Below are 72,089 nucleotides of genomic sequence, written 5' to 3'. Positions count from 1 at the left end.
CGCGGCGGGTACTACTTCGCAGTAACTTTTGGAACTAATGGATTCACTCACTAGAAAGAGATCTAGTACTGATTTGCAATTTTCCTGAATTCTAGTGAAGTCTGTTACAATATGAAATAAGTCAAAAGTGAACGCAATGTTTAGCATTGCTTCTCCCAAATGATCATTCTGATTATTGCTCGAAAAATTCGGCCAGTCTATATTCGGCAAGTTAAAATCTCCAGCCAAAATACCTTTGTCACCAGGTTTTACATTCGAATGTAGATACTCCTTTAACGTTTCCAACATGTCAATAGACGAGTTAGGGGGTCTATACATGACTGCTATTACATATTTAACCTGAGCGTGGTACGCTTTCCAGAATATGCACTCAACGTCAGTCAAGTCAGGCATTCTCACTATACGCAAACGTTTTTTAAAAAGATTGCATACACCGCCTTCTTTACTACCTCGATCTTTTCAAATTACAGTGTATCCGACGGGGACGAATTCGCTGTCGTATATTGATTCATGTAGCCAAGTCTCAGTGAGAACTGCGATATCGGCAACGGGTACTGGTAATATACTTTCGAGTTCCGTAGCTTTTTTATTACGCTCCTGCAGTTGATGTTTATTATTTTTAATGACTGATTTTTAGTGTTCTGTTGTCATGCAGTTTTCTTATTCAGCCTCAACCTTGTCGCCTTTTCCTCGTTACAAACAAAGAGTAAACCCTCTACGCTTAACTTGTCGAAGAGTAGTTTTACCTTAGCGCCTTTTTCTTTTTCTTGAGCTGCACTCCTTCATAACTGTTTGCAGATTTCCCGAATTCTCATCGGAAAGTCATCAGAGAGGGAAAGATCGGTGTCATTTAGTTGAGGAGAAGCTTTCAGTACCGCTATTTTTTTATGGTAGTCGACGAACTTTAGGATGACGGGTCGAGGTTTCTCAGACGTTTTTCGTCCAAGCCTGTGACACCTCTCAATACCGTTCACGGTTACAGCGAGTATTTCCTGAAAAATGGTATTTTTGACTGTTGCCTCCAGTTCCTCGTACATCTCTTTGTAAGGGTGTTATAAACCATAAATGATTAGGTTGTTCCGACGTCCTCTATTTTCCAGATCATCAACCTTAAGCATCAGCTCTGAAATCTGTTCATCAAACTTAGACACTGAGGTTTCCAGACCTCTCACTTGATTACTTACAGCATTTATGTCAGCCAACTGCTTTTCAAATCTATCCAGGCGGTCCGTTAAGGTTGAGAGCTTATCTTCAATTTTATTTGGCGCGGTGAGTACGGCTTCAATTGTGGCAGTCATTTTACTCTGTTCCTCTGCCAGTTCTAACAGAATATTCCTATCTGCTTTCGAAGGTCCTGGATTAGCCTCTATGTCGCCACAAGACAATAGGTCATCAGGGAGACCAAGAACGCAACGAAAAATGCACTTAACCCAAAGTGGGCATGGCAGTAGAATGAAAAAACGGTCATCACTCAGGTAACATTTCGTGTACCGATAACTAACCTGCAGCACAAAGCAAAAGGGGTTGCTGAGCATGGTGCAAGTTTCGCTGCTGCCATGCCCACTGGCGATGCCCAGTGTTCGACCGTCCTATATAGCGCCTTGGTCCGTCAAGTGATGGCATGTAGGTTACTTCCTACAGCCGAATTTACTAGACGCTACGAACTACGTTTTGTTTCAGTTTGAAGAAAATGCAACGAGACCAGAGGCTTACCTTATATTCTGTAGGTACATACTCTTTTATGGGGGATAGTGGTTCTTTCTTTGCTCACATAGTATGAACATAATGTGTGACTGTTTTTTAAATGGAATAGGCGAACGTTTATGAAGATTTCCCATATCGTACAGAAAAACTCCTCAGAAGGTGACTCCCCCACGACAAGCTAAATATGAAAAGAGTGGCGTACAATAAAGTTGTGAACTTTTCTTGTGTGTGACATCTTTCATTAAAAAAACTTTGAACAGCTTTAGGACTGTTTTGTACTTTCATGGTACTCCGGAATCCAGCAGAATCGACTATTTGCTGTCCTGAAGATCGGCTGCAACAGGTGATCCACATTTTTGAACTGTAAATGCACCTTCAAACTTTTATAGAATACTAAAAGTTGTGTCTCTAGCGCTTTATAAATTTTATGAAAGTCGCCCACATAAATGTGAAAATATGGCTCCACCTGTTATGAAGAAAATCATCGAATTAGAAGACATACTTTTAATAGACGAATCACTGCACATCATGTAGCATTACACCGCAAGGCGGTTTGCAATATTCACATTGAACCTGTAACCTACTTGTACCCTGGATCGCCAACTTGTTTCAGTGACAAAGCCGTTGCAATTAGAAAAAAATCAGCTGCTAACAAATTCCTAAAGCCTACACTTACCACAGGTAGCAGCTGATAGCCTCGCCCACAAGAGAAAGATTGCAGTAGTTGTTCCTTGAAAAAAGCCGGCATTTCACATTCTGCCATGAACTTAAGGATTGAAAAAACGCAAAGCGAAATTTAAAATGGGTAGGTATTGTGCTGAGTGTTTTATTGTCTGTTTGGTACTAGAAGCAACTGTTTTATTCACGTCATATAAACTCACAAAATCAAAGTAGGTGTTATGGTTTGGCGCTCCCTCGTGCCAGTGCTTCAAAGAAGACATATTGGGTTTATTATTTCAATGGCTTTACTCCAACCATTCTCTTACATCGAAGGCTTTCAGCGTCTATATTATGCCAATCCGCCTCTTTCACAACCCCAATGTGCATGTGCAATTCCCTAGCAGCCAAATCCCTAAGCAGTCCGGCAGGGGCAGCAGACGACATTCCCCACAACTCCCGCACAAGCGGCAAGGAGTCGTAGTTGTATTTGAATCGTTTGATATTTGTGTGTGCTCGTTGTTCACGGAGCAATGACCACAACTTGGGCTGCGTTCGGCTTTAACTCGGAGTGCCGAAAAGGAAATGTAGTCCGGTTCCATCGCTTCCCGTCGGCTTGCGTTGCTCGGGTCGGCTTGGGGAATGGGAACTTTAGGCTTAGCATCCTGGCGGATATTTGATCGCCGCTATCTTTGCCACTGCGAATGACAATCCGTAACGCAACTTTTCACCACACTATCATCCCCTTTCTCGCATGTGGAACTTTATTAAAGCTATAACTGCCGTTTGGGCGATTGGTGACCAAGACATCTGCGTAGCCTGTTCCGATGCTTCCCCGCAGGTATTGCCATCTCTCGGCCGCTCGGCGCACCGCGCACTGCGCGCCGCGGCGACCGGTCAGCGTAGACCTCCATCCCGGCAGATATCTGATCGCCGCTTTTAAAATAAGCCCTGACAACAATCCCTAGCACAATTTTTCACCACACTAGCACGTACTTTCTCGCATGTTGAACTTTTTTTTAGCGATCAGATTGATTCAGAACAGCAGAAACAAGCGCGGTTGCTAACGTGGTCTGCGCCGGTTCGAGCCGCTGAGTGTGCCAAGATGTCAGGCGCGGCCGGCGCGTGCGCGGACTGTTTCCGAAGGCAGAAACCGCCTCAAGATTGCTCGCTTTATACATTTCTTGCGAACAAACGCGCAGAATCTACAAATTAAGCTGAACGATTGTCGTAGTTGACCATGGAGCAAAAACAGTGGGCGGAGCAACGCCGACGACGCATCGCATGCGAGCATCGGCCATGTGTCTCCAATTCACGCGTACGACTAGTCGTGGCGATAGTCGTAACGATCAGTCGCAGGCGAATCGCGTGTACCATTCGCACATGTGTCCAGCGCTTAAAGGCCGTGTGCGAACCGCCGGCCTTTGTTGAGGTGGCGACCGCAGTTCGTGCCACACGACTCCAATTACTGCTCTATCTGCTGCTCGAACGGCACACGTATCTGTCCGAGATTTCTCTGCCAGCCCTCATTCAGTGATAAGAAACCGCCTGGTATTGTGTGATGACCAGGGGCTGTCATCTTAGGGCGTTATAACACCAACACAGAAGAAAAACGTCGGCTGCTTCTCACCGTAATGTGGGATTGGCGTGCATACAACGAAAACGCAGCCGGAGGGAACGCCGGCGAACCCTGACGCTTCAACTTCCGCTAGGCACGCCAGGTGGCACCACACAGCAATGAAAAGGCGGATGGTAATCTCAGTGACCGATTCCTTCTGCAAAAAAAAAAGTTTTCTCAAAGAAATCAACCTAATGGGAACTTTGCTTGGAGGATGTTTTGAGTCTCCAGATAGAAACGCCAAATCAGAATGCTCAGTAAGCTGATCAGCTCGAACCCACAACTGTCACACATGAATTGTACTGGTATATGTTAGCACATACGTCTCTGTGTTGCAAAATATACATAAATTTTAGATTCGAGTATTCCTTAAGAAGAAGTGTTTAACTGATTTTTTGTCACCAAATGCACACGGCTAAGCTAACCGGATATATAATACACATAAAATTTCGTTCAGACCCGAAACTGAGTTTGTCTCAGAAATGTTCTATTGGCAAACACGTGAGTTTTTTTAAATTGCGAAATTACGTCCCGTAAAGTGTATCTTAGTCTTAAGTAGAAGCACGCAGAGAAATCAGCCAGTTTCACACTAGAGTTTCTTAGTCTGAGCTGCCTGTTTACAAATGTGTGGAAACAACATTTTCTCTTTCCTGAAAGATTCGGAATGTCCAACACTTTGATTTTGAACGAGCAAGGCCGCAATAAAAAGCTTTGATAGTTTCTCGTAGACATGGTTGAAAGTATAAGGACTCCTGAACAGTGAAACAGTATTGAACATCCTAACGTTCTGAAATGATCCCGCGATTAGTACCGTGAAATGCAGTACCACCGTGGCTTTTCCAATGAAAAAAAAACATCCCAATATTTTTTTTGTTTTACTGGTTCTCTATAAACGTTTTATATTAATAGTTTTCTCTCTGATTTTTAACAAGTACATGCTCTTTGCGGTGATCATTCTACGCTAACATTTTCTTATGTAGGGAACATTTAAGGTTTCATACACGTTTACGTAAACGATAAACAAAGCATGCAAACCAGAAGCTTCACCGCTCATTCCTTGTAATAAACCTTGCTAAAACGCCGGTCTTGTATAAATTTATGTATTGTTTTCATTCCCGACTAGCCTCTTAAATGTCACTTATGTACGACCTAATTGAAGTAAACAAGAATCGATATAAACGGTTTTATTCTACAGTGTTTCGAACAGCTGGCAAGGGTGCCATTTAAGAATTCACAGGATTCCTTTGACCTATATTCTTTATTACACGTGTACATTTCCTTTCTTGAAGGCAAAAATGCGTTGCGTTGGAGACATTATTTGCGATTTCGCCATAATCAGTCCCGAAGTGTTTGTTCGAAACGCATTTGACAGCAGGCACAGCACACTAAGCCTTTTTTAATGTTAGTATTCACTACAATTTTATTTTAAAAACCTTCCCGCTCTTATAAATAGCGTCTCTGTCGTACTCAAATGTTAGCTGTTGATTCGTCTATTGTTTCTGATAGGCTTTATGCCACAAACAGTTTATTATGGCGCTAGCTTTTATCACCATCTACTGAGACGTACCGCAGGCCCGACAGAAAAAAACTCTGGAAAAAGCCGTATTTTGCAGCGAAATGAAACAATTAGGGGGTACATTTTGAGTTCGGCACTCAGCTTTAGATCTCTGTTGGGGAAGTGAAATCGGTAAGGACGAAACCTCAATTTTTCCAGGGGTGATTTTTTATAAAACACAACACACGTAAACGCCGTGTATTGAACATACGTGAGTTATTGTTTGAAAGACTATGGTTTGGGCACAATAAGGGGCTGCGTATGTCATAATAAAGTTTTTGTTTACCAATTCTGTATTCTTTATTACTCAGTTTACTCCTACGGTGGTAACCTGAACAACATTAAAAAGGTGTCATCAGAGTTTTTCTTACGTAGGCAAATTCCGGCTGCGACAATTATCGAAGAAGTTGGTTTGCACGGTGTCAAAGTTGCAAGAATGTACCGAACTAATACAGGAAGAGGACAGAGAAAAAGCCGCTTTAAATCTCTCTCTGCGGTTTTTGAAAACGTTGCTTGCTGTGGTTAAAGAGTGGTTATCAGTTAGACATAAAGTACGCCTTTTACCATTTCGATTGTATCAATTTACCACAGTAGTTTTAACCTCTTCTACGCACCTCAGTGCTTATCCAAGGTTGACCAATGGTAGACCAGTGTACCGCCGTTTGAGGCGCGTTCATTGAAGCACTATAAACGAGGTGCACAAACTGGTCGCTGACCTTCTGAGCTGCCCTAACAATACTCTGTGCAAAAAAAAGAAACAGCTGAGCAGAGCACAAATATTTGTGGCTGACCCAAAGGGTGCATGACCTTTTTTTGCCCCGAGCGTGTTTTATGCTCGGGTACACCAACATCTGACCGGCGCCATATCGTCATGGCAATGACTACGCCAGAATACGTTCTATTGACGCGGCTGCGCCCGGTATCGAGCCACGAACTCTCTCGGCGCAACGGGAGGTACAAAGCGCTTGAGAAGGCACAACGAAATCAAGCGCCAGTAGATCTACGAACGCTCCTATTATCTTCAACGGTAGTTTCTTCGTTTACATGCCATCTTCGAGATGCTGCCGTCCAGGAGAAGTGAAGCGAGAGAGCTCGTCTGGACACCAGCGTCTTCGTGTAGTTGGGATGCGGGCGAATACGTGCGCGCTACGCCACCTAAAGCTGTCGGTTTCGGCTTAGGTTCCGTTTCGTTCGCACGGTTTTTAAATGCCTGTTGTTTGCGTCGGATTTGCACAATGTTCCTAAGCGTGCCATTCTGTGTCTAACGTTGATGCGGCCAATGATGTGATACCGACGTAACAATAATAGCGATGTGCAAGTTCATACGAATGAATAATAAATGCTCCTGTGAAGGCAAATCTCACATTCGTGTTTTGCAGATTCCTATAAAACAGGCAACAACCACAATTTTTCGTTAAAATATAGGGCGTTTTGTAGCTCTTTGGGCATTTCTTTAAAGACCTGTCGTTCTTTTTGTTCTAGACGTGTAAAATCAGTCAAGAAATTGCCTCTAGGAACCATGCACCCCACGTTACACGATGATTGGGGTCTTTCTTAAAAACTGCATTTGTTTAGTTTCAATATTATGAACGTTTAGTGGAGATTGCTTCATCACCTTTTACAGCACGTCAGTACAAAGAAGTCCCGGCTGTATAGGAGAGCACGACGCACAATTTTATGCCGCCACTCAGGGAAGTAGTTAGGCACATATGTATATGTAAATGAATATATATATATATATATATATATATATATATATATATATATATATATATATATATATATAAATATATATATATATAAAATATATATATATATATATATATATATATATTATATAAAATAAGACAGAAATGAAGTTTGGCAGTCAAAAATACCTCCGAAAGCAAAGAAGAGAATAATGTAGGTCCTAGATACAGATAAATACTATGGAATAAAAGAAAGCGGAGAAAAAATGCCCGCCAGGTGGGATCCGAACAAACGACCTCCAGAATACCGGTCTGGTTCGATAACCACTACGCTTCCGGCGGGGCTATTTTTTCATTCCACTTTCTGGGGTATTTATGTCAATGTAATTTTTCCTGTGCTTGGGGGTGGTAGCCAGCGCCACTCCGACTTCTCGGGGTGAAGGGGGCCTTCTTTTGAACCGCCGGGCCGTGACTCGAGTGTCTACGACATGTCGAGAGTGGTCGACCAGCTTTGAACCCTGTTAAGCTTCCTATGGCACCAAGACTGCCAGAACAGAGGCCCTCGCTATGCATGTAGCGAATCAGGATAAGAAATGAGGGGCTGGTTGAAAATAAGACAGAAATAAAGTTTAGCAATAAAGAAAACCTCGCAAAGCAAAGGGGAGGATAATGCAGGTCATAGAAACAGATGAAGAATTTGGAACGAAAGAAAGTGGAGAAAAAATGCCCGCCAGGTGGGATCACAGCCCACCACCTCCAGAATACCATTCTGGTGCGATAACAGGCGGGCATTTTTTCTCCACTTTCTTTCCAAATTCTTTATGTGTTTCTATGACCTACATAATCCTCCCCTTTGCTTTCCGAGGTTTTCTTTTCAATTCAAAATGCTTTCCTCCCGGATGCTTCCTCCTTGCTAATTGCTATGACGCTTCGCATGACGTCAGAACAAGAAGGCTTGGCACAACTGTGCTACTTCCTGGCTCGCCGACCCTCCGACAGAAGCAGTCGACCCAGAGTTCAGCCATCCAGCGCAAGTGGCTCGTCGCAATTCGGCCGCTCATTTGAAACTAAGGAGCGACACGATTTCCAACTGGAGGAACGTGCTTTTAGTTTCTTAGTTAATTACAAAAAATAAAGGGTTCTAGAACACAGCCTTGAGTTACAACTGAGCACCCACGTACCTCAGGGGAGCTAGTTTGGTTGGCAAACAGAAACTGACTTGTGTTATAAATAAATACTTTTATCCATTCAAAGACATAGGGATGAATTTTTAAATCACTTTAAAACATAGTACAAACTTTTTCTATTACCTATTAACATAAGCTTTATCGAACGCTTTGCAAAAATCCAGAAAGACAGAGACAGATACAAAGAAGGGATCAAGAAAAGTATGCAAGTTATTTATAAACATCATAAGTTGGGTTTTACAGAAATTTTTTTCTGAAATCTTGTTGGGAATTATGACAAAACTTATTAAACTCGAGGAAGTTAACCAAATGAGTGAATAATATGTGTTCGAGGACTTTACAAGGGATCGAAGTAATGGGTATGGGATGGTAGTTTCAGGGGTTATGTGCATCACCTGACTTGCAGAGTGAAACCACGCTGCTGATCTTTTCCCTTAGCCAGTAACTCTCGTCAATAGATTTGGCGTAAATAAATATAGAAAAATTGAATATTCTGATACGTATTCTGAGTACTCTTACGTATTCTGATAAAACTTAGGGTAATGTCATCAGGACCACAATATGACGAACTTTTTAGTTTAGTTAATATGCCTGCAATACCAGCAGGATCAATAGTTCATGGATCCATCGGGAAAACAATACAGTCTTGCATGTGGAGGAAATCACGGATACAGGGGTCAGAAAAAATATTAGCGAAGCTGTTGTGAGTACAGAAGCGCAGAAATGGTTCGGTATTCGTTCTCCCCACATGTGTACCAGACAAATGCTACAGTCATGCTTCGGCTTCATAGCGCTCCAAAAACGCTTAGGGTTATTTTTAATAAGTACGGTAAGATACAGTTGAAAAAGCACTTGTAGCCGTTTTCAATGCTTTGGTTTAGGATGCTACTGCTAGCGTATAGGCAGCCCACCGCACCGGAATTTACGATTTTTTAGCAGCGCGGAAACGCGCGAATAAACTCGGAAAGGCCTGGATAAACGCGTCATTTCAGATGCCGCTATTTCGTTAAACTGCTCCTAGGAAATGGGGGAGAATTTTAAAGCACCTTTCCCTTGAAGTTTCTGTGTCAAAATGAGAAGAGCAACATTACTGGTTTTGTTAGGCCTTCACAACAGAGGACGTCAAAAAACGAAAACACAACAGTGCAAAGCGTGGCCTAAATTGCGCAAAGTGGCCTAAATTGCGCAAACTAAGATACCTTTATATGTCACCCAATCGTGCACTAGCGTACAGACAAGACAAATCGCAAGACACCGCTTCGTTGAGGTATCTTGTCACAATAAACTGCCAGTGCTCGGTGACAATGGTCACTTGACAACAACGACCCCACCCATGGTGTAGTAAAAATAACCAAATCCTGGTATCCTGCCGAAAATTTTCACCGAGCTTGACGCTGGCTTCGATTTTTCAGCGGTAGTTAACATTCAAAAGCGCGGAAGGTTGCAAATAAACGAAACCAACGCATTCAATCGATTGAAAAGTTTCCTGTCGCATGCAGCCGTCTATCTCCCCAGCCACACATGCCTTTAAAGTTCTACTTTAGCTTCGCCTCAGTTCTCGTCTCGCCGCCGGATACGCAATATTGGTACATCCTTTTTGGTTTCCCCCGTACATGCCCTCACTCACCCGAATGTTCAGCTCAATTGTTGCTTAAACAACAACACTAATTACAAATTTATTATGAACAATAAAGCTTTTACGCAAACATAGCGTTTTTTCGGCGTTTCCAAAGCTAGTAAGTGGTTTCAAACTAAATTAAAAAGATTTCTTCTTTCATGCATGAAGCTATTGCGTACGTTCTCACACGCTTAAATGAATACGTTGTCGTACGCCTAAACAGACCCTTAAATGCGAACTCCTAAATGTCAGCGTACATAACCATAATTTTATTTGCAGTATATATTTTAGGGTGTTTGAACCCCTTTACCGAAAGCAAATTTCGAATATGTACGCTATAATTTATGCTGTAATATTTTGCCAATGAGAGCTTTTAGAAGTTTCGAGACACTTCAATAGAACAAAAATTTTTTTTAGTATTAGCGAATGTGCTCAGAGCGCAGCTGGGGCATTTATTGCGAACTGTCAGTAGGGACAGTGAAGAAAGCGATCCAAGGACGGGCTTACATTTCATCAAAGCCTGTTGTGTCCGCTGAGTAATCGCATACCTGTCATTGGTTATAACGTGCCTAATTTTTATATCCAGACGAAAGTGCAGCTTCATTGTGAGCCAAAAAATACAGAGGAATTTTTATTTCAAGAATACATTCTTGACATATGGCTCCGAATTGCGATTGGGCTCCCAAATTATCTATAAAAGAATATTGTCACGAAGGGAAAGACAACGCAGTTGTCGTCAAGAAAAACTAGTTCAATAAGGCGAACTTGTGCTCCCCGAACAACCCAAAAAATACACAGGCAGCAAAACAGCAGTCAACAAAGTGATGTGCGCCAACTGGTGTCGGCGAATTGACTGCCGCGGCGTCTTCTCGGCGGTCATTTATCTCTCCCCGCAAGGGCTTCTCGAACAGACCAATTGCATCCAGAACACTAGATCATAGAAGATTATTCTAGGCTGGTGACGTTAGTTCTCCACACTCTCTGTATCATAGAAGATAAGGCCTGCGGCATACATATAGAACGTGCGCTTCACTTGTCCCACGGATAACACCGATAGCATAGCCGGGTGCCACCTGTCGGCAAAAACAAAACATAAACAAACCCAAAACATCGTTCGTGGCATTACCCCCCGTCTAAAAGGGCATCGACCCGATGCTAAAATAAGACAGTCCGGTCAAACAACAACACATGTTCGTCCTCGCGCGTTGTAAGGTTTCAGGCGGACCACCCCAACGACTACTGGTCGCGTGCGTCGTCGTGATGTTCGAGCATCATCATCGGGGATGACCACGTAGTTATGTTGGCCAACACGTTGTAGAATCGGATAGAGTCCAAAATACCGTCGCAGAAGCTTCTCACTGCGTCCACATCTTGGGATTGGAGTCCAAATCCACACACGATAACCTGGGTAGTAATGCGTCTCGGCGTCGGAGGTTGTAGCGTCCGGCATCCACCTGCTGCTGGTCCGCTGTACGAACTCGAGCGAGCTGGCGGGCTTTGTCAGCAGCTGAAGGTATTCGTCGACGTCGGTGTTGAGGTCGTCGTCTTCTGCCTGCGGAAGCATTGCGTCTATCAGCGTAGTCAACCATCTCCCATTGACAAGCTCGAACGCTGTCATCTTCGTAGTTTCCTGTGTCGCTATGTTGTACGCAAACGTGATATACGGGTATTTTGTCCAAAATCGTATGTTCAACATCCACGTACATAGACCACAGAATCGTGATCGTTTCTTTCAGATGTTCTGTTAGTGCGTTCGTTTGGGGTTGGTACGCCGTCGTTGTCCAGTGATCCGTGTTGCTGTAGCGTAAGATTGCTTGCATGAGCTCGGCAGTGAAGGCCGTTCCGTGACACTTGATTACGACTTCAGGAGCTCCATGTCACAGACATGGTTTATGGTGAACTTGCGAACTTCTTGTGCAGTCCCCCTGGGAAGAGCGGCGGCCTCTGCGTGGTGCGTCATGTAGTGTCTTGTTACGGTAATCAACTTGTTCTCGGATGGAGATGTAGGGAACGGGGCCAGAAGGTTCACTTCAATCTGTTGGAAGGGCGTCGTTGGAAAGGCCATCGGCAGCTGAATTCCGACGGATCTCCTCGATGGCGTTTCTCATCTCTGGTAGTCACGCCAGCTCCGGACGTAGTTATTGACATAGCGCAACTCTTGGGGTATAACCTTTAGCGTAATATTCCTGTAATGTCCTTCATGCGTAACCTCTTTTTTTGGTCAAAATCTGTGCACTGTGAAATTGTGTAAACACCAGTACTCCTCGTCTGCGCAGCGAGTCGTTATCCCCGGGCCAACCATTCCACAGCCGAGGTAGATTTTGAGAGGCTATGTGTCGTTTGTCCAACAGCGCAAACAAAAAAATACATGCTTGTCTCACCGGCTCGACTTTTTCATAAGATCAAAAACGGCTGTTTCTTTATACAATGGCCTTAAATGAGGGTAATTGTGTCACTTCCTGACGATACAATTTTTTATTCTTTGCAAATTTTGTCTCTGACAAAAGGGCTTCGGTTTCACCAATCATATCTGCAATAAATGTCAACTTTTAACATACGTGCAGTTTTCTTGTTTGTTGGTATCAAGTAATACAATGGAAATATTTTATTACTAGACTAAATTTAACACAGATGACATGTTATCATTTCTACTGTGCACTTTACCCAGGTTAGTAAATAGTAGGCAAATGTCTATTACCTAATGCATGTTCGAAACCACGGCAAAAAATTACCATGTTCCAGGCACAATAATTTTTCCATAGGTTTCTACATTTAAAATGCTCTAGCAATTGCAAGGTATTGCCAATCCGTGCCAGATTCTCGAGAGTAGTGGAGTTGAAATGGCGAACTGAGTTGGGGCAATTGGAAATGAAAACACATATATAAAAATATTATGTAATATACAGATTCACATCAAGGGTTTCAATGCTTCAAATCTACATTCGGGCTCATGAACGCGCCGTAGCAGAGGGTTCCAGATTAGTTTTTTAGGTACGCTCAATTCTGACCACTGAAGCTTTCCTTTTTTCACCTGTACATGATAAGCAGACGCCCCGGCTGCAATGGAACCGGTGTCCTTGGGATGGGGAGGATAATGCCTTAGTCACCGAGCCACCCGACGAGTGAAATACTTGGTATGTTCTCTTGCAGTACTAAAAGTGGAAAAATAAGATATGTAACTTTGCCGGGCTTTCTTATGAAGCGGTAATCAGCCAAGAAACAACAAATCTGGTTCAGAACGCTGCTTTTTATACCACAATAAAACTGGTGAAGGAGAAACAGGTTACACTCTGCTCCACTCTAGAATATGGAGAATTGAGTCTTAGTGCTCAAAAGTAACAAGACTCCCCGCAGTTAATCCATAATGAAATACCTGCGAGTGTTCCCACGGAGTATGAAATATTTTTCAAAGCTTGTCTTACACACAGGCCCAGTACAACTGGCGCCAGCACGAAGCGGCGCCAGTGTTCTTCCTCTCTGCACCCCAAAAATGCCTTTGTGGTTCCAAACCAATTCTGTGTGCTCTTTTAAACGAATTTCCAAATGCGTTTACGGGTACCCAAAGGGGTTTGCTGCGACTGATTGAGGTCGAAACAGAAGATAAGAATTACCAGAAAAAGAAAGAGAGAAAACGCTTTTACCGGGCTTCTTTAATAAACGATTTGCGTACTGCCCTCGTATTTCTATTTCTACCTACTCAGTTGTTCACCTATGCACTAAACTGACTTGTTTATTATTTTTAAACGCAGTTTATACTTGCCAAGAATGAGAAGAGAACCATGGACCATTTTATTGCGAAAACGGTAGCTCTCCATATTATAATGTGGTGTAAACTACTAGAATGGTGGTAGACCATCCTGTGAGCAGGAGTTCATGAGAAAAAGATAGATATCAAGCCCTCAATTAGAAAAAATCATGACCTAATAAGAAAACTTGAGCCTGGGTTCACGATAAAAACGGTCACGGCTTTCAAGCGATTGCTGCAAAGCTACCTCTGTGAGTGACAATTAATACGAATAAAGACACAAAAAGATTCAAGCCCTAAAAACACGTTAGATCAGGTAATCATCATCATCATCATCACCAGCCTATCTACGCCCACTGCAGGGCAAAGGCCTCTCCCATTATTCTCCAATTACCTCGGTCCTGTGCCAACTGTGACCAATTTCTCCCCGCAAACGTCTTGATCTCATCTGCCCATCTAACTTTCTGCCACCCCCTGCAACGCTTGCCTTCTCTAGGGATCCACTCTGTTACCCTTAATGACCAGCGGTTATCTTGCCTTCGCATTACATGCCCTGCCCACGTCCATTTCTTCTTAATTTGTACTAATATGTCTTTAACACCAGTTTGCTCCCTGACCCACTCCGCTCTCTTCTTGTCCCTTAATGTTACACCTATCATTTCCCGCTCCATTGCCCGCTGAGTCGTTCTCAGTTTAAGTTGAACCCTCTTAGTGAGCCTCCAAGTTTCTGCCCCGTAGGTGAGTACCGGTAAGATGCAGCTGTCATACACTTTCTTCTTCAGCGACAATGGTAGTCTGCTATTCATTATCTGAGAATGTCTGCCATATGCACCTTACCCCATTCTGATCCTTGTAATTACCTCTGCCTCATGGTTGGAATCTGGAGTCACAACTTGGCCAAAGTAGATATATTCGCTTACCACTTCCACTGTCTCGCCACCTATCTGAAACCGCTGTGCTGTCCCTAGATTATTCATCATGACTTTATTTTTCGGCATATTATTTTCAGGCCCACGGTTCTACTCTGTTCGTCAAGTGCGGAAAGCATGCTTTGCAATTCGTCCCCCGAGTTACTTAGAGTTTACCTGATCTAATATACCAATTAGATCAGGTAAACATCAGTATATGTTGGCAACCCCTGAACTAATACTGTTCAATGATGATGATGGTTTGATTTTATTGGCGCAAGGCCGACATGGGAAAAGAGCGCCAAACACAAAGTGATTTGATGAGGAGCGAACAAAAAAAATCAGTTAAAAACTATGAGCATGGCTGGTGTAAAGGGCCAGGGTGAAGAACAAGAGTGCTTAAAAAATAAGTAAGGTTGCTAGGGTATAGGACCAGGGGTAAAGCTATGGGTGGTATGAGATGAGTTGTAAAAAGTGAACTTCTGATAGGAACTTAAAGGTGCGCTTAACAGAAAAAATGGCATCATCTCCTAAGAAGTATGATGGGTGTGGTGGAATATGTCGTGTGTGTAGTTGAGGGAAGTGTTTGCGTCGTGTAGTGTCGAGTGCCTTACATTGTATGAGGACGTGCATCACGGATAGGGCCTCTCCGTACCTGCTGCACAGAGGTCTTGGAGATCCAGTGAGAAGGTGCGAGTGTGTTGCATGAGTGTGCCCTATCCGTAATCTAGCCAAGGCGACTTCAGTGTATCTATTGCGTGTGTCGCTGGTGTATAGTCCCAAGTGTGGTTTTATTACGTGTAACTTGTTGTCTGTTTGTTCGCTCCAGTGTGTTTGCCATGTTTTGCGAAGCTGTTGTCTTATGTGCCGTTTCACGTCGGTGTAGGGTAATGTGGTTATGTCTACTGTATTCAAGAGTGTAGCAACAACAGCCATTCGATCCGGTGCTTCGTTACCTGCTATACCACAGTGGCCAGGGACCCAGCAAAGGACTAGTTCAAATTTGTGGACATACACAGACCTAATACCCTTGACTATTAGATTTACAACGTGATTCATTGGAGACTTTGTTGACGACAAAGCCCGCACGACACTGAGGGAGTCTGTATATATAATGGATTGTGGGATGTGACTTTGAAGGATATGATTAACGACAAGAAGCACACCATAAGTCTCTGCCGTAAAGATACTGGTATTACTAATAAGAGTTCTAGTGACATTAAGGCCGGGCCCATGCGCCGCGCAGGACACAGAGGTGGCAGATTTAGAGGCGTCCGTATAAAACTCAGAAAATTGATACTTCTGCTGCAAATACAGGAAGTGCTCCAGAATTGCAAACGTGGAAGCTCGGTTTTTATCGACATGTGTGAAAGATGTGTCGCATAAAACAGGGCGGAGATGCCATGGTGCTATAAAATCTATTTGAGAACTTTGTATGGTGTCTAAAAAGGAGACAGAAAGCTCTGACGCTTCCTCTCTAACTCTGTAAGAGAACGGCGCAGAGAACGATGGTCAGTTTAGGAGTAGTGCAGTCATAGACGTATCATAAAAAGCTGATTTAAAAGGATGGTGTGGCATAGATGAAATTTTAAAAGCAAAAAGGAGATCTGTGTATGCTCGCCGACGTTGTAGGTTCCACTTATTACACTCCACATAGAGGCTTTCGACCGGGCTAGTCCGGAAAGCGCCACATGCCAGCCGGAGCCCCACATGTAGCACTGGGTCCAACATTTTGAGGGATGTCTTACTTGCTGACCCATAAACAACACTTCCATAGTCTAATCGTGAACCTATCAGGCTAGTAAAAACACGTACAAGCAGTTGTTTGTCAGCACCATATGAAGAGTGGGAGAGAACCTTGAGTATATTCATGGCCTTTAGGCATTTATGTTTAGGTGTTTTTATATGTGGGATGAACAAGAGCTTTTCGTAAGGACTACACCTAGAAGCTTGTGTTCATTTCTGACTGGAATTGAGACACCATTGAGTTTGATGTCTGGATCCGGCCGAATGCCACGCCTTTTCGAAAACAAAACACAAGTACACTTCACTGGATTAAATTTAAAACCGTTGCTATCTGCCCAGCCAGCTAGCTTGTTAACGCAAAGCTGGACTTGGCGCCCGCAGATAGAGAGGTCATGACTTAAAGGATAAATGCACGTCGTCTACATAGATTGAGCAAGCAATGGTTGGTGGCAGAGCCTTCCGAAGACAGTTCATTTTTACAATAAACAAAGTGCACCTCAAAACTCGACCTTGCGGAACACCGTTTTCCTGCACATGAACTCTAGAGAGTGCAGTTCCAACACGCACGCGAAACGTTCTTTCAGAGAGCTAACTGGAAAGCGTGTTCCACACGTTACCCGACATACCAAAGGACTTCAAATCGCTGAGGATGCCGTACCGCCAAGCAGTGTCGTACGCCTTTTCAAGATCAAAGAATACTGTCATACAATACTGCTTATGAAGGAAAGCATCTCTAATATATGACTCTAACGCAACGAGTTGATCGTTCGTAGATCGCCCCGCCCTAAAGCCCGCCTGGCAGCTCTCGAGAAGACCGTTGTACTCTAAGAAGTACACGAGTCTCCTGTTTACCATCTCCCCGAAGAGCTTACACAGGCCGCTTGTCAGGGCAATGGGGCGATAACCTGCGGGAGAGGAAGGGTCCTTCGCTTCCTTTAGGAAAGCCACTACTGTGGCCTCCCTCAAAAAGCGTGGGAAGTGCCCCGAAAGAAATATTTTATTGTAGAGGTGAAGAAGTGTTTCAGGCATGTCTGCATGTAAGTGTTGTATCATTGTGTATGAAATCCTGTCAGCACCTGGAGCTGAAGGTTTACAAGTAGCAAGTGAGACCTTCAGCTCATGAAGTGAAAAGGGGGTGTTATAGGATGAGTTCGACTTATTAGTGTCTCGCAAGGACTTCTTCTCACGTGATTCTTTCTGTTTAATGAAAGTGTTGGTGTAGTGTGCTGAGCTGGACAGGCGTTCGAAGTGTTGTGCAAGCGTGTTGGCCTGGTCTTCGAGTGTGTCCTCTGTTGTGCTAACCAGGGGCAGGCTGTGTGTCTGTTGTCCTTTTCGCTTGCGTATTCGTGTCCAGACTTTGTGAGTGTCGGTGTATGAGTTGATGGAAGTGAGGAAGGCGCGCCAACTCTCCCTTTTCGCCTCACGACGCACACGCTTCCCAAGAGCCTTTGCCCGTGTAAAGAAAATGAGATTATCTGGCGTGGGGTACCGGCGAAGGACACCCCACGCCTTGTTCTGGGCCTCCCGCGCCCGCTTACAGTCCTCGTTCCACCAGGGCCTCCTTGCAGTGCGGGACGCACTGGAGGCCTGGGGCATGGACGTTTCGTCGGCTTCGAGTATGTGTGCCGCGACGAGTTTGGCTGCTTCCTCCACGTGTAGGTGTTTTATGGTTGTGTGGTGTAGTTTAGATGTTTCTGTGAATGTACTCCAGTTTGCGTTTGATTCAATAAACCTGTTATGGGAAGATGGACTGCTCGGGCCTATACCTATATACGTTAATGAAGTGGGGAAATGGTCACTACCATATAGGTCTGTGCCCACACCCCACTCAAGACATGGAAAGGGAACTGCGGAACCAATCGCCAAGTGAAGATGAGAGTATGTATTGTGTCCTAAGGTATGGTATGTAGGCTGTTTTTTGTTGAAGAGGCATGCGCCGGAGGATGTAATAAACTTCTCTATCAGGCGACCTCGGGCATCCGTTCTGGAGGAGCCCCAAAGAGAGTTGTGCGCATTAAGGTCGCCTGTTAGTATGTATGGTTCGGGCAGCTGGTCGACCAGCGCCTCGAAGTCAGAGCTCGAAAGTGCATGATCAGGAGGAATATATATTGAGCATACCGTTATCAACCTATTAAATAATATTGTTCGAATTGCTACAGCCTCAAGGATAGTGTTTAGAGTGACAGGGTGGCAAGCTAAGGATTTCCGGGCAATTATGGCCACACCGCCAGAAGAGTGTGTGCAGCTATCCCTGTCCTTTCTGAAGACCATGTAACTATTCAAGAAATTTGTATGCTTGGAATTCAAATGTGTTTCCGGAACACACATTAAACTTGGCTGATTAGCATGCAGTATTTCGTATACATCGTCGATATTTTTAAGAAGGCCTCTACAGTTCCATTGAATTATGTTTTCTCTTCCCATTATTTAGTGTGAGAGCTACTGGAGAGTGTGGGTTTGTTTATGTGTCGTCTTTCGGGGCTGTGACTCTCGCCTTTTTTGGCTTGTCGGGAGGCTTTGGCGTCGGGACGCGTTCCTTGCGCTGCGTTGCAGGCAGGAACGGCCCGACATCCATTTCGTCGTCGGATGTCCGAGGGGTGCTCGACGGACCGGGCCCCCCGGACTTGGCCCCCCCTCGAAAGCCCTTCGTTTGAGCCGCCACCGCCGAGGGCGTCCGGGGCGCCAAAGGTGGCACGGGCGGTGCGGTGGGAACCGGTGCGGGGCCAGTGGTGTCCATCACCTCGGTTCCCTCCAACGCACTGGAGGACGGGGAGACAGAGGCGGGAGCGGCACCGGTCCCGACGGAAGAGGTTGCCACCACAACCGCTGCTGCCTCAGCAAGCGGCGTGATGGCAGGTTGGGCTGCCAGAGGCAACCCAGGGGGGTACGGAGGCGGGACCAGGTCAGACTCGCTAAACTGGGTCCCTGTAGACACCAGACGCCGCTCCGCCCCCCCGGAGAGCCGCGTCAGCGTACCTACCCAGAGGGAAAGAGGCGAACCTCTTTCTCGCCTCCGGGAAGGTGATTTTCTCAGTTACCTTGATGTTGATTATCTTTTTTTCAAGTTGGAACTTTTCACACTTGCGAGAGTACGCTGCATGCGACCCACCGCACTTTACACAAGTTAGGGTTTCGGACTGGCAGTTGTCACTAGGATGATGGGGCGCCGCGCATATTGCACACGTCGTTCGGCCACGGCAAGAGTTCGTACCGTGCCCGAACCGCTGGCACTTAAAACAGCGCCGCGGGTTCGGGATGTACGGACGTATTGAGCACCGGATAAAACCTGCATATATATGTTGTGGGAGAACTGCGCGGTCAAAGGTCAAGATGATGTGCTTGGTGAGAATCTCCTTGTCGTCTCTACGGATAGTGATGCGTCTCACGGCCGTGACGCCCTGATCCTTCAAGCCGGCAAGGAGATCCGCTTCCGTTTCGTTCAGGAGGTCTGTCTCGGATACCACACCCTGCGAGCTGTTGAGGCTCCGATGGGGTGTGACCCTGATGTCTAGATTAGCCAGTCTAGTCTGAGCTAGAAGCTTTGTGGACTGCTGCTTGTCATTTACCTCGATAAGAGTTCACCAGTTCTTTGTTTTTTGGGCTGGTATGATTTTTCTATTACTGCTTCAAGATACTTGGCGATCAAGAAGACTGACTGAGATGCTAGAGGGTGGGTTGGATTCAGGGACTCCATGACAAGAAATCGAGAGTAATGATCTGGTTCAGGAAATGTCAAAGATGGCAATGGGGGAAACGATACCTCGGTGCGGCCCCTCTTAGGGGGCCGATCACGGTTGGGGGGGGGGTTTAGACAATATCATAAAGCATAGTATAAAAGAGGGAGACGGGGGTACTTTCTCCTTGGACCTTACCCTGGTAGTCAAAGAGGTCCCGGAGCTCCCTGCCTGGTTGACAGGCAGGAAGCCCGTCATTCGGAGCTTGACCAAGGCTCCGACGGCCACCGTTTACGGCTTCTACCCTTCACCTTTAAACACCTCGCCACGGTTGGACACGGCTTATGTTGGGAGCTCGGGGCCCGCGGTGTCACTGCTCACCGTCACCATGAATACTCAAGGTGCCCCGTGCGGGGCTAATACTGTTCACATAATTTTAAAGATGGTGTAAGGCTCGCAGGAAACGAAGTTTGATGGCTCCTTGCATAGCCCTTAACTTTAAGACGTTCGACATATTTTTGGGAAAAAACCTAAGGCACAAGTGTATGCCTCCCTAATAACCGAAAAAAACTAAGACTCCGTTGGTGCTGCTCAGGAGTGGCGTCATCAAATACTTTTCGTTCCAGTGTTTGTTTTTTAGACGGACCTACCATAATTGTGCGATACGCCCAAACAGGCGTGTACTCGTCTTCCCATTTTGTTTTAAAGGCAAAAGCCTGGCAATGCGTATTGCCAACATGTATTTATGGTATACCGCATTTGGGTGTGTTTCTTCGTATTTTTATTCTTCGGATTCAGTCATGTCAACCGAGCTTTCTGCTGAGGTGTCATGGCTTGCAGACCGTATTCCGGGAACCATTGAATAAGGCATTTACGTGTCGAAATAAAGACGTCGTTATTTGGGCAGCGATGCTTTGTAATCTGGTGGTTGGGTTCGAGAATGGGTGCAGGTAAACATCGGCTAGCGATGACGCCATCTTTCCTGCCGGCGCCGCTTCACAGTAGCTTCGCCTCACCAGGAACGGGTGTTATGCGTGTCGCCACCTGTAGGAGGCGCGATAGAAATGGTAGAAGCTTGGCTGTGAAACGGTTAGCGGTGAAGCCACATACAACTGGTTGAATCACGGCTTTGGAAACGCATGGCGGCTTTTCTTGCTGTAACGTGTGTTGCGAAGAACGGCGCAGTGTTTATTGAGCAAAGATATCAAATATTGTTAAAATAGTGAGAATCATTACGTTAATCATTACGTTAATCAAATTCTTAAAAGTGCCCACATGCAAGTCCACTAAGCCAAACGGTGGCCAGCGAACGAGTTTAAAACGTTTGAGCTGTACCCTCCGCTGCTCTGGGAGCTTCACCGCAAACAACGTGAATACATTTATATTCTAGTGTTTTAACATGATTGTAAAGCGAGGTTTATTCTTCTCAAACGGTTGCTACCTGAAATTTACCCCGCGCTGCAATCGAATACCGAAAGGCACGTTTAGTGTTAAGTGCAATAATTCACCTTCTTCTAAGCTACGTCTACAGGTGGGAACATGACGCGATCTATGATGGCAACTGTTGCCAAAGCCCTTTGGATCCACGACAAGCCAAGGCCTTATTTCTATTTTCCCTATTTTTTTCTTTCTTATTTCCCCTTTTTGTCCCTATTACCCTCATATTACGTTAAACGTTTTTTGGAATGCAATGAACACCCGCCCTTCGTGTTGCAATCCTGTCGCGTTACAAGCCAGTAAATTCGGTACTTAATTAAGACACCAAGATTTTATTGCTCCTTGCGGGGATAACGAGGACATCACGCATAAACAATGGCTGAGTACCGAAACGTATTGAAGCTGGAACCTTCGCGGAGTCTCCAAGCGTAACCAATCATACACTTTTCTTAATCAAGAATGGCCGCATAACCAAGCACACCCTTAGCTAAACCAAGGATTTCTAGGTGGGGCCGCCACCTCACTGTTTGCCCAATCGTCGCGCCCGTAGTGCTAGCCTGCCGTACATTTTTATACGCCGGCACATCAGCCCTTCAAAGATGCTGATTCCAGGCAATTCTTTCCAGTGGGGATGAGCCACAGACAAAATCGCTGCAGCTACAACAACATTTGTCGAACCGCTGGAAGCGTGTAAACTTGTGAAACTGACTTGCTGCTTTGAAAAGCCGGGTTCACCTCCCGTCAGATCATATTTCTGTCTATTTTAGATAGCATAGTAATTTCTGTCAACCCGACAAGAATTGATGTATGTTAAATATGTATTCGAGAACTTAAAAAAATCCTGTTGGGCAACGTGAAACGCAAAACCACTGCTACCTACACCAACTGGTAGAAGCAAGAAACTTGTAACTTCCCGGGCATTTCAAGATAGCATGGAGATTGAACAGAATTTTATAAAGGTTTTGCTGTTATAGTGATATAACTCCTCCTTGAATGGAAGCATACGCGCTTGTTCAGCCATGCCTACGTCAAGGGTTTCGTTCATTTTCGGATTGGGGCTCTTTGTCTGGCAGTCCAATTGTACGTCAATGGATCAGTGTTCTAGAGTTCTGTGCTACGGCTCGATCTTTACGCCGGGTATTGCGAGTTTTCAGTATAACAACATTTTGCTAAGTGTTTATTTTGCAATCTTCGGCTCCTCATTTCCTCTCCGGTTGCATCGGTGTGCCTGGAACCCCGTCTCTAGTCCGTCCTGAACGCTTCGAAGGCAGGTTGTCTAGAAGACGCTTTTCCCCTGTCACACGCACGCTGACACTAAAGTTAGTTTTCTTGCTGAACTAGTCATTAGGAATGTTTTGATTTACCTTATAAGCATTATGTTTCCGAAAAATTCTGGCAACGCGGGAAGCATAGTCTCACGCCGCCCAAGTGTAACACAAACGAGCATTATTAGTTTCAGGAAAACTCTATACGCAACTAACTGTGACAAACACGTGTACAATTCACGCAACTCGTGAAGTTTTGCGTCCAACATCTGGAAGATGTACGCTTGCAGATCATTTTCTTTCTTGTACTGGGTACAGAAGAGTTTTAACATTGCCCTTTTCAGCGTGCCTGTTTTCATAATTTAGCATAATGTTTTTGTTTACGCTTTCGTAGAAAACTTGCACCTTTTAGTGCACGCGTTGAAAAAATTTGCTCCACACACGACACGTGGCTTTCAGAAGAATCTTGAAAAACCAAATCACAAAAAATCTTTAACCCACAATACCCTCGGGGGAGCATCAAATCTGACACGCTCCAGCTGTTCTCGAGCCTCATTTGAATGACGATCGTGGAACAGTACAATTGCAGTATTTCTTTACATATTGCCAGGGATTCCTATATTACGATCAGTGGCCACGTTGACTCTGCTGTAGGACTTCTACCGTCGTGGTGGTGACTATATTCGCACGGAGTAATTGAAGAAACAGGTAACTTTACAGGTAATCATTAACTCTTTGGAATAATAAAAATCTTTTTATTCTGAGTTGAAAAGTATTCCCTACTTTTTATAAAATTTTTATACCAGTAGGACTTTTTTCAAGCTACTGTTAGCAAGAGAATTTTTTGTGTTGGTTCGAAATTTTAAGAGGAAATAGTATGTTGCGAGTGTTATTGTTTTTAACATTTAGGGGAAATGTGACTTGGCGTGCGTAGGTTAGGTAATATAAACAATGTAACACACGTTTCATTGCCTTCATTAAAGTACAAATTACGAAAACAACAGTACAGCATGTACAATAACAAATATTTCACTTTCAGCTCTGACTGAACAAAATGAGTCTCTATTACGTACGTATGGCCAGAATATTGTGTTCTTGCCTTTACCCTTAAAAACTGTAATAAACGTTTTTGATAATCCCGAACTAGTTAAAAATCCGAAATATTTGCAGTACTTTTTTTTTCTGGAAATGCACTCGGAAATATGACTTACCATTTTTTTGCGCAAATGCAATGTGATAGAGTTGTTAGGATACGCACCTCTTTCGCACACAATCCGTTCTGATATCTCCAGTTATTGCTCAGTGATATAGGTTAAGTACACCTAGCTTGTTATTACTTCTTCTCCAAAGCCACTCGTTTCAATACGACTCGGAATAAAAGAAAGCATCGGCATTCGATTGCATATTTTGCGTAATAAATTGTTCAAAGCAGCGGTGGTAATTTAAAACTACTAGTTATACTTATTGTGTCATAAAAGAAAAAGAACGAGCGGTATCAAGACACACAAAGATTCTATGATTACGTTTGTGTAAGACAACCAAAATTGACGTTGTAAACTACAATTGCCTTAAACACAAAATGAACAATCCGGCAAATTGCGCAATAAATGCATGGAAAATGCACGTCCAAATGCAGCATTCTACGCTAATATTACCGTTAGTAAGTTAGAGTCTTATGCAGCTCCGTTCACAATACAAGAACAACTAATATAAAGTTACCGTCCCCTACGAAGAAAGCTGCCTTTCCGTTGTTTCCCTTGGTCTAAAATGATTGCCACGAGCATAGGCAATATTCCATTACATTAGGAGTGGGCTGAACTTCTACGCCTAGCAACGACCATTTGTTCTCCAGTGAAATATCTTTTAGCAAGGAAAACAAGTTTCAAAAATGATCGAAAAACCTGAAATTTGAACATTTGCAAAACGATTTCTCTGAAGTTCTGACCCATCAAAACAAAATTTTATACCCTATGGCCTAACATTACGCTGCTAAACTGGATATAATTTTCTAGATGTCGAAGAGTTATTAAATGTAAATTATTTGAACCCCCAGTATATCGAAAAATGCTTGGTTTGGTAAAAAATGTTTGGGACAGTCTTAAAGCTGGACGGCAGTAATGTTCACTTGTTGCTACTGTAGTTATAAGATAAAAAGTGCCTATAAAATATTTTTATATTGAAAAAGAAGAAAGGATTGTGATTTTAACGAGGGGTTTTGTGATATTCAGCGGATTCATCCCAACGTACTCAAAATAGGTCTCGAAAAATTCGAAGGGCGCAGTCCTCTGCTTCCACAACGTTAAAACATTAGTAATGAAACACTTAGAAGTGTATAAAAAAAGCACTACCACTGCGATTGCTAAACAAGGTCATTTGGAAATCACATTGCAGGCGCTTATATTTTCCGAAGCGTGACGGAAGCAAAGGAAGTGCGGGGGTTATATTTGTTTTACAACTGTTAGGAAGACAACGCCGCATGGGAGGTTATACTGTTTAAGCGCAGAGTCATCTCTTTTCATTAAAAGGCCTGACTGATCTGCCTGTGTTTCTGTACCACTTTTGTTTACTGTAACAGCAAGTTATCAGCAAGGCCAAGTGCGTTCGTAAGAAAGAAAAACGAGAGGAGCTTGGAAAGATTTTGATAAGGACTTACGGAAAGTTGGACTTTAATGTTTCTATTTACTTTAGTATTACCAGAGCGAGTCAAAATCAGTATGTATTTCAGGATACACTAATAAAGCCGCAATTTTGAACAGATTTTCAGGTTGCTGCTGGCCGTGATCTTTATTTTTGCTCTGAACGACATCCGCGGCGAAGCAGACGGAGTTTGCAAAAAGTATAGGGAGAGAGTGAGTATTATGCGTACCTTTATTGTAGCGCAGTGGAAAGTTTCTAGACGCGTTTGTTGTCCTTTTGTTTTCTAAGTTAATTCAGCAAAGATTATTCCCTAATGGCACACACCATATTTGGTTCAGAAAACCTAGTTTCATGTGTGCAAATAAAGTGAGCAATAGGGAAGGTGAAAAACAAATCCCATTATTGTATTTAGTGTACTTTGATTCATTCATTATTAGGTGTTATTATTGAGAAAACCACGTTGTAAATTGTAGCGTGTTGGTGGAAAAATTCCCCGCATTTCTCCGAGGGGAAGATTGTGAAAGTGCGAATGCACGATTCGAATTTGCGCGGTTCGGTAATGTTCGCGAAAGAGAGATCACACACACACAACTGCAAAGAAAGAAAGATGCATTTATTCACAGACACCTATTTGTGTTGTCGTTGTACTTGATTGCTAGAGCGGATCTCAGCTTTGAAAGTTCGTGTCAGTACTCCTTTAAGCAGGTGCATTAGCCCTTCTCACGCCCGATTCTTGGCCAATCCCCCACGTGGGTATGTGCCATGTCAGCGTCCAGGCAGCGCGCGCCCATCTCCCTCCGTTGCCAAGGAAGACGAGGAGATTCCTGGCCAATCCCCCACGTGGGTACGTGCCATGTCAGCGGCCAGGCTGCGCGCGCCCACATCCACGTGCGCGGACATCGCCGGTGGACGAAGGTTCAGAGTTGCTTAAGAAGTGCATTCGCACTTAAAAAGATCTGACAAACCATACTTGAGGGAAACAGACGTGTACAAAATATGTCGACGGACTGACGGACACTTTGGTGGCAACTGCCTCAGGGTAACAGCTTTACCAGACGGGTATAACACCATCAGTAACGTGTTTATTCGGCGGCAGTTCACATTGGTTATGTTTGGAGCAGCTCTGGTTGCTCTGAAAGATATTGGGTGTAAGAAGAAGTGTTGCTTGCTCGATTATGGGTGGAGGGATGACACGATCTCAAATTTTAACACAAAAATCACTGGGCCATAACAAGAAAATAATTTCTTCTCGTCTGAGAGCCGACGCTTTGTTGTAGAGGAATGACGAAATGGATGAAGGCCCTTGGAAAGGCGAAATCACGTATGCCTTCTAAGTCGATCATTACGTGTAATACGATGTCAGCGGGTTGCTAGGATTGCAGTTCACTCACCGCCACCGTTCTGAGAGCGCGCCATCTTCATGAAAGTCCTGGTGTGGTGAATCGACGAAAGGCGGAAGACACAGTCATGCCTCCAGATATTTCCTGCTAGATTTGTAGATGAAGCCAACATCGAGTACACACAGGGGCATATCCAACGCTCAATACGGCCAGAATGGTTCTTCATTTTCGCAAGCCATTATACAAAATGAAGAGTTGCTTAAACCATATTGTCTAATATAAACATACGACCGAAATATGGGTAACAAGTGTTATAATAGCCACGGCTCTTTGGAGGAATCTGACGCGATTTTCTGCCTTGGGTCAGGTTACGGCTTCTGTATACGAATAGTTCCTCACGGCTGCTATATTTTTAATAGCGAAGTGGCATTTGGTTGAATATTTCATGAAAAAAGGAATGGTAACGTGGCGTAGTGATGTGGAGAGAGCATCGTGTAGCGCGGGGGAGAGCAAACTCCAGGCACACTGCAGCGCAAAGGGGAGAGCGTGTGCGGGAGCAGAGCGCATGTGGGCAGATTCTAGGAGCGGATGAGAATGGGACAGCCGACTAGACAGGGCACGCATATATATGAATGCCCTTTACGGTGGCGTCTCGAATGTTCCTAAAATTGCTAAAGTCGTCTGCATTCCCAAAGAAGGCGCCCTGCGTGAGCGCCAGCGACGCTGTGCGCTCACACAGGCGTAATAAAAGAAGAATATGCTGCATTTGTATAGCTGGGTAAAGAGTAGTTTTTTTATTAGGGAAAACTATCAGCTTCGCTGTAAGCATCGGCGTTTCAAACATTAAGGCAGAGACTCTGGGCCACTTTTTGATGGCTTTGGCACACACGCGTTCATCAATGGTGACTGTGCGCCTTTTGCATCGGCTTTTTTGTCAAAATGAGCGACCACAAACTGGCTTTGCAGCGTTGTTGCTATTCACGGAAGGTTCTGGCTCCACGTAGTCCCAGCTGAAAAGTGCGCTGCATTTTGTCAACCACGTAGATGGCCCTTGAGTAATTTGCTAAAAGGGGGCGCAGGTAGTCGCGCCGTCTCAGAAATCTTCGTGTGTCATGTTTATATTTAGGAATAAAAAGTTTTCAATTTTGAAGGTTTTCTCCGGGTCGGGCAGCATCTCGTCGGCGTTGTCAATGTGGTTGAAATTATAAACTTATACGAAAAGTGGCGCCTTTTGGGTTTGTGCGTTAGGCTTGATTTTAGAATGCCCTCTACGACTGACTCAAATATGTTAAGGGCTCATCGAAGATACGTGGAACGATATCAGCATCGATAACGTATTTAACAAAGGTGTGACATTTTGAATGGCTGGCATTGTGTCCATACCTTGTCGAAATGTTGTTGGTGGCATTTGAGTACAACGATCTCCTCGTGGGCGGCCTGGCAGGCTGGTCCACTAACAATAAAACTCGTCGTTCTCGAGTCTTATATAAAGGATGCTTTCCTCCACAAACAATATTGTATGACGGTATTCTTTGATCTGCAAAAAACGTACGATACCACGTGGCGGTATGGCATCCTAAGCTACCTGAAGTCGTTTGGCATGTCGGGAAACATTATGAACACACTTGCCAGCTACTTGTCTCAAAGAACTTTTCGTGTTCGGGATGGAACTGCACTCTCTAAGGTTCATGTGCGGGAAAATGAGTGCAGCAAGGTGGAGTTTTAAGTTGCACCCTTTTTTTTGGAAAAATGAATTCCCTTAGGAAGGCGCTGCCACCGTCGATTTCCTGTTCAATCTATGTACACGACGTTCAACTCTCTTTTAAATCCTGTAATCAACGACACAGTGATAAAGCATTCGATGCTGATTGATGAGATTTGGGCAATAATTCAGAGGGAAATTTTAAACACGTATTAAATGAGAAGGCGGCTCTATGAACTCTGTGTTTTTGCAGACATGAATAGGCGTGTCGCGAAGGTTAAATTGGTTATCAATGTGCATGCGTGTGTTTTTGGCTTGAAATGAAATGGCTTTTGCCTTGCGGGCGTTTATTTTGAGAATTTTAGTTTTAGACCAATCCCAAAGTTTCTCATGCCGTTTCTACGCTTAACCACTATATTTAGTACTTCTCGAAGATACAAATATTATGGTGTCAAACGCGTAACGAATAAAGGTATTTTTATCAATTTTAGCCAAATCAGTAAAAAAACAGAATATGCCCCAAAATGGATCCGTGGTGCCCCCCAGATGAAAATATCGAAGAAGATAACAGCCTGCATCCCAATGCACCAAAATTTTTTCAAAGCTCAGGCGATATTTCACAGGGTTGCAAGCTAGCCTGTGTTGGAGTAAGTTCTGGGCTTGACCCCGCACGGGACACATTGAGCATTCTTGGTGACGGTGTTGGCAACACGCGGGCCCTGAGCCTCCATACATAAGCTGGGTCCAAACTGGCGACGTGTGTTTAAGGTGAATTGTAGAAACCTCAAACGGTGCCCGTTGGATCCGAGGTCAGGCTCCGGCGGACGGGCTCCCGGTCTGTTTACCACGATGGGAGCTCCGGGACCACTTCAGCTATCAGAGTAAGGCTGACGAAGAATGTACCCGGTGCCCTTTTAACCCTTTAACCCCCCTTCCCCGAACGTCATACGCCCCCGAAAACGGGCTGCACCGAAGTTTCTTTGCTCGGAAATCTAACAACTATCCTCGATTCATCGTGATGGAATTGGTAGACCCAACAAAAGCTCTTGCTTCACAGTCGGTATTTCTTATTTCAAGATTTTTTGAGATTATCGTTGGAGAATTGTACAAGGCCAAAAAACATCGAACCGGTGAAATCCTTATCGAGGTGCATAGCCAGGATCAGGACAGTAAGCTTCGTGTGCAAACCAGCATCGCAGATCTGGCCATCCGAGTCACGCCCCACCGCAGCATAAGCAGCTCTCAGGGCATGGTCTCGGACTATGACCCACTGAATGAAACTGAAGCCGACTTGCTGGAGGGCCTTCGTGGCCAGGGTGTAACAGCGGTCAGAAGAATACCTGTACAAATAGACGATAAACACATACCAACAAAGCACCTCATCCTAACGTTTCGTGCATTTTAACCAATACAGATTTGGTGCGATGTCCAGTCCGGTCTTACATCCCGAACACGCGGCGCTATTTTAAGTGCCAATGTTTTGGGCACGGCACAACCTCCTGTCGCGCCAAAATACGTGCGCGAAATGCGCCCAGCACGACCACCCGTCTGAAAAGTGTAACACGCAACAGCGTATTTGCGGAAACAGCAACGGTCTACACGCGGACTACTCCAAGAAATGTGAAAAATTACAACTCGAAAAGAAAATTATAAACATCAAGGCCACCGAAAAAATCACCTTCTCAAACGCGCGGAAAAAGTTCGCCTCCTTCCATCTGGGCAGGTACGCCGACGCAGCTCGCCGGGGGGCGGAGCGGCGTCTAGTTTTGTCAGGGACCCAGTACCGTGAGTCGGACTTGGTCCCACAAACCCCACCCCCCCTCCTTGGTTTGACTCTTGCAGCCCAAAGTGACTCCGCACCGCTCGCTGAGCCAGCAGCGGCAGTGATGGCATCCACGTCCGGTGGGGATGCTACTGCAACCACTCTTTTCTCCTCTCCATGAGCCCAAAGCACACCCGAGGGCCCGAAGGACATTGACACGGAAGAAACCACTGTATTTCCCACCCCCCCGCACCGGCTGTGCCACCCGGGGCGCTCCTGACGCCCTCGGCCGTCGCGACTGCATCGAAGGGCAGCGGGAAGGTTGCGAAGTTCAAGGGGTCTGCTCCGCCAGCCACCCTTTCAAAATCTGATGAGGACATTGATGTGGGACCTTTCTTGTCTGCTTCGCAGCGGAAGGAGCAGGTTCTTTCATCAAAACATCCCGAGAAGATTAAAAAACCTCTCCCAAGAGTGCAAGCCCCGAAAGACCTCACATAAACAGTCACACTCCAGTATCTTTAACACATCATAATAGGAAGACAAAATATAGTTCAATGGAACACAAGAGGCCTGCTGAATAACCTTGATGACGTGTATAAGATTCTGCATGCTAATCAACCAAGTTTAATGTGTGCCCAAGAAACAAATTTAAATTCTAATCAATCAAAGTTCTTAAATAGCTGTATTGTATTGAGAAAGGATAGGATGGGCTGCACCCACTCTTTGGGTGGTGTAGCCATAATAGCCCGGAAATCTCTAGCAAGCCACCCTATCGCTTTCAACACCGTCCTTGAGGCTGTAGCAATACGCACAAAAAATTTTAATATGTTGATAATGGTATGCTTCGTTTACATTCCTCGTGATTATGCACTTTCAATCTCTGACTTCGAGCCGCTGGTCGACCAGCTGCCCGAACCATACATCTTAACAGGTGACCTTATAGCGCACAACTCTCTTTAGGATCTCCTAGCACAGATGCCCGAGGTCGCCTGATAGAGAAATTCCTTACATCTTCAGGAGCATGGCTCTTCATCAAACTTTGGCCCACAGACGTTATTATAGGACACAACACACACTCACATCTTGACTTGGCTATTGGCTCCACAGTTCTCTTTTCTCTTCTCGAGTGGGATGTGGGCACTGACCCAAATGGTAGTGACCACTTACCCACCCCACTAACTTACATAGGTAAAGGCCCATGCAGTCCATCTTCCCAAAACCGGTTCGATAAAGCAAAAGCGAACTGGAACACACATTCTGAGACATCCAAACTGCACCACACATCCATACGACATCAGCACATTGAAGATACTACCCAACGTCTCACGGTGCACATCCTCGTCGCCGCCAAAAAGTCTATTCCTCACGCTTCTGTTGCCCCGTGCAACCAGAGGAGGCCGTGCTGGATTGAGGACTTTAACCGGGCGCGAGAAGCCCACAACAAAGCACGGGGTATCCTTCGTCAGTACCCCAAGTCGGCTAACCTTATTTTGTTGAATCGGGCCAAGGCGTTAGAAAACCATGTGCGCCGTGAGGAAAAACGAGAGAGATGGAACACCTTCTTGACATCCATAAATTCTTACACAGACACACACAAAGTCTGGACACGAATACATAAACTAACAGGACAACAAACACATAGCCTGCCCCTTGTTAGTACAACAGGCTACACACTGGAAGATCAGCCTCACACACTCGCACTACACTTTGAAGACGTGTCCAGTTCAGCACACTACAGAAACACTTTCATTAAAAACAAAACATCTGTAGAAAAGAAGTCCCGGCGTGAAAACAAGGCGTACACCTCTTGCAATTCTCCTTTTTCAATTCATGAGGTGAAGGCTGCTCTGAGCACATGTAAGCTTTCAGCTCCTGGTGCAAACAATCACATGCACCATGATACAACATCTACACCCAGACACTCTTGAAACAGTGCTACATCTATACAACAAATCGCTTTCGGAGCACGTTCCTCGCTCTTGGAGGGAGGCCGTAGTAGTGGTTTCCTGAAGAAAGGAAAGGACCCTTCCCCTCCCGGTAGCTATTGGCCCATCGCCCTTAGAAGCGCTCCTCGAATAGATGATATACAGGAGACTCGTGTACTTTGTTGAGTACAACGGTCTTCTAGATAGCTGCCAGGCTGGCTTCAGGGCAGGGCAATCCACTAATGATCAACTTACATAAAGGCTGCTTTCGTCCATAAACAATATTGTATGACGGTATTGTTTGATCTGGAAAAAGTGTACAATACCGCGTGGCGGTAAGGCTTCCTAAGGGAACTAAAATCCTTCGACATGTCGGGTAACATGATGAACACACTTGCCAGCTACTTGTCTGAAATAACCTTCCATGTGTGAGTTCGAACTGCAGTCTCAACGGTTTATGTGCAGGAAAATGGAGGGCCACAAGGTAGAGGTTTAAGTTGCACCCTTATTTTATGAAAATGAATTTTCTTAGGAACGCACTGCCATCGTTGATTTTCTGTTGTTTTTTTTGTAGACGACGTTCAACTGTCTTTTAAATCCCGTAACTTGTCTGTCTGTGAGTGCCAAGTCAATCTTGGTGTTAACAAGCTAGCCGGCTGGGCTGATAGAAATGTTTTTATACTTAATCCGGGGAAGTGCACCTGTGTTTTGTGTTCCAAAAGGCGTGGCATCCGGCGAGATCCAGGCATTCAACTCAATGATGTCTCGATTCCTGTCGAAAAGGAACACAAGTTTTTAGGTATTATCTTCGACGAAAAGCTCACATTCATCTCACACATAAAACACTACAACAGAAATGCTTAAAAACCATGACTATCCTGAAGGTTCTCTCGCACATTTCTATTGGAGCTGACAAACGGCTTCTTCGTGTTTTCACCAGCTTGATAGGTTCCTGATTACACTAGGGTAGTGATGTTTTTGGGTCAGCAAGTAAAACGTCCCTCAAAATGCTGTACCCAGTGCTCCATCTGGGGCTCCGCATGGCGTCTGGCGCCTTCCGGACTAGTCCTGTTGAAATTCTGTATGTAGAGTGCTACAAGTGGAACCTACAACGTCAGCAAGCATACACAGATCTTTTTTATGCTGTTAAAATTTCATACTTGCTCACTATCCTTTTAATTCTGTTTTCTATGATACATTCTTGACTGAACTCCTTTTAAATTGACCATCGTTCTCTGCGCCCTTCTCTTACAGATTTAGAGAGGAAGGGTCAGATCTTGCTGTCTCCTTTTTAAACGCCATCCAATCTTTTGTAACAGATTTTACGGCACCATGGCATATCCGCCCCTTTGTCATGAGACACATCTTTTATACATATAGATAAAAACCGAGCCCCCACATGTGCAATTCTGCCGTACTTCTTGTATTTGCAGCAGAAGTATCAATGCTCTGAATTTTATGCGGACGCCTCTAGAACTGCCAGCTCTGGGTCGTGCGCGGTGCATGGACCCGGCCTTACTGTCACTAAAACGCCAATAGTTGTACTAGTATCGTTACGGCAGAGGCGTATGGTGTACTTCTTGTTGTTATTCATATACTTCAAAGCCGCACCCCACTTTTTATTATATATACAGATCCCCTCAGTGCAGGGCGGGCAGTGTCGTCTACAAAGTCTTCCAAAAACCATGTTGTCAATCTCATTGTCAATGGTATTATTATCTGTGTAGGTCCAAAAATTTCAACTGGTCCTCTGCTCTGTCCTTGGCCACTGTGGTATAGCTGTTAACGAAGCAGCGCATCGGATGGCTGCTGCTGCTACACTCTTGAATACAGCAGATATAACCACATTACCCTACAGCGACGTGAAACCACACATCAGACAACAACTTCGCAAAACCTGGCAAACACACTGGAGTGAACAAACAGAAGAGTTTCACGTAAACCAACCTATACTTGGGACCATACACCACCGACACACGCAATAGATACACTGATGGAGCCTTGGCTAGAAAACGGATAGGGCACACACATGACACGCATTCGCACTTACTCACTACATGTCAAAGACCTCTGTGCAGCAGGTTCAAAGATGCCCAATCTATGATCCACATCCTCATACAATGTAAGGCACTCGACATTACACGATGCAAACACTTCCCACTATTCGACACACGACATATTCCACCACACCCGTTATACTTCTTCGGAGACGATGTTATGTTTTGTGTTCAGCGCACCATTAGGTTCCTATCAGAAGTTAACTTCTTACAACTCGTCTCATACCACCCATAGTTTTACCCCTGGTTCTATACACCAACCACCTTATTTATCTTATAACGACTCCTGTTTTTCACCCTGGCGCTTTACACCAGTCGTGCTCATATATTTAACTTATTTTATTTTGTGTTCCCTCCTTATCAAATAGCTTTGGATGGGGGGCTCTTTGCTCATGTCGGCTTTCCGCCAATAAACTCAAACCATCTTCATCATCATCAATTCGTGGCTTGAGAAATACAACGCCTTTCTGAAGGCTGCGAAGATCGCCAGTGTAAGCTCACTTTTATGAGCATTTCTTTTTAGCATTTCTTTCATAGTAGCAACGCCGTTTCAGTCGATAACACCAAGTACAAGTTATGTCATCGTTCTGTCATGGTGTCTTTTTATTAAAAAGTGTTTGATCTTAAAAATGTTTTCTTCACATTTAGAAAAAAAACCCGAGGTAAACAGACTGCTGTGTAGCTGCTGACTTTATTTTTCTCACCACATTAAAATTACCGGTACTTCATCCGTGTAATTGCACAAACAAACCAGCCTGGTTCCAAAATTATATTAACAATATGTGCAAGATGCGCAACACGAGCATCAACCATAGGCTACACAAGAGAAAGTTGAAGACCATATACTTCGGTGGCCCGTTTGCTTTTTAACGCAATGAACATGCGGTAGAATTTCGTAGTAGTTTTGGGGGAGGAAATACGGCGTTAATTGGCTGGTATGAATTTTGAGAGCGATTTGATGTTGTCGGAGGTAGACCCGAGTTGACGAATTTCGCAATCAAAGAATCTGCTAGGGCTACTTCTGCTAGCTTTGAATTTTTTACTTGAAGCCTTTTCAAGATTTTATTAACAATCTTGCCAATAATCGTACTGTTTTGTTCTTTATTGTGCACTAAGGAATGTTCATGGTACATCGACTTTGCCTTTCTTCATTCCGAAATAATTGTGTTGCTATATTTTTAGAATTCAGCCAGCTATAAGGACTCTTACGTGTAAAAACGCGGCTTTTAAAGTTACGTTTTTACGGACCACATTTGTTTGATAGGTCAATTTCAAAGGATTCCGAATTTTTTTCCCCTTCACTGTTTAAAAAAAATGTTTTATATAACCGAAAGAATGTATAAAAAATTTCTCCATATGAGTACTTTGCCCTGGTCCTATTTTATATTGTTGAGAAGTTCTTCTCCAGTACACGCAACCGAAAGGCGTTCATCTTAGCCTTTTAAAATGACCTATATTTAAACTGAGGAGATCTCCAAGTCTGCGTTGATTTCGTATATGTGTTAGCGCAAAATGTTGGGCCATGATCGCTACTTTTGAACCATGTCTTGAGACCTGATAGCGAAAACATCAACAAGGAAATTGTTGGTCTGTGTCACTTCATTGGGCAGAGACAGTGCGGTTTAGAACCGGCATGCGCGAATTTTTATGGCAAAATGCCGTGGAAGAATGTGGTCTTATATCAAATTTATGTTTGAGTCGCCCGCGTCCAGTTCGTTGTATTGCTTTAGCCTTATGTAGTCAAGTAACTGTCTCATAAACCGCAAGAACGCACGTTAGTTGAGTAACGAAGTACAAAAAATAACGGTAAAAATTTTGCTTTTGTGTTGCAACTACTGTATTTTTAAATCAGCAGTACAACACTTCAATTGCGTGCTACCTTCACAAGGCATACGGCGGCGAACATGCCTTAGTTCACCGCCACCGCGTAAATTAGCTCGAAAATAAAGTAGTATTTATAACCTTGAAGAACTAGCATGTCGCAATCATCTGATAGCACGTGTCTGCAAACATGAGGTCGTTAAAAAATAAATTTATATGACTAAGGAGTACAAAAACTTGATCTTTTCTACACAATGGAGAACTTTCGTAAAAGTAGTGCCTGAGGTTGCACATTTTGCGCAGGAAAGAAATCCTAGTTGTTCTGAAAACGTGAGTTTCTTGCTATGCATGGTGATTGGGTTTTTAGTTGCCAGCTAGATTTCAGCAGGGCTGAACAATTTTTGGTTATGTCAGCGTCAGTCGGAATGCGAATCCTATCGGTGTCTTTCAGTTTGCGTGAAACTCTCTCGTCATTCCTAATCAAGAAAAATCGTCATCAGCATTCGTCTTTCTTGATTATAGCTTATGCTAGGAGTAGCTTCGATTTTGGGCAAAGATGTTCATTTGGAAAACACTGTGGTTCATCCGAGATTCCAATCAGGATGTTCTTTCCAATCAATTTGCGGGATATCTTTACAATTGAATCGATTTTGCAGTATTTGTAAATATAACGTCATAGTTCGACTTCCAAGCCTCCCGATTTGGACCCGATGACCCGCGTCCACGTCTCCGGCGGCTCTGGTTTTGCCTATCAAATCAGCTATCTGACTGACCAGCTCATCATTGTCTACGTTTTACTTTTGAGGGACTCCTCGAACTGATAAGTTTGCCGCCACTAGTACTGCTCACGCTCAAAAACACTGTTTCGAATTGTACGATGCTACGAATTTATTCCGTGCATATGGTCCGTCGTTCATTTATTTATTGTTGCTTATTACAATACCTTCAGGGCATAGAGGGCTCTCGTGAGAAAAGAGGTAATACACGTTGAGGCAATACATGGCTGCCTTGAGCGATAAAGGATATGTGATGCTTTCGATAAAAGCGGGCAGTTGGTTGCATTCCGGGGGTGGCTTTGATACAAAGGTGTTGAAGCACACGCTGGTGCGGCATGATGGCACTGCAAGCATGAATGTGTTGTAAATGCGTGAGGAAACGTAAGAAGGATAAGTAAAAAGGTCGCGCTTGACGTCACTTTAAGTAGAATAGATTTGATAAGAAAGGTACAATCCGGCTGTTTTTCTTGTTACTGAAAGGTCAGGTAGTTCTTTTTTATTGAATATACACTTGGGGTTAAAGAGAAGTTGCACACAACAATAATGACGGCACGGTTCCGAACAGATTCAAGTGGGTTAGAAAGAAAAAAATTAATGAGATAATAAATAGGAGAGGCACATTCTACTTTAGATCTGACGAGGGATTCGTATAACGGTAGTTTTAAAAAATTAGTCGCAAGGAAAAGGTTACGGCGCAAGAACCTGAACACGCCATTTGCGTTCCTGGTTACGTGATCAACATGCGTTTGCCACAAGAGCCTAATGGTTATGTGACCACAACGTTTGTAAATTTTAACAGCGTAGAGATTGCAAAGATTTTGTAGGTAAGGTGAAGCTTGCTGTTGTTGCCTTTGGTCCAATTCGCATATCTTTGAATTTATGCACATTCATTGTCATTAACCAATCTTCCCACATAAAAGAAGCGCTGCTTTGTACTATCTGAAAGGCTAAGCCGTCATTATTTTTAGTTATTCATCGGTAAATTACGCAATCGTTTGCGCATAGTCGCTTTGAAAAAGCGTTGTTGTTCGCTAAAACGCTAAGGTATATTAAGAAATGAAGGGGCCCAACAAAGAACATAGTGATACACCGGAAGGTACAGGGAACGCAGGTGAGTTGTAATTGTTATTAGAAATGTTCTTGGCTGCAATATGCAGGGCGTTTTTATTCCATATCCGGATGTGATAACTATATAAAGTTTACCTAATTTTTATATTAGGAGGCAGTTCAACACGATATCAAAGGCTTTTTCATAGTAAAAAATAATGCAGTGAATGCAGGCGGGGTTAGTAAAAGATGCTCCCGTGGTGCTGAACAGAAAACAGGTCTTTTGTAACAGTAGACATTGGGTTCAGAAGAGTGACCTTTCATAAAGCCATGCTGATGTTTGTTGAGAACACTCTTTGAGTCATGACGGGAAGCCTAAAGTTGCAAATAAAGTGCAGTATGCATGTTCGTTGACTCCGGGCAGACATTTTGGTTACAGTCAAATCTAAGAGATAAGCAGAAATTGGATTGACGCGCACCGAATGACGCGGATCGAATATCTGGGTTAAAATAAGTTCATCTTTAATGGTAACCAATAGAGCCGTCTGAGACGAGTTCGAAACAGATAGCGTAGGCACGGAACACCAACAAGCATAAGCAAAGTTGAGCTAGCCAAGAAAAAAACGGGAATTCTGGAAGCGTACGCTTAGTTTATTTAAATATCGTGTAAGAGAATTACGAGAGCGATAGCACCCGCACACAACCACATTCTATGACGTGTAACACGTTCGCACACAAATTCAATGTGGCCCACAATGTGTATAAATTGAGATTGTATTTCGTGTGAGCAAGGAATCAAGACACCGCCACCTTTTCGTGATGGATTTTAAATTCCTTCGCACAGTGAATACTTTCAGAATCAGGAATTTTAGTCGATAGGCATGCTTAGTTTAGCAGAACGTTATCAGCGTTGCAGTCATGAATGACTGAGGAGAATTCTTTGTGCTTCTGAATTGCACTACGGATGTTTGTAAAAAGCTCAAGGTTGGTTATTTATAGCTTATACATTGCTCAAGCTTGGTTTTCAGACTGGGATTGCTACTGCCAGCTGCTGGCGTTATAAAATTATGGGAGGGGGCGAGCAATATTTATCATTTCTCTTTTTCAGGAGTTCTGTTCCTGACCGTTCAACTTCAAACTACCGTTTTAATTTTCAAAAAGCCCATAAAAAATGAATGCTCACTTCTTTTTTCTTATTTCAATATAGAACTCGCGGAAATCACTTCTGTTCTTCCAAAACAGCGCAAAAGACGAGGACCAAGAAAGAAGGCATAGATATGCGCTGACAAACAACTGAGCGTAATTTATTGCAGCTTGCTTATAAATATGGTTGTCTCACACAAAATACAATACAACAAAACCAGAAAATTTACACAACCATGAGAAGACGTAATTACATCTTGTCATACTTACACACCCATTGAGGTAATTTATCTCGTTTAGTGTTAAAGCAACCGATGGCTTACTGACGAATTTTTCTTTCTTTATCGCAATGTCGAACTCTTCGTGTATCTCCCTCGTGTCCGTATCTGTGTACCTTTTCAAAATGGCGCAGCCATCCAGACCGACACGCAGCCGCATGATGAGCAATGAAGTGCGAGACTACATTTGAGATTGTGTGCTGTCGTCATGTTGCATGTGTACAAATTGTTTCCGGAAGAATTCATGCCCTGGACCAGGTCCGCCTCCGTCTTTAGTGAGCATTCGGTGCATCGCCCTAACGTTTTGGCGTAATGCTCAGTTCGATAGACAACCCTAGCTGCCCCGGTGTACCAAAGCCTCAAAATGTATGTTTGTGTTCGGTAGCGCCGCTTCCACCAGCAAAAAAAAAAACAATGGCTTGGAGCCGTCTTTGAGTTCGCTGCAAAGTAGCTAGTACAATCACGTCGGCTACATCGCTTAGAGAACACTTTGCTTTAAAACTTGAGGCGTGAGACCCAAGGTGAGCCCAGAGTGTGGTAGAAAGCGCGCCCACACCCCGCTACCGTCATCTGCTTTGGTGTCCCTCCAATGCACAGGTCGTCCGTAAACAGGCTGGCAGGCCGGACACGCCCCGGTTGCACTTTAGTAAACGTAGTCTCTACCGAAATTCAGCGGGTGATTCTAGTATTCCTGTTGTGTATGGTTGTCGAACACTGACGCGATTTTCAGTCATGTTGTTGTCATTTCTAGCCTATGCGTTTAGGGCCAGGGAGCTGTGAATATAGTGTGTAAACAATATTAGCGGGTATTTTGGTTTGTTTATGAAGCCCTTCCTGTCTACATGGCGAGAAAAATGTTCTGTTACCATTTTGAGTGCCGTATTTTATTTATGATGTTCTTTCGACTGTGTTGTTGCTACAATTGCAATGCTTCAGCCAAAAGTTTAAACAAAGTGTAACCTAGTGCGAATGAGGATTTTTGGTTAGTCGAAACAGCCTCCACACTGAAGATTTTCTCTTTATTGCATCATCGGCCCTACGCCAAATTTTTTACCGTCTCGCAAACCTCATATGTTGAGGTTTAGCTTTAAATATCAGAACATTGGTTTATCTTTCTGTTTTGAATTGCGACAGCTTGCCCTCAGCATAAGTGGAAGTTTTAAAGGTACAACATTGCGTGACACTCCCTAAATCACCTAGGACTTTAAGTTGATCACCGTTACTAGGTTATTTTACCCACAATTCCTTGTGTAACAAACTCCACTTTTATTTGGAGCTTTTCCGCTGTCTTGTTTAATGTGATGCACTGTGCTTTTAAGCATGCAGCCCAAGTGCAATTTATGATACTGTTTTAGCAAGATATTTTACATCTGATGATTAGTGTTATTTCTAAATACTAGAACAATCATCAATAATGAAAAACTAGTGTGTAAACTTGCAGTTTGCCCACAAATACTGAAACTCAAATCATCGCACCTTTATAAGGTATTTTTTATTCGGAACTAGATGTATATTTGTATTCGTAGTTGATGCTTGACGTTGAGTATTTGTTGAGTATATTTTTTGTGCTTGACGTGGTTTTTTTACAGTGTAATTATCAGTGGGAGTGCTGTGACTATTTATGGTGCAACAAGAACTACGGCGTGAATCGATGCCTTTACCTAACGCCGAATTAACAGCGTGCAGTTGTGCTAAATAAACGGCTGTATTGTTCAACAAAACTACTCAGGCTCATGGCTTTGTTTTACTAATTTTAAAGTCTGCGCTTCCCAAACAATTTCCCACATTGTGGTCAACACAACACTGGCGCAAAGCGAAGTTTTGTTGGGAGCTTACGTCTCCGCATGGTGTATTTCGTACTTCGCAAAAACTTTTACTAAAACGTGCGTGCTTGCAGAATGACGAGAAATTCACACAGAGGAATGAAAAAAAATTTGAACTTTGTCTTAAGTGGAAGGTCCCTAGAGAGAGAGAGAGAAATCGACTTTATTGGATCAAAAATCCTACGGAGGCTGGAGGCGGACCACGCAGGATCGCCCACAGCCCGACTGTTCTAGGCCTGTCGTCAAGGCGGAGTGCCCCCCCGACCTCCACTCGGGCCTGCCGGACCGCCGGCGGTCCCCAAGGCTCGCATCCCTCGGTCCCGCGCGGCATCAGCCCGCCCTCGGGATTGCCGGGCGAGAGCCGCCTCGACCCGCTGGACTACCTGCAACTGCACTTCATAGTCTCTTGACTGCATAGCCCACACCACGTCCATCGGTAAGCCCACCGGGTGTGACCGGGGTGGACACAGGTCCGTAGTGCAGTCCCAGAGAATGTGGGTAAGAGTCGCTGTTGCACTTCCACACACACTGCACTGCTCACTGTCAAACATCTCCGGGCACACGTAGCGCGCCAGCGCCGGCGTGAGCACAGAGTTGGTTTGCAGCTGCCTAAACCGCACTGCCTGCTCTCGCGTGAGTCTTGGATGAGGCGGTGGCATGGTCTGGCGACCGGCACGGTACCAGTCCAACATCTCGGCGTATCCCAGCAGCGGATCCGCCTCCTCTTCGTCCTCGCTCACCTCACTGGGGCCCGAGATTTCGCTACACCGAACACTCGCACTCGCTGCACGCACTACACCGCCACTCACACGCCCCCCGGTCCGGCCTTCGTGCGGTTCCTCGGAGGCGTTCAGCGGGCCCGTCCCTCCGGCCGCCTCCGCGCGGTGGGTGAGAGCACGCGCGGTGGCGTCCGCCGTCTCGTTGCGGTTGGGGTGCGGGCCGCTGGTCGCGGGGGTGTGCGCCGGGAACCACCGAAGGTAGGTGGCCGGCACAGTGTCCGCTGCATTGGAGTCACTGCACTGCACTTCACAGATTTTCGCAGCACTTTTGCACACACGGTTGCGGGCGTAGCTCCTGATGGCAGAGCGGGAGTCGCTCAACACCGTGGAACACCTCTGGTCCGTAAGGGCGAGCGCTATTGCCGCTTCCTCAGCTTGCTGCGCCGATCGCACTCGCACGCTGCACGCGCTGTAGATTTCCCCGGTGGTGGCCTTTACCGCCACCGCCACGAACTTGTCTCTTGATCCGGCGTACCGTGCCGCGTCCACGAAGAGCGCGCCGGTGTCGCTAGCGTACGTGTCCGTAAGGGTTCTCGCTCTTGCCGCACGTCTTTCCGGGTTGTAGTTGGGGTTCACGTTGCGAGGTAGAGGCGTTACCCTCACTCTCTGCAGGGTCCTCGACGGGAGCGCATGCTCCGTCTCTCGTAGCATAACCGCCTCGCTAGGTACACTTCGCCCATCGAGTCCCAGCCGGGTGAGGATGTTCCTGCCCGTTCTGGTGGTCGAGAGTCGCTCCAGTTGCGCGGTCCTTTGCGCCTCGGCAATCTCTTCCATGGAGTTGTGAACGCCCAGCTCGAAGAGCCTTGCCGTGCTGGTACAGTCCAATAGACCCAGGGCCGCTTTGTAAGCCTTCCGTATTGCCGCATTGATTCGTTCTCGCTCTTGGACCTTCCACACGTGGAAGGCCCCCACGTACGGGACGTGGCTAATGGCAAACGACTGTACTAGCCGAAGCAAGCTGGCTTCTCTCATGCCCCGGTGTGTCGTCGCCACTCTCTTTATGAGGCGGCTGGCTGCCCCAATCTTGGTGGTCAGCCGGTTCACTGTGGCAGTATTGCCGCCGCTGGCTTCCAGAAGCATTCCGAGGACCCTGAGTACCTGCACTCTCGGTATGACTGTGCCGTCCCTCGTGCGGAGGGTAATTCCCTCGGCGCCGACGAGCGCTTGCTTTCGGTTCCTGCCAGGCGGAGGAATGACTAGTAGTTCCGACTTCTGTGGGGAGCACACGAGGCCAGTGCCGTCGAGGTGGTCTTCTATGGTATTGATGGCCGCCTGCAGCGTGTCCTCGATGTGACCGTCGCTCCCCCCGGGGACCCACAGCGTGATGTCGTCCGGATAGATGCTGTGGCGGACCTGCGGGACCTCCGAGAGCAGCTTGTTGGCCACCCCGATCATAACGAGATTGAATAGCAGGGGCGAGATGACCGAGCCCTGCGGCGTGCCAACGCTGCCCAGCTCTCGCTCTTCCAGTTGTAGGTCCCCGGCCTGGATCTTTGCAGTTCTCCCAGTCAGGAATTCTCGAATGTTGTCGTACGAGCGCTGGCCCAAGCCGAGGCTAGACACCTGCGCCAGGATAGCAGAATGCTTCACCTTATCGAAGGCGCTCTGTAGGTCGAGGCCCAGCACCGCCCTGTTGTCTTGCGAGTGGACGGGTCTGTCGATTATCTCGTGTCGCAGCATTAGCATGGCGTCTTGTGTGCTGAGCCTCTCCCTGAACCCCAGCATGGTTTCGGGGTAGAGGCCTTTGGACTCCAGGTAGCGTTGCCATCTGTTCTTTAGTACGTGTTCCAGGATCTTCCCCACGCAGGACGTGAGGGTGATCGGGCGCAGGTTGTCGATGCTTGGTGGCTTGCCCGGCTTGGGGATCAGCACGGTACGCGCGGTCTTCCATTGCTGGGGCAGCTTCCCGGCTAGCCAACAGCTGTTGTAGTACCGGGTGAGGTCGCCAATCGCCCCGTCGTTTAGGTTGCGTAGGGCTTTGTTTGGTATGAGGTCTGGGCCCGCCGCCGATTTGCAGTTCCCTAAAGCAGCCGGCCCAGAAAAGGCTGATGGTTTGAAAGTGGCAAAACTATTTCAAGCAATTCTCTGATCGTTGAACACATACTTGAGTAGCCCAATCATTGAATCGCTATAAGACAATATTTATAGGAGCACTGGCGTCTTAGCTCTGTCATTCTACTACGAAGGCGCAATTTTTTTATTATTTTGTATTATGATAATGCATGTGGGCACCATGCCGTTTTTTTGGTAGTATAATAAGTTGTAGTTCTTGTTTTTAAAATGATCATCCTCTTCTGATACCCAGGCTTATACTTCTCTTTCAGACAAAAAAGATATTTAAGGGAAAGTAATAATGGAGAGCCGGTGTAGCACTAATATTACACAAGTATTTTGGTGAAGCCACTTGATCTTTTTGGCTTTGAGCACTATCTTGCGAGTGGTTACACGGAGTACTTTTCAAAAAGTAGTTTTATGCGAAATCTTGGCACTATATTATCTTAAGAATAAAAGAAAGTCCATTACATTTTTATGTAGCGAGGTCGCAATGGAGAAACGCCCACTCAATAATATTTTTCTCACAATATTGTGCCCTTACTCTAAAGATATTGTAGTTACCGCCAGCAGTTGGAGCAATACGACACTGCTTTGCCTCCGTGAATGCGTGAAAAATGTTGCAGGAACAGTGAGCAAGATGATAGCCTAAATACCCAAATGGTCTACACAAAATGATAAAATAAACCTTTACTGTCGGGTGTAAGTTTTTAATCATACGATTTCAAAAGGGTTCTTGAGTATTTAATATTTAAGTAAAATATATGCCGGACACGGTACACGTGAACAAAGTTTGATATGAATTCGTAATTGCTAATGTCAAATTTTCTTAACGAACAAATTCGCTAGCAGTTTTATTCACAGCTACGAGACGAGACCTCTACTGCTTCACGCATGGCTCAATACACTTTTTAGGGCATTCATTTCACTTTCCTCCGTCTGCAAAGTTGCATGGTAAACCACGCCATATTTCGTCCATTTCTTCATTTGCCAAAATAAACCTGTGTTTTTGGAGTGCCCAGCCTGAGACACCTTGTCTAATAAAGATATCGAGAGAAGAGTCATGGTCGATTCCTCCTTCCAAACATAACCTGAAATACACCATGACAAAGGGAGATCTTTACAGTGCCAGTGCACAGAAACACGCCCTGCGGTCGTCGGAGTATTTGGCGCTAAGAACAGATTGCCTCTCTCGCTGTTATCCTGGAAGGAATTTCCGGGACCCCACTCGCCATCAGGGTATCGTTTGTGGAGAAAGTACCCAGTTCCTTGGTTTTTCTTAACCACATTGTGGTGCCCTTTGAAGTTCGATAACAAAACTTTTCAACCATTAAAAGTGCTTCTCCAAGACATCAGGAAGTAATCCGTGGCAACACAGATTTGTGATAGGGTGCACACACCAAGAACTTCAAAAAAATAAAAAGAAAGCTAATTCTGTCACTGAAAAAAAAAACTGAGCTACCAATGCGTGCTCCCAGTGATCAGTCAGGGAAAGAACTTTACTAATTACCAAGGAACTGGAAAGAAAACTTAGGGAATCTGAACAGGCCATGAAGACAAGGATGACAGGAATAAGGCTAAGAATGTGGAAACCTGCTTAATGGATAAAAAAAAACATAAGAGGAGACAGCACCACCCTAACCAACACAAAAAGGGCTGCGGATATGCTTGATGTGTTGGAAATGTCGATGAAACACGGTAATCGACTGGCGCCCCGCAAGCAAATGCCTGATATCACTTTCCGCGCAGCTGTAATGACATTCCTCTCCAGTGTCGTTCCTCCCAAGATAACGCCCTATAGGTTTGCTCAAGTAAATTTAAATTTACCAGTTTTACTGCCGCCCCACGTAGTTTGTCTCGATGCCGCGGAGCGGAAACACGCATGAGTTGAGGCACCCTACTACAACGTTTGTAGAACCAGGTTGCCCTACTCCAGTGGCGTTTCAGGCGGAACGTGGAATCTCTCTTGTGCTATCTTTCGTTGCTGTTTTCCTTTGATTCGTAAACGCTGCCAGTATCTTTTATAGCGCAGTAACAGCAGGCGACAGTTTTCGGCAGTTGATTTGGTATTATTTGCTATCGCAAAAATCAAGCACCCACAGATTTTAAATATGAAAACGCTGCGAATATCACTTATATGTATTTCCTGCCTTAAATTTGCCTAATGTCCCGTACTTGTTCAACAATGTTGACAGGTGTGAATATCAAATTGACACCGGACATAGAAGTGTAGACGGAAAAGTTTTGCATTTAGACGGCTGTGGGTATATTATCCTTTTGGGTAGCTTGTATTTCAGTCTGACTGGGTGGCTGAATTCAGTCCAAGAGAGACAGACGGAAGGAAATATCGGCGTGTAAGTAGCCCATGGAAGACTATCGTCTGTAAAAATTGACTTAGGATGACCATGTATTGAGACGTAAATACAGCTGGTGCTTCACAATTGTAACACAGTGGTTGGAGGGAGGGGTAAGTGGGTGAGGATACAAAATAAGGAAAAGGGCATAAAATCGCTGGAAAGGAAAAAAACTGAGATAAGGAAACAAAGAATGGACAAAGCACGCGCAGGATGGTAGCTTTTGGAATAAGTGGGGCAGGCCTATGTCTTGTGGGTGACCCTCAATGGCTGATGAAAATGATAATAATGATGAGGATGACTTGATTCTACAAATTTTACTGCCAAAGTTACACCGTCGCAGAACAGATGATTATCGGTGAACCAATATTGGCAGCATGGTGCAAAGTTCAAATACAAATATTAGAACGAGCCGTTCTCGTGTAAAGTTATGCCATTGTATCCTGGTTTTTCCAACTGAGGATTTTTTACGATACTTTGCCATTATAGTAATCACATAAAATTAAACGTGCAAATTGTCAAAAAAGCTTTACGCAAGGAGTGCTTTTATGAGCATTAGGTACACAATCAGTTCACATTACATTCAATCAACTCATTTAGTGCAAGAATAGAGTCTAGGGGAAGTTTTTGGTTGCCAATCATGATGCACCAATATTAAAAGTTTATAGCCATCGTTACATCTGTTGAAGTACTTAGCAAACTTTCGAAGCAGATACTTGAGTTTCCCCCTGCTTAAACACAACGTTTGTAGTTTCATCCATAATCTGTGTTAATTATCACCAGCCGCGGCGTAAGAATTGTTTCAAAAATATACGAATATATTCGCCACAAACCATGTATTGTAGTATTTGTGACCTCTGCGCGTAAAAAACTGAATATCGAGAACTCGTGACCTCCAAAACGGATCATTGAAATTGGAATTGTTCTTTAACGTCCCAAAAATATTATGGCAGAACCTCCCGAAATTTATCTTCTATACAAAACTGACATTGCCCAACATCATGTTTTTTTTTTGCATTTTCCGCATTTTTTCCCACAAGCTGTTGCCTTAAAAACTCTCGGAGAGTAACGTGTGGTGTGATCGTGTGGCATGCGAGGAAGCAACAGGAGCCCCAAGTGGAAAAAGTATTCTCTGCGGTTTTTGAAGTTCACGAGAACGCCGTAGACACGTAAGCTGCAGTTATAGCATTTAAACCCACAGAAGGTCTATTAGGTGCCTTCAACAACCAAGCCATCAAGCTTGATCACTGACGACCTTCGCAATAAAGCAGCAAACAATGCTTTTTTTTCAAACAAGAATGTCATATGATGTTTTAATAACAAAATGCGAACTTCTGCCTTCACAATAACTACTTTCTACTGAAGGTCAGAAACACCGAACGGGTAGTTGGGTCAGGAGGGGTGAAACGTGCGGAGGTTGGACGTATCTTTGACAGAAAGGTTGTGCCTGCCTCTTGCCCATTCCCTCCCGTTATTCCGCTGCCACTTTCTTAACATTCGTATTAACGTACTCCGCAATTGGGTGTTGAGGATAACGAGGCTTTTGAAAAAATGCGATGAAAAAGTCAGAGCATCATGGCCCCACATTTGCGTTTTTCGTTTGCACCACCTGATGGTATCTTTATGCATGCTTGTTTTTTGCTGCTTTAGAAGAATACCAAATTTTGTATTTCAAGTCGAAGTGACTGAAAAGCAAACTGCCCCTCAAAGCAAAACGCGCGGAGCCAAGTTCCGCGGTCCCATAAATTTGCGTCATCTGAAAAACTGTACAGTGGAAGGAGTAACGTTACCTCTTCGGGTGCTACTCGTAAATTTATCTCGAGGTTGGGGTGATGGGTTTCGCAAAGCGATTGTTTTTAACAAACATAACATCATACACCCCTTCATCGGCACACAACTTATATAACTGCATGGTTTTCAAGCTTGAAATTTTAAATTAATTATAAACGGGACTCCTCACGAAAGAAATTTTAAGTGATCACTCTGAAGAATTCCTAAGTAGTTTTTTATTCGGTTGCATGAGCCGTGGAAGGAACTTCTACATTATAAAACAGAAATTACCAGGTATAAAGAGAAAAGTGACGGGCTCATTGCCGATTCAGAATTTGGTCATCATCAGAATTTTCCCCGATGACGACCAAAGCCTACAGAAGCAAAAGAATAACCGTTCCAGAATATAAAACATTACACAAAGGGTAATTAGGTAGGTCGAACATCCCAAAATTGTGGTAATATTAAATCCGCAGATGACGCAGGCATGCACGAACTAATAATTTTATGGTTTCAATGACGATTCCTTTGAGAGTTTACCTTTTCCAAAATTTTACTCGTGAGTTATTGAACATGTCAGGCAAACAGTATTTAAAATACACAAAGTAGAGGCACTAAACGATGACTCAGGGCGGAGACGGAACGCAACAAGATGTACATCGAAGATTCGTTACCGGAATCACCAGACCACGTTTCTGGATCGGCCTTCACATTATTAGGGGCTGTTGGTAGTCTGTGTCAAGTTTATTTGGTTGTATACTTCTATTTCTTCTGTGATAGTGCTTCCTAGGTACCGTCGATTGACGCGTATGCTTTCTTTGTGGTCGAACTCTATGCTCTTAGCGGGCTGTACCATAAAAATGCTTTATTGTGACGTGGAACCTCATACTATACGATCAGACCTCGTTTTTGACCGCAACGTTTATAACAGGAACCCATTCCCCTTCCTCTTTTTACCCTATTTTGAACGTGTTCTCCTCACATTTGAGTTAACGCAAAAGGAACGCCTAAAGTTACACTTGGGACATTCCAATGTGTCATAATATAAAAAATTGTTGGATAATGATGAGGGGCACTAAAGTGAGCAAGATAAAACTCACACCAAAGTACGTATATAATAACAATATCAACACCACCGGCAGCATATAATCCAAGGATAAAAGAGAATGGAAGAAATACTCCTAAGCGACGGTCTGAAGGGATCACCGAGCGTGCTGCAAACACTACTAGTTTCAAATTGGTGATCGTCTATTAAACCTTCAACACGTATGACACGTTTCACTTTGGCCTGCAAAAGCACAGTCAAAATACGGCGCGTCAGACGTGAAAATTGAATGTTACCTGCACGAAGATGAATAATTCTTTACACAAGAAACTGCATTGAAAAGAACACTACACTGGCGTTGAATGTATGGTTATTCAATAATACAAAATTAGTGGGGAGAAATGTCCAGACTAATTATTTCGGAATTAATAGAGTTCCCTCTTTGAACTCAGCAAGATTTGATTCTCGATGCTGCAATCTGTAAGACATAACTGTTGTTACTTCGAAAAACCAACAACTCCAGTTGCCATTCTGCTCCAGCCGCTGTACTCTGTGCTGGTTGGGAGCTCCGTTTATCTACCAGCTACACGTCTTTGAAAACTGTTAGTTGCCAGTGTCTTTCTCGTTTAAATACGCACAAAGAAGTGGTGCTCGCTTATGCGTGAACGCTCAGTTAGCAGAGGAAGGACAACGAGGGTGAGGAGGCACAGGAAGATGCACGCTCTATGCCCTCTCTGATGACCAATCGGTTTTCCTGGCAAGATATTTCCACGTGGACATCAAAGAGCGGAAAGCGACCCCCTGGAGTCTTCACTTTCGAACGAATACGTTTGTTTTTTCCAGATACAGTACGATGTCTATGACGTCGGAAGAAAACATACAGCGGCGATTTTTGATCCGTAGAATGAAGCTCCTGTCCAAATTTTTATTGAGCAAACCGCTATACACTATGCTAAATAGCAAATCAGAACAAACTTGGTTTGCTTCGCTTACTTCACCTACTGCCTCTTTCTTCGCAGGTTAGCCACGTTCTTATATTGGAAGGACACGAACTGTTTTATTCTTTTTTGCATAAACTGCCTAAATATGCTTGGTTATACATTCAGCTTTGTTATTTCGCTTGTTTATTTAGCGCTATTGTCTGTCTGTATTTCTGTTTTTCCCATTTTGTTTTTTAATTATTGGGTACTTAAGAGGTCGCCCTTTGTATCTTAGTGGCAGAGTTTGTACATTTTTTAATTTAGGTTGATAATAGTGTGCTAAGACAGACCACGTTCACCAAATTCTGGTATCGAAAACAAATGCTTACATTTGACTGTAAGGGGCAAAGCTTGGCGACGTTTTGTTTGGGTATATTTTCGCTTTTTGACATTTTGCTTCTCTATTTAATAAACTAATTTCTAGCGACGGTGTTAGAACCACCCAAAGCCGAACGTCAACTGTTTTGACAGATTTTACATATACTAGGGCGTATCTGAACAAACACAATATTGTAGACACAATAGCACTAACGGATCTCCGATTCGCGCAATGATGTACCATCAAGAAATAGTATTTTGCACTACTTCGAGCATTTGCGCTACTCACAGATGGGTATTCGTTTTTTGAAAACCGCTACAGCATATTTCGGACCCTTCCGTCATTTTCGAAACCACCAAAACTCAAGCTAATATGTAAACACCACTGCACTGTTCGTACTCACAAAGTTCGTCTTGACGCCACTTCACACAGCCCGTGGCTCTAAAACACGTACTCCGATGTTATTCACAGCATGTTAACAAGAAGTATTCAGAAGATTAGACTCGGAAAAAGTTAATTGGGTAAGAGCTGATGCAGAATACCTCAGTAACCTCAGATTTGATGATGGCGTTGCCATGTTAAGCAACTCATGGGAGGAATTGCTAAGCAAGCTTACCGCACTGCACAAACCGAGTAGAACCGTGGTTCTGAAAATAACATGCAGAAAACTAAAGTAATGATCTATAAACTTGGGTGCGAGAGGGAGGGTGGCACAGCGGCTTTGGATAGGGGACGAGGCCGTGGAAGTAGTAAGCGAATTTCTCTACTTACACCAAGTTGTGACCCCGGATACCAATCATGAGGCAGAGAAAATTCGAAGGATAAGAATGGGGTGGAGTGCATTCGGCCGGCATTCTCAGATAATAAATGGTAGCCTACCATTGTCCACGAAGAAGAAAGTATATGACAACTGTATCTTACCGGTACTCGCCTACGGGGAAGAAACTTGGAGACTCACTAAGAGGCCTTAACTTAAATTGAGGATGACTCAGCGCACAATGGAACGGAAGATGATCGGTGTAACAATAAGCGACAAGAAGAGAGCGGAGTGGGACAGGGAACAAACACATGTGAAGAAGATATTAGTAAAAATTATAAAGAAGAAATGGACGTAGGCAGGGCATGCAATGCGAAAGCAAGATAACCATTGGTCTTTAAGGGTAACAGAGGGGATCCCTAGAGAAGGCAAGCCTGGCAAGGGGCACAGAAAGTTTGATGGGCAGATGAGATAAAGAAGTTTGTGGGGATAAATCGGTCACAGTTACCGCAGGACCATGGTAATTGAAAAATAATGGGAGAGGCCTTTGCCCTGCAGTTGGCGTAGATACGCTGGTGCTGGTGGTGATAATGATAGAGAACGACGGTAGCTGTGGACGCATTGTAGATATCCTCTAGTATTTTTACTCTAATGGTTGTCTACACCGTAGTTCCCCAATGCCTGAATGACGGCTGAGGTTTCGACTGAGTCAAATGTTTCTTATGATCTAAGAAGAATATGTATAGGGGTTGAGTACACTCCTCGCACTTCTCTTTCCCAAGATTCATCGCAGAAATATGTTCTATTGTTGAGTAGCCTTTACGAAAGCCTGCCTGTAACTGCGTTGACCTAAATCTACGGTGGCGGAAATTCTGTTAGCGAGTACCTTGCAAGTGCCTTGTAGATGACTGACAGTAAGCTGATTGGCCTGTAATTTTATGTCTTTCATGTCACCTTTCTTAGGGATTAGGACAATGTTCGCCTGCTTCGAAGATTCCGGTACTCGCGGTCATAGGAATTGCGGATACAGGTGTGCCAGTTTCACTAGTACAATTTACACGCCATCCTGCATGTGGTCTGCTGTTATTGATTTTCACCAGGTGGTTTGCTCCCTGCCTTTATTTCAAATCCTTCCTCACTTCTTATGTAGTGACTGGTGCATTGTCTGTGTCCTCTGGACTATTTACTCGTTCGGTATTCTAGTGATGATCTCAGTGTTCGGTGGTGAGAACCACGAAGCGTGCACACGGGTTCAATGACGACAGAGGTCACAACACGAAGGGGAATCGGAGGAGCATTGTAATCTGCAGCGTAAACGGCTCAAGTGGCTCAAAACAGGAAGGAACCAAAACGTTGGCACACGTTGCAAACGCGAATAGGAAAGGAGAAAATCAAGAAGGAATATTCAGACCTGCACCTTATAACAGTCACGCGCCAGGCCCATTACAATGAGGGTAGCGAACGCCCCACATATGCGTGCAATCTGGAGTGGGCTCAGATGGGTTGTCGCAGTCACACTAGCCAAAGGTCAGATACATGTTGGTCCCGTTTGGCTAACCCCACATCCATCGAACCACACGTGGCTCGACCCGGTGGTGCAGCCCAGTAGGAACACGAGGCGGCCCGTCGCAGTATCACAGACCCATCACCCGGGAGCCCTTGAGAGGCAGGCAGAGGCGGGTGCACCGAAGGATGGTCCTCTCGAACTAATGGCGGCCCAGCCTCATAGCTGATGACCAGGCACCCCGGCGCAAGGCTCGGGTGCCCGGTGTGGTGGTGGGTACGAGGGACCGGCGCTACGGCACAGCCCCCGTTATGCGGCCGTCACTGGCGACCTCAACGCGCGGTAGCACGGGCGCCATCAGTGCGTGTAGATCACGTTCGGTGCTGTCCAAGCACACACCGAGATGGTGGTCCCCGTCGCGTTCTGTCCGCCCAAGCGTTCCCGCGTGGGGACGTTATTGTCGGTCAATTGCAAGCATACACCATCGGGGATTGGCGGCTTCATTAGACTTCCCCCAATTTTGGAAAGTGATTTAGGGTGAAGCCACACACACACTTTAAGGAGATACCGGTGGGCGAGAGGTGGGGCAGCAAAAAAAAAACAAGACATTGTTCCCACAGTCAACAGATTTTGCCTACCGGCATAAAGCATCGCCTGGACCCCACGAAGCCTCACTGCCGAGACGACACAGGCGAGACGACCAGTTCAACAAGGTTGAACAGGTTGACCACAGAGCACGTATGCGTCTGTTCGGCGTGGCCTGTCGGTGCGTTACGGGCTTGTCGTTTTTTTTGGGAAAAAACTTTCTGTTACGCACAGGCCAACAGTAGGCATCCTTCTCGAAAGGGCAATGCCCTCCTCGCTTTTTGATTTTCCGTTTTGTACGGCTGACAGGTGCTAAAAAATCATCTGTTGTCGGCGTAAATGTTTGGCAGTTAAAACTCCCGAAAATTCTTCTGGTTGGTTTTAAAAATCGATGATGATCTGGAACTCCTTCATGAGCCTACCTCGTGACCGCTTCTCTGAAAGAATGCAGAACAAGTTGTTGAATGAAGCGGCCAGATGGTAAGGCGTACCGACAGTAAAGCAGCCCCTTTTGCCAAACAAACTTTTGGGGCTTCTCTTTATTGGAAGAGGGCTCTGCCGGTGCCATCTTCAAGCAGTTGCCTAAAGTCTTGTCCAGCTGCTGCTGTAGGCGCATCTCTTTTCTCGTAACACCGGAGAAAATGATGGAACTTGCCGCCCGGTTAAGCTGTACCTTGTGATGGATGTGGGTGGTGTTTTCGTCTGCCGAAGGAGGATTTGCTTCACCATTGGGCACCGCTGGAGTTCCTGGATGCCTTGTTTTTTGTGGCTTCCATGAAGCGTTAAGACTATTTAGGTTCCTAACGTCTGGCACGTTTCAAATCGGGAGGTAATACAGGAGATCCGCCATGCATTTGGCCAGGACTTTTCCACTGAAGTATGGTGTATGCACGTGGATGGAAGCCTCTTCCAGTCTCTATGTGGTATTGTCTAAAAAACGGACGTCTAATGCACGGCCTGTAAGGCACCTATCAGTGACGAGGTCTCATCCCACAATGACGGCGTTGCTGCCGGTGTCTTTTAGAACGGAAACTTCTTGTCTATAGATCTGTACGGTTAACACAGGCGTACGCCTTGCAGCACTTTCCGTTTGGAGCTTACGGTGTTTTTTTACGCTGGGAACGTGCCCATGCCATTGTTTCTTTATTACCGTGGGGCTGTTGCGGTTTGTCGTGACGACAATTCTCGATACCGCAAGCCGACACCTGCACTTCATCAGGAGGCTTAGTGCGACAGCAGCCTGCATCATGCCCTTGTTTTCTGCAGTTTTCACAGAGGGTGTTGAGGCCTCCTACTCAGCAGTTAGGCTCGCTGTGCTAATTTTTTCACATAAAAAGCAGGTGGGAGCTCCCTTTAAAGAATGGTCTCCTTGCGACTCTTTTCTTTAGTCCCTGGTCTTTCCAAAGTTTGCAGGGCTTGTGCTTCAAGGAAGCGATCCCAAGCTACCGCCATTTATTTGGTGGGCTTGCAGTCCCTTTTTCTGATGAAAATGGCCAGCCCCGACAAGCAACACTTAGAAAATTGCTCCGTGATTATAATGTCGCGTAATTATTTGAATGTCTTGGGAACCCCAGGCATTTCGAACCTTCGGTAAAAATAACCGGGAAGTCGCGTCGCGCACTGAGTTGTGGTTTCGCCATCCCCACCTCTCACATTGCGGAATTTGTCATTGTAGCATTTATGGGAAAAACGGAACCGCTGAAGAAATGCCAGCTTGATTCTTGGTAATCCAGACATTCGTTTGGCGTCATCGTCCCGATGACGGAGAGCGCATCTCCCGTGAGGCATGTGCTCAATCCGACGGCCTATTTATCATCCGACCATTTTAGAGATGCAGCGACCCTCTGGAACCTGAGGAGGTAAGTGTCCCGGTCGTCTCTGCGCGCATCAAACGGGCAAATGAAGTTATGCGGGCTCATAGACATGACAGGCACGGGGTTAGGTTGTGCTGCCACGGAGCCCTTCAGAGTAAAGAATGAGTTGGTTTCAAGTTTTCTCTCATTTGTCCGCTGCGTACCAACCATGACCCCATTGCACAAACTCTCAATTCTCTTACCCTGTCTTCGCACTTGCTACATTTATTTTATATATAACCCTGAACCAACTTATTCTGTATTATGAAGAACGAAAGTCCTTTTCCTGAAACATCAGTAAACCGTGTGTTCTTTGATGTTTTTCTCGTGTCTCTGTCTTCACGTGCTCTTTATAAGACAACAATAAAATTTGGCAGTCAAGAAAACCCTGGAAAGCAAAGGGGAGGATAATGTGGGTCATAGAAACAGATAAAGAATTTGGAAAGAAAGAAAGTTGAGAAAAAAGTGCCCGCCAGGTGGGATCCGAACCCACGACCTCCAGAATACCGGTCTGGTGCGATAACCACTACGCTACCGGCGGGGCTATTTTTCTCCTCCACTTTCTTTAGTATTTATGTCAATGTAATTTTTCCTGTGCTTGGGGGTGGTAGCCAGCCCCACTCTGACTTCATGGGGTGAAGGGGACCTTCTTTTGAACCCCCGGGCCGTGACTCGAGTGTCTACGACATATCGATAGCGGTCGACCAACGTTGAACCCTCCTAAGCTTCCTATTATTATCTTTTACTCTATTTTTTTACTCTATCTTTAACTTTTACTTTATTATCTTTTACATAATTGTGTATTAAACCTAACTCGTTCACTGCATATGTAAAACGTAGGGGTAGAATGATAACCCGAAGAGCATATTCTTGTTAAAAAGTAGACAGAAAGCAATCAATCTCTTAAGGTTTTAAATATCGGCGGTACAGCAAATAAATGTTTTCAAAGGCTTTTTTTTTTTGGATTAGCCATGGTAGGAATGCATGGTACTGTACTTAGGGCATGGTGATTTCAGGATGTTCAAGACTTGTTTCAATTTTCAGCACTGCATATAACCATTCAACCATGTTTAAAAAACAAAACAATTCAAGCTTTCTATTCCGACCTAGCTCCTCCACAATCAATACGCGGCTCAACGCGAGAAACGTAAACCTGAAACTGACTCATTGCTTCGGGTGCGCATAAATAAAACCGACATTATGCATTAGGGGGCGTAACTTTTCAGTATAGAAAATCCACGTGCCTGCCAATCCAAATTTTTGAATCATTCTCACTTTCTCATCTGAAAGAAATTCTTGTGTGTAATATATATGTTGTTAAATTAGCTGCGTCCTTTTGGTGACAAATATTTGCAGTAATCCACTTAATCTTATAAAAACAGGAATACAGAATTCACCTGTATTTTCCAACAATCGGATGTCTGTGCTAACATATAGAAGCACAATTTTTGGGTGACAGTTGTGTGATCAAGATGAGTAATAATTCTCAAGCTGATGCTCAAGCTGACTGAGGAATATAGATTGGGGTTTCTCTCCTGAAACTTTACACATATCTCGAACAGTGTTCCCCTTTGCACAATTATGTTTGTTCCTTGAGGAAACGTCGCTTTAGAAAGAATCGGTCACTGAGATTACCACTGACATAATATATACGCGGATAGCCTCGGGTGTAAAAGAAGACTTGGAGTAAAGGTAGAATATCAAACCCCATATTTGATCATTGAAGCATGGGAACTTGAGAGCACCAAACAATACCAAATTTTTTTTTGTGGCTTTAAATAAACTGAATAAAACACTTGCTTCGGCCACAAAGTGGCAATCTGAACACTGAGTGCAACAGTTACAAATTTTGAATTTGGCAATGCACTTTTGCAACTCTTAAGTGCACAGCTAAAAGTGAAGTGCAGGAATTTTTCTAGGAGAAAATACTGCAGGCTTTCTGTTGTGGCTGGAGCCATTGGTACCTACCCGTCGTAAGTATAGGCTTCAAGAACTGATTAGCTGTCTTTTTTTCTTAGTGCAAGTGTTTTGTCACTGAAAAGTATTGGAGCTGCAGTGTTCAAATAGGTTTCAGGTGCAGTGAAAATGTTTTAGACCACCTTGCAATGTAATGCTGCATAATGTGGAGTGAACCCTCTACTTAAAATTATGCCTTCATAGTCGGTCATTTACTTCGTAAAAGGTGCAGTCATACTTTTGTGAGGACCTGTCGCAAAATGCATACAGAGTTGCAGCCACAAATTTCAGTTTTCTGTAAAAGTTCGAAAGTGGATTGACAGCTCAACGACGTGGAGCAGTTGGTGCTTCCTATCATCAGACCACCAAATAGTTGCTTCTGCTTCCTGCTGAGGTAGTATAAAAATACCAAAAAGTTTGAAGCGTGTTTGAGCTGTTTATTGAATGATGCTACACACAAGAATTATTCAGACTTTATTGTTCGCCAGTCGATGCATAGTTACTTTGTCAATGGGGGAGACACCTTCTGAGGAGTTGTTCTGTACGCTATCACAGATTCTTGTAAAACGGTGGGCTATTTATTTAAAAAAACGGTCACACATTATGTTCATACTATGTAAGCAATGAAAGAAAAAATGGCAATGTACGTGCAATATATCAGGTAGGCTTCTGGTCTGGCTGTTTTTGTTTCAACCTAAAAAGGTACTGCCTGGGGTCTGCTAAATTCGGCTCTACGGATGTTTCTACAAAATTATTTATGCAGAGCCATGGTAGCCTACAACTGACCAAAAAACAACTCAATGAGAAACTTTCCGCATTCTAATTGGTGCAAAGTAATACAAATTTGAGGGCATAAGTCATAACATACCATACCACAACGTTTATGGCATTGTAGAAATCTTTTCTTGAGAAATTTTATTACATTTGAGAACTTTTGCAAAATATGGCCTTTTCGCGCGACTTACCTTGCAAGTATCCTTACATTGTGCACTTTAAATGCTACGAGGAAATGGGAGTGGAACGAACGAGGCGCTGAATATAAATCAAGGTGTGTTGCAAAGAAAAGAAATCTGAACATTTAGGTCAAAAACTACGTTCACGGTAATCTTGAAACCTAGACAACCAAAAAAAGACAATGATGATGAAAATTCACAGACATAGTTAAGAAACGCTGATATATAAGCTGCTGCTGATGATCCGTGGAGATGATACGATACCCGAATATTGTTCCACAAAGAATATTCAGCGTAAATATCGCTGGCTGTGTGGACAAGAACAATAACCATAAATACTGATACCTCTCGTAACCTGGTGTACACATATATCTGATGACAAGATGTATGTGTATTGTGCCGCAAGGCCGTTATTGTGCAAGCTTCTTAGCGCATTCTGTGTTATGTTTGAAGCGCAGGGCAGTAAAAGGGCCGGGTTGCCGTCGTAGCTCTTTCGCGGACGTGCTCCCCAGCTACAGCATTTTGGTGGCGTTACCAACCAAACCTTAGCCCCGATGGGTAACGCACCCACACAGATGCTTCAGGGAGAGCGTTACCAGCATTGGTTGCCGGAGTCAGGGCGCAACCGACGCCTGGATCTGCGATTCCATCAACACGCGGATTTTAGATGCGAAGCATCTCATGCTCGGGGCTGTGTCTCTCCCTCCCTCGTCGTTGTCCGCCGTCTTACACCCACTGCACATGCTTGGCCTGGCACCGCTGATGATTATTGTGGCAGGATGTCCCTAGGGATTGGCCAACCAAAGAATCTATCACCAGATATATCTCCGCGTCGTTTAACCACCGTCGTCACCTTCCGGTAGCAGATCCCTTAGCACCACAGCACACTGCGCATGAATACCCAGGCACCGCTGATGATGATTGTGGCAGATTCCTTCTAGAGATTAGCCAACCAAAAAATCCATCCCTCCCTCGTCGTTGTCGGCCATCTGCAACACCACTGCGCATGCCTGGCCAGTACCACATATGAATATTATGGCAGGATACCCCTACAGATTGGCCAACCAAAGAATCCATCACCAGATAGCTCCGCGTTTAACCACCATCATCATCTACCATAGGGGATCCTTGAGTATCCCACCCCACTGCGCATGCCTGCCCAGGCACCGCTGATGATGATTGTGGCAGATTGCTTCCAGCGATTAGCCAACCAAAAAATCCATTCCTCTCTCGTCGTTGTCGGCCGTCCGCAGCCCCACTGCACATGCCTGGCCAGCACCGCTGATGGTGATTGTGGCAGGACGCCCATTGGGACTGGCCAACCAAACAATCCATCACGAGATAGTTTCGCGTTCAACCACCCTCACCATCTTCCCGTAGGTGAACACTAATTAGTATGCGAGGAATTTCTTCTCTCTTCTCCAGCATTTCTACTCTCCTCTACGAAGCCCCCCTCCTCTACGGGATCCCGCAACAAAAGGCAACTCCTGCGGCTAGTCGTGCGATAATGCGAAGAATCTTAGGCCTATTGACGCCACGGTTGCCGCTGCATACTACGCTGGGGCTCCAGTGTAGCTCCCCGGTATAAATGACGCGCTCGCGCGCTCCGCCCCCTCATTCTCGCCCGCAACGCCGCGATCGAACTAAAAACAAGTGGGAACTTGGGACGACCCCATGTCTGCTTCGCATTCTACTCAGAGGCCCCCTACGGGAAGATGGTGAGTTTTTTTTTTAAATTCGGCTGGAATTGTCCGGCACCGGGATGCGAACCATAGTGTTTCTTCACGGAAGGCGGAGGGTCTCTTCTACGTTACCGCCTCAGCTGTATATGTATACAATATAAAGTTGTTAGAATCCTGGTAACAATTGTACTGTGGAAAAAATACAAACAAACAGGCATAAACATTTTCCTGCTGTGTTTATGTGAAGACGGTAGTGCACACCAGCCTTTAGGTAGATATAAAAAGTTTTAAAACCGCAACTCTACTGTTTTGCTGATTTTAACATCTATTCTCTCCTTCGTCTAAGAGGCAATTGGAAGGCATTGCGTTGATTCATTCGCAAAACGTAACTACGTGCGGTCGGCTGGAATTGGTATCCCGCGACACACAGCGTTTGCAAAATGAGGCACTAAATCCCTGGATCGTTTGGGAATAGGGACGTTGTCCTAATGGGTCATGAGAGTTCAGACGCGACAACACTCGTTGCTTTTTTATTTGAAAGAGAGAAACGAAAACGCCCGTGGGGAGATTTTAACCCCCCAAAAAAATTCGCAGATGGTTCCAATGATCGGCAGCATTCTACTTTGGCCCGACCTATATATGACGTTTAACTTGGGCTCGTTAAACACACAAACTTCAACACACAAACGCAAACACAGAGAAAAATACACACACGTACACCATCAAACGATGTATACATGAACGAAAATGCGCGTAAGTTTTGGAGAGGCTGCTTTCATTGTAGTTTACGAAAAAAATGAAAGATTGGTAAATGTTGGTGCGTGACCCTTAGGGAGTCGCTGAAGAAGCACAAAGTCTAAGCGACATTTATATTTTGGTCTTAAGGTGTAAAACGTGATGTCGTTGCTTCAACTCCCAGGGAGCATTTTCGAAACAGCTGCCGTTACTGCGATCTGTGCTTCACGTGCCCACAAGGCAAGCGAAAAGAGAAAGAGTAGCCGCGAGAGTTTTATTCCCGGCTTCCCAATACAGACAATGCCCTATGCGCTTCTTTGGCTTATGATGTAGCCGTCAAAGGTAGCGGCTGCGGGGTGTGTATCAGTTTGAGGGTGGATGTGTAAATGCCAGTACTTGAAAGTGTTTCTGAACTGATATGTATTCCGGACTGAGCCTTTTTTCGCTTTGCGGAGAGAGAGCGAGAGAAATCTGAACTACAGGAAAATATTTGGAGTGTAGAAAAAGGGGGAAAAGGCATGCACAGAGCCTAAGGTTGGAAATAAAGTCTTGGGTGGAGTATACAGCAGATTCTTCTCTTCCCCTGTTATCATTATCAGTTCCCACTGAATTTCAAGTAACAAGCCATAAAAGAGGGTGGGTATTTCTGCGACTTTACTACTCGGAGGCTTTCGTTATTGCGTGATGTCACCACCTAACATCTTTAATCACATAGATTCGTACTTGATAGCGTTGGTTTATCCTCCACGCAATTTGCGAGCTTTCGCCATTGAAACATCTTCAGGCAATGGGGAAAATCGTGTTCCCAAGCGTAGGATGTGGAGACGTTCTTCGGGCTTTCCTTGTAGGGATGTGCTGTTTTAACAGTTCACTACATAATAAAATGTTACCGTAGAATGATCACCGCAAAGACCATGTACTTGTTAAAAAGCAAAGAGGAAAGTATCAATATAAAACGTTTATATAGAGCCGGTAAAACAAATGAAATATTGGCATGTTTTTTTTTTTCATTTCATGGTACCAATCGCGGGATCGTATCAGAACGTTAGGATGTTCAATACTGTTTCACTGTTCAGCAGTCCTATACTTTCAACCATGTCTACGAGAAACTACCCAAGCTTTCTATTCCGGCCTTGCTCATTCAAAATCAAAGCGTGGGACATTCCGAATCTTTCAGGAAAGAGAAAACGTTGCTTCCACACATTTGTAAATAGGCAGCTCAGACTAAGAAACTCTAGTGTGCAAATTAAAGAAAAGCAGGTCAATAATAGACAGATCATCAGCAAGATAGAAGTTCGGAAATGACAAAATTGTGCGAATATTGTTCATATAGGTAGTAGCTAGGGTAAGAAACACGGCCTTGTGGTCTGAAATTCCCGGAACTACTTCGCAGTAGATTGATTGTGGGGTTTAACGCGCCGACGCAACGCAGGCGATGAGGCGCGCCGTAGTGGAGGGCTCCGGATTAATTTTGACCACCTGTTGATCTTTATCGTGCGCCGAAATCTCGTACACACGGGCGTTTTTGCTTTTCGCCTCCATCAGAAAAGCGGCCGCCGCGGCCGGGAATCGAACCCGCGACCTCGTGCTCAGCAGCGCAACTCCTTAGCCACTGAGCCACCGCGGCGGGTACTACTTCGCAGTAACTTTTGGAACTAATGGATTCACTCACTAGAAAGAGATCTAGTACTGATTTGCAATTTTCCTGAATTCTAGTGAAGTCTGTTACAATATGAAATAAGTCAAAAGTGAACGCAATGTTTAGCATTGCTTCTCCCAAATGATCATTCTGATTATTGCTCGAAAAATTCGGCCAGTCTATATTCGGCAAGTTAAAATCTCCAGCCAAAATACCTTTGTCACCAGGTTTTACATTCGAATGTAGATACTCCTTTAACGTTTCCAACATGTCAATAGACGAGTTAGGGGGTCTATACATGACTGCTATTACATATTTAACCTGAGCGTGGTACGCTTTCCAGAATATGCACTCAACGTCAGTCAAGTCAGGCATTCTCACTATACGCAAACGTTTTTTAAAAAGATTGCATACCCCGCCTTCTTTACTACCTCGGTCTTTTCGAATTACAGTGTATCCGACGGGGACGAATTCGCTGTCGTATATTGATTCATGTAGCCAAGTCTCAGTGAGAACTGCGATATCGGCAACGGGTACTGGTAATATACTTTCGAGTTCCGTTGCTTTTTGATTACGCTCCTGCAGTTGATGGTTATTATTTTTAATGACTGATTTTAAGTGTTCTGTTGTCATGCAGTTTTCTTATTCAGCCTCAACCTTGTCGCCTTTTCCTCGTTACAAACAAAGAGTAAACCCTCTACGCTTAACTTGTCGAAGAGTAGTTTTACCTTAGCGCATTTTTCTTTTTTTTTTGAGCTGCACTCCTTCATAACTGTTTGCAGATATCCCGAATTCTCTTCGGAAAGTCATCAGAGAGGGAAAGATCGGTGTCTTTTAGTTGAGGAGAAGCTTTCAGTACCGCTATTTTTTTATGGTAATCGACGAAATTTAGGATGACGGGTCGAGGTTTCTCAGACGTTTTTCGTCCAAGCCTGTGAGACCTCTCAATACCGTTCACGGTTACACCGAGTATTTCCTGAAAAATGGTATTTTTGACTGTTGCCTCCAGTTCCTCGTACATCTCTTTGTAAGGGTCTTATAAACCATAAATGATTAGGTTGTTCCGACGTACTCTATTTTCCAGATCATCAACCTTAAGCATCAGCTCTGAAATCTGTTCATTAAACTTAGACACTGAGGTTTCCAGACCTCTCACTTGATTAGTTACAGCATTTATGTCAGTCAACTGCTTTTTAAATCTATCAAGGCGGTCCGTTAAGGTTGAGAGCTTATCTTCAATTTTATTTGGCGCGGTGAGTACGGCTTCAATTGTGGCAGTCATTTTACTCTGTTCCTCTGCCAGTTCTAACAGAATATTCATATCTGCTTTCGAAGGTCCTTGATTAGCCTCTATGTCGCCACAAGACAATAGGTCATCAGGGAGACCAAGAACGCAACGAAAAATGCACTTAACCCAAAGTGGGCATGGCAGCAGAATGAAAAAACGGTCATCACTCAGGTAACATTTCGAGTACCGATAACTAACCTGCAGCACAAAGCAAAAGGGGTTGCTGAGCATGGTGCATGTTTCGCTGTTGCCATGCCCACTGGCGATGCCCAGTGTTCATCCGTCCTATATAGCGCCTTGGTCCGTCACGTGATGGCATGTCACCGACGTGGTCATACATGTCGGCGCAAGCACAGCTTTGTAGTGAAGCGATGATTCAGCGATGATGCAGCGTGCAAAGCCCTCACTATCTGCAGACAAAGTCCCGTCAGGCACGCCGATGCTGTTCGCGCATGCCACCCCAGGATGGATAGGGGGTAACATCAGCCGCGCCGTAAAAAGGAGCTGCAACACGAAGCACAAGGGTTTCTGAGCATGGTGCCGGTTTCGCTGCTGCCATGCCCACTGGCGATGCCCGGTGTTCATCCGTCCTTTATAGCGCCTCGGTCCGTCAAGTGATTGCATGTAAGTAACTTCCTACAGCCGAATTTACTAGACGCCACGAACTACGTTTTGTTTCAGTTTGAAGAAAATGCAACGAGACCCGAGGCTTACCTTATATTCTGTGGGTACATACTCTTTTATGGGGGATAGTGGTTCTTTCTTTGCTCACATAGTATGAACATAATGTGTGACTGTTGTTTAAATGGAATAGGCGAGCGTTTATGAAGATTTCCCATATCGTACAGAAAAACTCCTCAGAAGGTGTCTCCCCCTCGACAAGGTAAATATGAAAAGAGTGGCGTACAATAACGTGTGAACTTTTCTTGTGTGTGACATCTTTCATTAAAAAAACTTTGAACAGATTTAGGACTGTTTTGTACTTTCATGCTACTCCGGAATCCGGCAGAATGAACTATTTGCTGTCCTGAAGATCGGCTGCAACACGTGATCCACGTTTTTGAACTGTAAATGCACCTTCAAACTTTTATAGAATACTAAAAGTTGTGTCTCTAGCTCTTTATGAATTTTATGAAAGTCGACCAAATAAATTTGAAAATATGGCTCCACCTGTTACGAAGAAAATCATCGAATTGGAAGACATAAATTTACGTAGACGAATCATTGCACATCATGTAGCATTACACCGCAAGGCGGCTTGCAATATTCACATTGAACCTGTAACCTACTTGTACCCTGGATCGCCAACATGTTTCAGTGACAAAGCCGTTGCAATTAGAGAAAAATCAGCTGCTAACAAATTCCTAAAGCCTACACTTACCACAGGTAGCAGCTGATAGCCTCGCCCTCAAGAGAAAGACTGCAGTAGTTGTTCCTTGAAAAAAGCCGGCATTTCACATTCTGCCATGGACGTAACGATTGAAAAAAACGCAAAGCGAAATTTAAATTGGGTAGGTATTGTGCTGAGTGTTTCATTGTCTGTTTGGTACTAGAAGCAACTGTTTTATTCACCTCATGTAAACTCACAAAATCAAAGATGGTGTTATGGTTTGGCGCTCCCTCGTGCCAGTGCTTCAAAGAAGACATATTGGGTTTATTATTTTACAAAGGCTTTAAACCAACCATTCTCCTACATCGAAGGCTTTCAGCGTCTATATTATGCCAATCCGCCTCTTTCACAACCCCAATGCTCATGTGCAATCCCCTAGCAGCCAAGTCCCTAAGCAGTCCGGCAGGGGCAGCAGACGACATTCCCCACAACTCCCGCACAAGCGGGAAGGAGTCGTGGTTGTATTTGAATCGTTTGATGTTTTGTGTGTGCTCGTTGTGCACGGAACAATGACCACAACTTGGGCTGCGTTCCGCTTTAACTCGGAGTGCCGAAAAAGAAATGGTGTCGGGTTCCATCGCTTCCCGTCGGAAGCACGCGATCGGTATCGGCGGCTTGCGTTGCTTGGGTCGGCTCGGGGGATGGGAACTTTAGGCTTAGTATCCTAGCGAATATTTGATCGCCGCTATCTTTGCAACTGCGAATGACAATCCGTAACACAACTTTTCACCACACTATCATCCCCTTTCTCGCATGTGGAACTTTATGTAAGCTATAACTGCCGTTTGGGCGATTGGTGACCAAGACATCTGTGTAGCCTGTTTCGATTCTTCCCCGCAGGTATTGCCATCTCTCGGCCGCTCGGCGCACCGCGCACTGCGCGCCGCGGCGAACGGTCAGCGTAGACTTGCATCCCGGCAGATATCTGATCGCCGCTTTTAAAATAAGCCTTGACAACAATCCCTAGCACAATTTTTCACCACACTAGCACCTACTTTCTCGCATGGTCAACTTCTTTTTAGCGATCAGATTGATTCAGAACAGCAGAAACAAGCGCGGTTGCTGACGTGGTCTGCGCCGGTTCGAGCCGCTGAGTGTGCCGAGATGTCAGGCGCGGCCGGCGTGTGCGCGGACTGTTTCCGAAGGCAGAAACCGCCTCAAGATTGCTCGCTTTATACATTTCTTGCGAACAAACGCGCAGAATCTACAAATTAAGCTGAACGATTGTCGTAGTTGATCATGGAGCAAAAAAAGTGGGCGGAGCAACGCCGACAACACATCGCATGCGCGCATTGGCCATGTGTCTCCATTTCACGCGTACGACTAGTCGTGGCGATAGTCGTAACGATCAGTCGCAGGGGAATCGCGTGTACCAATCGTACATGTGTCCAGCGCTTAAAGGCCGTGTGCGAACCGCCGGCCTTTGTTGAGCTGGCGACCGCAGTTCGTGCCAGACGACTCCAATTACTGCTCTATCTGCTGCTCGAACGGCACACGTATCTGTCTGAGATTTCTCTGCCAGCCCTCAATCAGTGATAAGAAACCGCCTGGTATTGTGTGATGATAAGGGGCTGTCATCTTAGGGCGTTATAACACCAACCCCGAAGAAAAACGTCGGCTGCTTCTCACCGTAATGTGGGATTGGCGTGCATACAACGAAAACGCAGCCGGGGGAAACGCCGGCGAACCCTGACGCTTCAACTTCCGCTAGGCATGCCAGGTGGCACCACACAGCAATGAAAAAGGTGGATGGTAATCTCAGTGACCGATTCTTTCTGCAAAAAAAACGTTTTCTCAAAGAAATCAACCTAATGTAGACGGGAACTTTGCTTGGAAGATGTTTTGAGTCTCCAGATAGAAACGCCAAATCAGAATGCTCAGTAAGCTGAAGCATCAGCTCGAACCCACAACTGTCACACATGAATTGTACTGGTATATGTTAGCACAGACTTCTGTGTGTTGCAAAATATACATAAATTTTAAATTCGGGTATTCCTTAAGAAGGAGTGTTTAACTGATTTTTTTGTCACCAAATGCACACGGCTAAGCTCACCGGATATATAATACACATAAAATTTCTTTCAGACCCGAAACTGAGTTTGTCTCAAAAATGTTCTATTGGCAAACACGTGAGTTTTTTTTTTAATTGCGAAATTACGTCCCGTAAAGTGTATCTTAGTCTTAAGTAGAAGCACGCAGAGAAATGAACCAGTTGCACACTAGAGTTTTTTAGTCTGAGCTGCCTGTTTACAAATGCGTGGAAACAAGGTTTTCTCTTTCCTGAAAGATTCGGAATGTCCAACGCTTTGATTTTGAACGAGCAAGGCCGCAATAAAAAACTTTGATAGTTTCTCGTACACATGGTTGAAAGTATAAGGACTGCTGTACAGTGAAACAGTATTGAACATTCTAACGTTCCGAAATGATCCCGTGATTAGTACAGTGAAATGCAGTACCACCGTGGCTTTGCCAATGAAAAAGAAAACATCCCAATATTTTATTTGTTTTACCGGTTCAATGTAAACGTTTTATATTGATAGTTTTCTCTCTGCTTTTTAACAAGTACATGCTCTTTGCGGTGATCATTCTACGCTAACATTTTCTTATGTAGGGAACGGTTAAGGTTTCATACACATTTACGTAAACGATAAACAACGCATGCAAACCTGAAGCTTCACCGCTCATTCCTTGTAATAAACCTTGCTAAAACGCCGGTCTTGTATAAATTTATGTATTGTTTTCAATCCCGGCTAGCCTCTTAAATGTCACTAATGTACGACTTATTGAAGTGAACAAGAATCGATATAAACGGTTTTATTCTACAGTGTTTCGAACAGCTGGCAAGGGTGCAATTTACGAATTCACAAGATTCCCTTGACCTATATTCTTTATTACACGTGTACATTTCCTTTCTTGAAGGCAAAAATGCGTTGCGTGTGAGACATTATTTGCTATTTCGCCATTATTCAGTCCCGAAGCGTTTGTTCGAAACGCATTTGACAGCAGGCACAGCACACTCAGCCTTTTTTAATGTTAGTATTTACTACAGTTTCATTTTAAAAACCTTCCCGCTCTTATAAATAGCGTCCCTGTCGTACTCAAATTTTAGCTGTTGATTCGTCTATTGTTTCTGATAGGCTTTATGCCACAAACAGTTTATTATGGCGCTAGCTTTTATCACCATCTACTGAGACGTACCGCAGGCCCGACAGAAAAAAACTCAGGAAAAAGCCGTATTTTGCAGCGAAATGAAACAATTAGGGGGTACATTTTCAGTTCGAAACTCAGCTTTAGATCTCTGTTGAGGAAGTGAAATCGGTAAGGACGAAACCTCAATTTTTCCAGGGGTGTTTTTTAATAAAACACAACAAACGTAAACGCCTTGTATTGAACATACGTGAGTTATTGTTTGAAAGACTATGGTTTGGGCACAATAACGGACTGCGTATGTCACAATAAAGTTTTTGTTTACCAATTCTGTATTTTTTATTACTCAGTTCACTCCTACGGTGGTAACCTTAAAAACGTTAAAAAGGTGTCATCAGAGTTTTTCTTACGTAGGCAAATTCCGGCTGCGACAATTATCGAAGAAGTTGGTTTGCAAGGTGTCAAAGTTGCAAGAATGTACCGCACTAAGACAGGAAGAGGACAGAAAAAAAGCCGCTTTAAATCTCTCTCTGCGGTTTTTGAAAACGTTGCTTGCTGTGGTTAAAGAGTGGTTACCAGTTAGACATAAAGTACGCCTTTTACTATTTCGATTGTATCAATTTACCACAGTAGTTTTAACCTCTTCAACGCACCTCAGTGGTTATCCAAGGTTGACCAATGGTAGACCAGTGTACCGCCGTTTGAGGCGCGTTCATTGAAGCACTATAAATGAGGTGCACAAACTGGTCACATACCTTCTGAGCTGCCCTAACAAAACTTTGTGAAATAAAAAGAAACAGCTGAGCAGAGCACAAATATTTGTGGCTGACCCAAAGGGTGCATGACCTTTTTTTGCCCCGAGCGTGTTTTATGCTCGGGTACACCAACATCTGACCGGCGCCATATCGTCATGGCAATGACTACGCCAGAATACGTTCGATTGACGCGGCTGCGCCCGGTATCGAGCCACGAACTCTCTCGGCACAACGGGAGGTACACAGCGCTTGAGAAGGCACAACGAATTCAAGCGCCAGTAGATCTACGAACGCTCATATTATCTTCAACGGTAGTTTCTTCGTTTACATGCCATCATCGAGATGCTGCAGTCCAGGAGAAGTGAAGCGAGACAGCTCGTCTGGACACCAGCGTCTTCGTGTAGTTGGGATGCGGGCGAATACGTGCGCGCTACGCCACCTAAAGCTGTCGGTTTCGGCTTAGGTTCCGTTTCGTTCGCACGGTTTTTAAATGGCTGTTGTTTGCGTCGGATTTGCACAATGTTCCGAAGCGTGCAATTCTGTGTTTAACGTTGATGCGGCCAATGATGTGATACCGACGTAACAATAATATCGATGTGCAAGTTCATACGAATGAATAATAAATGCTCCTGTGAAGGCAAATCTCACATTCGTGTTTTGCAGATTCCTATAAAACAGGCATCAACCACAATTTTTCGTTAAAATATAGGGCGTTTTGTAGCTCTTTGGGCATTTCTTTAAAGACCTGTCGTTCTTTTTGTTCTAGACGTGTAAAATCAGTCAAGAAATTGCCTCTAGGAACCATGCACCCCACGTTACACGATGATTGGGGTCTTTCTTAAAAACTGCATTTGTTTAGTTTCAATATTATGAACGTTTAGTGGAGATTGCTTCATCACCTTGTACAGCACGTCAGTACAAAGAAGTCCTGGCTGTATAGGAGAGCACGACGCACAATTTTATGCCGCCACTCAGGGAAGTAGTTAGGCACATATGTATATGTATATATATATATATATATATATATATATATATATATACATATATATATATATATATATATATATATATATATTTATATATACATATATATAAGAGAAGAAAAACTTTGAACAACGTAAAAGCCCGATTGTGGCATACATGTCAGCAAAGAGAACTTGCTTTCCTCAGGGCCTCTCTTGTGTTCTCTACCATCTTCAAAGTTCTACTACTCCCTGGATTTGTTATATATATATATATATATATATATATATATATATATATATATATATATATATATATATATATATATATATATATATATATATATGTATTATATATAAAATAAGACAGAAATGAAGTTTGGCAGTCAAAAAAACCTCCGAAAGCAAAGAAGAGAATAATGTAGGTCCTAGATACAGATAAATACTTTGGAAAGAAAGAAAGCGGAGAAAAAATGCCCGCCAGGTGGGATCCGAACCCACGACCTCCCGAATACCGGTCTGGTGCGATAACCACTACGCTACCGGCGGGGCTATTTTTCCATTCCACTTTCTGGGGTATTTATGTCAATGTAATTTTTCCTGTGCTTGGGGGTGGTAGCCAGCGCCACTCCGACTTCTCGGGGTGAAGGGGGCCTTCTTTTGAACCGCCGGGCCGTGACTCGAGTGTCTACGACATGTCGAGAGTGGTCGACCAGCTTTGAACCCTGTTAAGCTTCCTATGGCACCAAGACTGCCAGAACAGAGGCCCTCGCTATGCATGTAGCGAATCAGGATAAGAAATGAGGGGCTCGTTGAAAATAAGACAGAAATAAAGTTTAGCAATAAAGAAAACCTCGCAAAGCAAAGGGGAGGATAATGCAGGTCATAGAAACAGATGAAGAATTTGGAAAGAAAGAAAGTGGAGAAAAAATGCCCGCCAGGTGGGATCACAGCCCACCACCTCCAGAATACCATTCTGGTGCGATAACAGGCGGGCATTTTTTCTCCACTTTCTTTCCAAATTCTTTATGTGTTTCTATGACCTACATAATCCTCCCCTTTGCTTTCCGAGGTTTTCTTTTCAATTCAAAATGCTTTCCTCCCGGGTGCTTCCTCCTTGCTAATTGCTATGACGCTTCGCATAACGTCAGAACAAGATGGCTTGGCACAACTGTGCTACTTCCTGGCTCGCCGACCCTCCGACAGAAGCAGTCGACCCAGAGTTCAGCCATCCAGCGCAAGTGGCTCGTCGCAATTCGGCCGCTCATTTGAAACTAAGGAGCGACACGATTTCCAACTGGAGGAACGTGCTTTTAGTTTCTTCGTTAATTACAAAAAATAAAGGGTTCTAGAACACAGCCTTAAGTTACAACTGAGCACCCACGTACCTCAGGGGAGCTAGTTTGGTTGGCAAACAGAAACTGACTTGTGTTATAAATAAATACTTTTATCCATTCAAAGACATAGGGATGAATTTTTAAATCACTTTAAAACATAGTACAAAATTTTTCTATTACCCTTTAACATAAGCTTTATCGAACGCTTTGCAAAAATCCAGAAAGACAGAGACAGATACAAAGAAGGGATCAAGAAAAGTATGCAAGTTATTTATAAACATCATAAGTTGGGTTTTACAGAAATTTTTTTCTGAAATCATGTTGGGAATTGTGACAAAACTGATTAAACTCGAGGAAGTTAACCAAATGAGTGAATAATATGTGTTCGAGAACTTTACAAGGGATCGAAGTAATGGGTATGGGATGGTAGTTTCAGGGGTTATGTGCATCACCTGACTTGCACAGTGAAACCACGCTGCTGATCTTTTCCCTTAGCAAGTAACTCTCGTTAATAGATTTGGCGTAAATAAATATAGAAAAATATAGAAAAATGTCTGCTGTATTCAAGAGTGTAGCAGCAGCAGCCATCCGATGCGCTGCTTCGTTAACAGCTATACCACAGTGGCCAAGGACAGAGCAGAGGACCAGTTGAAATTTTTGGACCTACACAGATAATAATACCATTGACAATGAGATTGACAACATGGTTTTTGGAAGACTTTGTAGACGACACTGCCCGCCCTGCACTGAGGGGATCTGTATATATAATAAAAAGTGGGATGCCGTTTCACGTCGGTGTAGGGTAATGTGGTTATGTCTACTGTATTCAAGAGTGTAGCAGCAGCAGTCATTCGATCCGCTGCTTCGTTCCCTGCTATACCACAGTGGCCAGGGACCCAGCAAAGGACTAGTTCAAATTTGTGGACATACACAGACCTAATACCCTTGACTATTAGATTTACAACGTGATTCTTTGGAGACTTTGTTGACGACAAAGCCCGCACGACACTGAGGGAGTCTGTATATATAATGGATTGTGGGATGTGACTTTGAAGGATATGATTAACGACAAGAAGCACACCATAAGTCTCTGCCGTAAAGATACTGGTATTACTAATAAGAGTTCTAGTGACA

General features: G+C 44.5%; 1 long non-coding RNA gene across 1 annotated transcript; it reads left to right on the top strand.

Annotated features, from left to right (window-relative positions):
- The first annotated feature begins 23,422 nt into the window (after positions 1-23,422).
- On the top strand, positions 23,423-40,994 carry LOC144141932 (uncharacterized). Its single transcript, XR_013316758.1, has 4 exons — positions 23,423-23,522; positions 23,842-23,871; positions 25,559-25,651; positions 40,880-40,994. It is a non-coding gene; the product is annotated as an uncharacterized LOC144141932 (long non-coding RNA).
- Positions 40,995-72,089: the final 31,095 nt, after the last annotated feature.

Source organism: Haemaphysalis longicornis, unplaced genomic scaffold, assembly GCF_048455015.1.
Source record: "Haemaphysalis longicornis isolate Haplotype H1 unplaced genomic scaffold, Haemaphysalis longicornis Haplotype H1 scaffold_6, whole genome shotgun sequence".
NCBI lineage: Eukaryota > Metazoa > Arthropoda > Arachnida > Ixodida > Ixodidae > Haemaphysalis > Haemaphysalis longicornis.
Note: the sequence above shows the minus strand (reverse complement) of the source record. Positions and strands in the feature narration are given on the sequence as shown.